We start from the raw sequence: 72,089 nt of genomic DNA on the forward strand, positions 1-72,089 counted from the left end.
TGCTAGATACGGTGTCAGGAATGGAAAGGTCTGGAAACAAAGATCATGTACGTAAAAAAGCTACCAATAATTTTTTTTTAATTTCAAAAGACTTGACAGGAAGTTGAGAAATCTAAACTCTAATCAAGGCTTTAAAAATTTTATAGCTACCTTTGTGATCTTTGACAAGTCACTTAATCTCAGTCTCTATAACTTCCTTCATAAAAAAGGAAAAATTACACCTTCCCTCTTGTCCACTCCTAGATGAAAGACTAGTCTTCTCAAGCTATACTAGAATTTTGCCAGCTTTGTAAGACCTGACAGAATTCATTACCATGGCACATCTTGCAAGGTCATATGTATCTTCAGATGAGGTACCATGTGAAAAAGTAGTAGGGGAGAAGGGAACGGCTAAATGATTGTCAAGAAATTAACATAGCAGTTAATTTTGCATGCCTCCCTGCCTTCCCCAAGGAAAATCAAATGGTATCTAGAGAACAATAGTGTTTATTCGTTTTTTCATTCACTCAACAACATTTATAAAGTACTTCTCAAAGTATTTAGTACACTGTGCTAGACAAATATAGACATAATTATTGCCCTTGTTGACCTGAAAACTTTGTTAAGAAAAGGCAACATGGCTAAATGCATACATTTTATGATTTAATTAATTAATTGATCAATTCCCTATAAAGAAAACAGTTACATAGCGCTATGGAGTCAGAGGTGACTCTGACTATCTAGTACAGAAATCATCTGTCTTAAGTACATTTTGCCATGAGAAAGAAACTCTCCTAATTAAGCAAATCATAAATTCAGTAAGACAGGACAATTAACAAAGCAATGTTAGTCAGGCCTTGAGATTCCAAGCTGGGTAAGCATATGTCTCAGTGACAAGGAAAGAAACCCCACCACTAGTAAGTGGCAGGCTTCCTCCCTTAAACAGATAATTGACATAGGAAAGGGTAAACCATGTTCAATAGAAATTATGATCTAAGATGTCTATATTTTCTTTATCATTAATACGCCATAACATAGTATATGTCTATAGATCAAAGGAAAGTCCCATTATTCATAACATAGTATATGTCTATAGATAATAAGATTCATCAAAGGAAAGTCTCATTATTCATCAAAGGAAAGTCTTATTATTCAAGATATAGTGTCTTAGGTTAAAGGTCTCCTTAAGGAGTGTAGAGTCGGCCTTGGCTGGCTTTTGCTGACATAGGAAGAGGCACTCTCTGAGTTTACTTCAGAGAGAACAAAGAGATTATTCCAAAATTTTATATTAAACATTATCACCCTCAAGGAGCTTACAATCCATAAGAGAAGAAGTTCTTAACCTAAGTCCCCTCCCTAAACACACACACACACACACACACACACACACACACACACACACACACACCACAGTCCATGGATAGATTTCAAGGGGTCTGCAAACCTGGATGGGAAAATTATATCTTTATTTTAACTAATCTTCACTTCCTTTTGTAATCCTGTGTATTTTACGCATCTAAAAACATTATTCTGAGGATTCCATAGGTTTCACCAAATGAGCCCATGGTAGAAAAAACAAAAGACTAAGACTCCAGCATTAGCATAAGTAAGAAGTATACATAAACATATAAGGTTTGAGTGCATGTATATCCCACATGGGTTATGTATGCCCAGTTGGATTGTCTAAGTGTGGCTCAAAGGAAGTATGAATCTGACTCTTCCTCTCTCTCTCTCTCTCTCTCTCTCTCTCTCTCTCTCTCTCTCTCTCTCTCTCTCTCTCTCTCTCTCCTCTCTCTCTCTCACTCATTTTATGCAACCCTCTCCACCATAGACTGATTCATGCTACAGGGGCTACCTGCTGAGCTGTCCTCAGAGAGGGGTTACGGAACTAGAATTATATCTGCTCCTCTAAATATTACTAGTCTGGAGGAAATTATTTTTAGTTTCAAGCAGATTTCCTGGTTGCTCTCCATCAAGTGGGAAGGAGTTGTTACTGTTCAGCTGTTTCAATCATGTCCAACTCTTTGTGACCACATTTGGGGTTTTCTTGGCAAAGTTACTGTGGTGGTTTGCCATTTAGGGAAGGAGTATCCTAACCTTATTTCCTGAGACTTGACCACTTCCCATCAAATGCATAGAAGATGATCATAAATAGTGAATGGTTAATTAACTCATATTTAGTAGGCAGCAAACAGAAATCAGACACATTATATGTATTGGAATACATCAGAGAAGATACAGAATGAAATGAGCTCTCCCCCTAGAAGTGAGATAAAAGGTTAAATAAGAGTCCCTAATCTCTTCTAAGGGGAAATTCCCTAAAGTCTTTAGGAAGAAAAGCTGTAAATCAGAGAAATGGGGCAGGGTGGGGGCAAGGGAAAAAAGGGTAGAGTAGGGGTGGCTGGATTTCTTTATATGTCTGCCTTCCAAACTCTACCCTTTTTCTCTGGATTTCTTTCCAAACAAGGTTCACATGTATCCTTTTTCAAACAGAGAATCAAGAAAAAAAATCTTCTGGGAAATTCATCCCTCACACAGGCATACTGGTCATCATTATCTTCTATTATCTATTAAGAGAGACTTATGCAAATGAGCCAGGCTTGAACTTTGGCTTACACATATAAATATAATACAGATGAGAATAAGTATGTAAGAAGAGGATAAAATACAATAAAATCAGAGGAAGACAAAATCACTTACATTTGAGAAAAGCCAGGAAAGATTTTATGAGGGAAGGTAGCATTTGAACTAGTCTTTGAAGGATGGGTAGATTATCCTCAGAAAGATTGTAGTACAGAACACTGCAGAGAATAGTTTGAACAAAGACAAAGAGGCAAGGCAACATGGTAAGAGCTTAGGAAATGAAGGGTTTGGCTTGAGTGTATTGCACACGAGGGAGCATAGCATTGGATGATGTCATAAAGAACATCTTGGACAAGATTTGTGAGGGCCTTGAATGTCAGGCTAGATGATTTTTCTTCAATAGGCTATGAGGAGCCTTGTATGTTTTTTGAGCAGTAACGTGACATGATCATACTTGTATAGTAGGAAGATTGATCAGCCAGTTGTGGAATATGGCAGATTAGAAGGAAACCAGACTAAATGTGGGTAAACCCACTAAGAGATTACTGACATAGACCACGCATGTAATGAAGGCCATTCTTATGGAAATTATATAAAGGGGATTAGACATAAGAGAGAGTTAGTTCAGCTTTAAAATTGGCAAGATTTGACTATTGATTGAGCATGAAGGGAAAAAGAGGGAGGGAGAAGTCAAGGAGAACTCCAAGATTATAAACAGTGGGGAGAATGATGGCACCACTGACAAAAGACAGAAGAAAGAATTGTCTACATTAGAAAAAGGATTATGTTTGAGGGGGAAAGACAATGAGTTTCATTTGAAACATGTTGATCTTAAAAGCATCAGTAGGATACCCAAGTAAAGCAAAGAAGTCAGAACAGAATGGCACAATGGAAAACTTGCTCATTTGCATTTGGAGGCAAAAGGTCAAACTCCTGCTGTGATCCTTTACTTCCCGTTTGACCTTGGGCTAGTCACTTCACTCATTTAAAACTTTATTTTCTCAATTGTACAATGAAGGAGTTGAACTAAATGGCCTTTAAGAGTCTTTTCAGCTCTAAAATCCCATGCTCCTATGTCATGAGCTTGGCAGAAGACCCAGGCTATGGGCTGGAGGAAGGGAAGGAAAGGGGGAGAAAAAGAAGGGAAAAAAGGGGTTTTGAGTTTGTTTTTTTTTTAATTTAGCTGATTGAGGAAAAAGGTATCTGGGCCATCTGGGGAAGGATGAGTTCAGCTTAGGTGGAGAAAGAATAGACTGTTTATAAAACAAACTAAAAGTGATACAGAATAAAGAAGCAGGTAGCTTAAACAGAGAAATCTAAAGCAAGGCAAGTTAGAATAAGCTGAGTCCTAAGCAGGATAATTATAGGTTGTGTATCTCTCTAGGTACCTGTAAAAAGTCTACACACACACACACATACACACACACACACACACACACACACACACACACACACATACACACACACATGCACACACTATGTAAAGTAGCTTAACTTGCCCTAAGGAAGGCGGACTTTAGGGTAATGTTGTCATAAGAGGGTACAGTGAGTGGAAGGACACTACATTCCTGAGGCTATAGCCACAAGAAAGAGCCCCAAGGCCTTGGCTCATAGATCTATTATCCAGCCAGCTCCCATACCACTCTCAGTATTAGAAATGTGACTGTTTTCAGTACTATTAATGTGGAAGTCACCATGGCCCTTTAAGGCATAAAAACCAAACGTGTTCTAATGAGGGAGTGGTGTCTAGTCATTAGTAAAGAGGACTGAAAGCCAGAACTTCTACTTTTCCTTTCCTGGCTGTGCCATTGAATCCTACTGTCGCCTTGGCAGATCTCTCCCCTCAACTTCTTGGTACCTCTTTATACAGCTGTAAAATATATTGGAGTATACATGATAGGCTGACATGACCTCTAGTGAAGGAGCTGTTGGAATGCAAATAATAACCCTATTTAATGGAAGTTCCTAGTCAATGGCTCCATCCTGAGGCAAGAACCCTAGAATCCTAAGCTGGGAAAGTCCTAGGAAAGGTTATGTAGCTCATTGCCACAACCCAGATAGGGCCGTATCTAAACCACCTGTATAAATGGGTATCTGGAGACACATTGGCCCTGCTTAATTCAAGGCAAAGGAATCAGCCTTGATGTGAGAGAATAGACTGTTTTGTAATCCAAGAGCCTCGCGTAGCACCTGACTAGAAGTTTAATATATATTTATCAATAGATAAATATTTTGAAAATGTCCAAGCCAGTAAATCTTGAAATGCCTTAATAATAGTAGTAATTAAAATAGAATGGCAGCTAGTATTTAATAATAACATTAATAATAGCAGTTCGGTGCTACACTGGATAACACATAGGATTTAGAGTCAGGAAGGCCAAAATTCAAATCCTGTCTTAGACACTAGCTGTGTGACCCTGAGCAAATCATTTAACATCTCTGTGTCTCAGTTTCTTCATCTGGAAAATGGGGATCATAATAGCACCTACTTCCCACAGTTGTTGTGAGGATAAAATGAGCTAATATGTGTAAAGTGCTTTACAAACTTTAAAGCATTGTATGAATGTTAGCTGTTGTTAATTCACTAGCCTTTCAAGGCTTACAAAATACTTTATGCAAATTATTACTAACCTTTTAGAATCATCATTTCCATCATTGCTTCCTTCTACTATTACAATAAATTAAGAAAGCTGTATGGGGTTTCCTGAATAAACTAAATACCCACCTCCAATTGAGTTGTTAGCATTCTATCTAAAGTTTTCTAATAAATGGTCAATGGAGGAATTGGTTTTGCTTAATCATACATTTTTGTAATAAATTTTTTTTTTCATTCCTTCTCAGTAGAGATGATGGAAAGGAGTTGGGAGGGAGAGAAGGCAACATTTTGCTGATTGAAAAACTGAAGTTTTCTTTTTTAAAATCCTCCTAATCCCCACATTGAGACTTGATCTTTCTCACCACTGTTTGAACTTCTGTGCACTTATCATAAAATATACTTGTTTTATCTCTGATACTAGATTGGGAGCTCTCTGAAGGCAGGGGCTATACAACAAAAGAAATATTAACAGAGTCCATCTCCATATGCACTAGGTCAGTTCTTTTCCTTAAAAGGTAAAGGCTATTACAGAAGACTAACCTTTGGGAAATCGACATAGCTTCTTGGACTCCTGAGTATAAAAAAGTCACAAAGATCTCTAACTCCTCCAGGAAGTCTGACCAGAAGACCTCCATTGGCAAATCAGAGGCAGAGGAACTGCGCTTAACTAAATCAACATGGATGATCAGTGAATATTTTTATCTGATGTCCTTCTCTGGTTAAGGCTAAGTAAATCTCCTTTTACTAACTTTTAGATGAATGATGAATGTCTCATTTCATTCCAATCTTGAACCTAAACTAACAAGTGGCCATCCTGAAATTAGCCTTAGCCTGCAATGTGCTGCCTCATGATTTTCATCTTTTCATCTCTAATAACAGGGACTATGCCTGACACATAGTAAATTCATTGTTGTTAATTGAATCCCTGGTTTAATGCACAGGTCCTAGCAGAGTTTTCCCTTCAGATGATCGTTATTTTGTTTAGGATGGCCTTGCCTGAGTGATTTGGGTTTAAGGCATGGTTTATGGGCTAGATTTCTTTCTTAAGGACCATACTTTAAACCCAAATCACTCTGGCTTTCATTGATTGGCCAACAAATAGGTCCCAGACAAAGCCCCCCAGTCCTTGTCTAAGAACTGATACCTCAGAGTTTCCCTGTTTTTGGCCAGAAACTCTGAGGTTCTTCCCCTCCCAGATTGATTTTTTTTGACTAGGAAGAAGAGGCCATTCTTTACCTCATTTCTTACCTAGCCATAATCACTGAATGACTGTTGCATCAGTCAAACTGAGACCTGAGAAAGACCTTAGTTTAAAAAGGCAAAGGTCTCCCACTGCATCCCTTGCCATCTCCAGTCTTCCTGATCTCTATCTTGCCACTGGATTCAGATGGCTCTGCAGGAGAAAGTGAGGCTGGTAACTTTGCACAGCCCTCCCTCACTTAAATCCAACCCACTTGCAAGTCATGATGTGACATCACCTTGTTGACGCTGAGGTCCTCTTTAAGAAGGAAGGACAAACAACAACAACCAACCAGGATCTCTAAGTAGTCAAGATGATAATTTACTAATGTGATATCTTGCTCTATAATAAGGTCACTGTTTAGTTAAGCTGCTTCCAGGTAAGCAACATTTAGCATGCTTATTTCTGCACAGTTGGAGGGGGAGAAAGAAACTCCCAAGTCTCTCCATGAAGATTGCTTTGACATACAATCACCTGGCAAGCATAGTAGTACAAGCCTATATAGTTCCTCATGCTGGAGGCTGATGCTGGTAGATTGCTTGAGTTCGGAAATTCTGAGTTGTAGTAAGGATAAAGCTGATCAAAAGTCTATACTGTCTAACTCCCAGATGGTAAACCCCTAGTGAAGGTAGGGGGAAGGGAAGTTACCATTCTGACTAAGGATCAATGAGCTAGTCCAGGTTGAAAAAATGGAGTAGGATAAGGCTTCCATGCTAATTAACATTGGGATCAGGCTGCTGAATGACTGCTTCATTTCTAGCCTGGGCAAAATAGAGAAGATAGAAAGATCCAAGTAAAAGGGAGAGAAGGAGACTCTGTTGGGATCTTGTTGGGAGGGGAAGAGAGAAATCTAACCAAGATGAAGAAAGAGAGAAAGAAAGCAAAAGAAAATAAATACAGTCCCCTAACTAAGGGTATTTTTTCTTCAGAGAATTTTATAAATCAGCTTAGCAGCAAAATTTCTGCAAAACACCAAAGACCTGTAGTGGCACGCAAAATAGGATCTTTTGCTGTTTTTGTTTTCATATAATCAAGAAGTATAATGCCTCTATTTGAATATGACTGAGGAGGATTTTTCCACCCATTGTCAGTCCTGGGAAGATTTATAAGAATGTCCATGCCTTTTGTTAATGAGGCACTGGTTCTCAAGGGATGTGATATCCTCTGGCTCTAAAAAGTGTATAAAAACTCTGAGGTTCAGGTTTTACTTTGGGGCTTACTGACAGGAAGTGTTTGTTTGGCCAGATAAGGACTCTGGGAAACCACTAAGGAGCCCCTCCTCCCCCTGCCTTGAGAACCCAGATATCTTGCTTCCCTCTCTGGTAATTATGGTCAGATAGTTGGAGTCCAACTGTCTGTGGAATTCAGGCAGAGGGAGCCATGTCTGTTGATCTTTAATTTCTCTGTATTTTCTTTGAAGTTCAGTGTGCTGCCTCCCCTGAAAAAGGTGAATGATATATGTGCTTGGTTAAAGAATTGATACATGTGCTTGATTAAAGTGATTGGTAACCCTTCAAAAGTTGTCTTTCCTTTTATGAATGCAGATCTAAGAACCTGTGATAGCAGACCCCTCTCTATATGTTGGGGTACTTACTGATACAAGACCACAGGAACTAAGTCTGAAGTCTATGTGAAAGAAAGAGTAACAAATGACAGAGCTGAGTAGGAATTAGTCAATCAATGAGTACTTAATAAGCTCCTTTGGTATGCCAGACTCTGTCTTTAGTGCTAGGGGTACAAAGATTGAAAAAGTGAAACAATTTATACCTTCAAAGAGCTTACATTCTGTGGAGGGAAATATATACACATATAAGTAAATCTAAAATGCAAAAGCTTTTAGGGCTGGAGGAGGTATTAACTGTTGGGAAAATCATGATAGGTCTCATTTAGAAGGAACTGAACTTTGAGAGAAGTTAGGGAAAACAGATGAGAAGTATTTGGTATATCCCCAAGATGATAGTCTTAAAGCAGATGATGCCAGATAAATTCAACAAGTATTCAATAAGCACCTACTACAGTATATACAAGGTAAGAGTGAGCATGGCACAGTCAATTGACATTTGGCCTGGAAATGAGGAAGATCTGTGTTCAGATCTCACACACAATGGCTATGACCCTAGGCAAATCATTTAACTTCTCAGTGTCCCCAGTCAAATCTATGAGACTATAGATTATAAGACAGTTGCTAAACTGCATCAGTAAAGGTTCCCTATACCAATAAATCACAGCCTGGATTTTTAAAAATAACATTGCCTTACAGGGCACTGTGTTAGGATCTGGGGATGTGAAGCCAAAAAGTAAAACCAGTCCTAGCCTTCAGAGAGTCTATAGTCTAGTGGTGTTACGTAAGTGAATACAAGAACATTTGAGGAGTAGAGCACTAAAAAAAAAAATGCAAGGAATCACTAAGGCTTCCCATTGGAGATGACACCTAAAGGAAGGCAGACATTCTAAGAGGCAGAGGTGAGGAAAGAGTTGCAAGACAGGCATAGAAGAGAGGGTATGCTTGGAAGCAGCACTGGAATGTGTAATGTCAAAGAGGAATACAGAAGGCCCTTGCTCACCAAGGGAGTAATTGTCCAAAAAGTCTTTCATGTTATTATCATTAAAGGAGGTTTATGGTACCTCCCCCTTGGCTAAAATCCTGATTCCATGTTTTACTGTAAACATGGAAGAGATCCTGGCTCCTTGCAAGGTATGCAAAGGAAGGTAAACTGATCCTATCAAGTTGGAAAGGCTTTTACTATGGGCATGAAGATGGGTTTCCATCACTATTCTCTAAGCAACCACTAAGTTTGAGAGGCTTAGTATCCAAGTTGGCCATGAACTGCTCATTTATTTTGGCCACAGAAAACCAGGAAGACATCTGCTAAGGAATGGAGTTTGCATGTGTTTAAGGGATATCTACACAGAGGAAAGTTAGGGATTCTTCTCTTTTCGAGACAGTCCTAAGTACAGTGTAGCTGTTTAATACTAATAATTGACTTTCATTTGGTGCCTTAAGGTTTGTAAAACATGTTCTTCTTTTATCCTTACAAGAATCCTAGGATATAAGTGCTATTATTATCCCCATTTTACAAATGAGGAAACTGAGGCACAGAGACATGAAATGATTTGCCCAGGTTCACCCAGCTAACGTGTCTAACTAAAGCAGAATTTGAACTCAGACCTTCTGACTCCAAGCCCAGTGCTCTATACATTGAGCCATCTAGCTATCCTATTAATAATATCAATAAACAAAGTCCTGTGGGAATAAAAATCCCCCTTCTCTATATTATCTTATTATTTCATTATATCACTCTCTCCTTAAAGACAAGAACAATATCTTTTTCATTCTTGTATCCCCAGCACCTAGCACACTATTTAAATATATTAGGCAGGTACAGAGTGAGTCTAAGAGAGAGAGGAAGAAACCTTGACATCTGTGCAATAGATATGGTGAGAATCTTCTGAAAAGGAATACAGACAATGACATAAATTATTCATTCATTCACTCATTTATCCATTCAACAATTTTTCTTTTGAGTTCCTATTACAAAATAGGCACTGTTCTAAATTCTGAGAAAGGAGGAAAGATAATAGTATTCTAGAATGAGAACCTCTCACACTACCATCACGAAAAAAAATTTTTTAATTAATTTATTTCTTTTCAGATTCCAACAATCACTTCCATAAGTCTTAACTTGCAGCATATCATCAAGGAAGAATTACACTGATGTATTTCCAGGTTACATGGATACATATATCCATTCATGTAGCAAGAGCAAGAAAGCATCAATGGATTCTTTCTGACTGCTTGCTCCACTGGTATCCACTGTCAAGTGATAAAGGGACAAGCCTCCTTGTACTGGAGTTGATCCCGACAGAGGATTTCCAAGAAGACATTGACAAAAGCAAAACCACATGAGGACAGGTAATGGATTGCAACCTACACCAGCAGGAGCAGTTTTCACATTAGTGTGATCACAGGTCTATTCTAGTATTCCATAATAATTTCCATCCTCACTCAGCAACAAGACAAATCTTCATTGCCACTGTCTTGCTTGGAAAGACCATGATATAAGAGGCCTAGAAGAAAGGATGAAGATATGTGAGGATAGAGCAAAAAACAAATCTGGTTCCCATAGGAAGATGCCCTGTTGCCTTGCTCCTACTCTTCTAAATCACCTATTTGTAGAAACATGTTCCATGAGAACTCAGCTTCCCACCAGTGTAAGAAGTACACTTCTTTCTGTGGCATTTCCCCCATTTTATCTGTCAATACCAATCCTCTACCCAGCAGGGACTGACTTGTATGGACTCCATTTGGAATAATAATGAAGTTCAAAAGGTTAATCAAGTTATTACCATTTTAAAAGAAGGGAAATTTTCTTTCCCAGATGGCTTAACAGGTGACTCCTATAAATTACACAGTACATTACAGCGGGTATCCGCTAGCCCTGTTAGAGTAGGGAGTCTGTCAACGTTTCCATTATAAAGCCCTATTTTCAGAGTTTATAACTCAGCCATAAAAACCTGCTCCAAGCGGGATCTTGGATTTCTAGTCAAGTTCTCAGCTCAGCAGAAAACCTTTTTTTTTTGGGTGCAAATTTGAAAAATAATTTCTGTAGCCATTTCTGAGTTAAAGTCAGACTTTTACTTGGGGGAAACTTTCAATCATAACAAATTAAGACATGAATTATAAACCAAACACTCTAAATAGCCTAATGGTTACTGACATTTTCAGTAACAAAATAAATCAAGAAATGCTCTAAAGTGTAGCCCTTTGCTTCCTGGGGAGGATCTGAAATTAAATGTCAGATCAGGTCTTGTGTGGGGAACACCTTACTTTGCTTCTATGGTCATGCTAGTACATTCCCAGCCTCTAAAGTTGAAAGCGTTGGCTCCTATCTCATTTTACCTACTTAGCCTGTGAGATTTTAGAACATACATCAATGAAGCACCTCCCAGATGGCTAATAGGAGTGGGCGTATGAGCACCTACACGTGTGTTTACAGGCCACCAGAGTGGAGGAGAGACAAAATGCAAAAAATTAAGTGACAGGGAAGGTGTGCAAGAGTGACGGGCGGAGGTCATCTGTTCCAAGTTTGGTCAGTCACAGCCTGGGGAGTTTTTATGACCCTGTTCAGGGCTGTGGCACAGACTAAACAAAGTTTCCTTTACTTTCACCATGACATCCTCAAAGACTAGGCCAGAGGGTGGGGAAGCCTAGAGAAATCAGCCAACTCTGCTCCAACCTAGAGTCAGTTGCAATTCATAATGAAAGTTGTGTTGGAGCAATTGGGGTTTGGGGGTGTTCATTCCTTTTCCCAGCCCCTTCATCATCTGCCCCCAAGATCTGGGGATCTAACTCTATTTGAGCATCTCAACAAATAGGAGTATGGAGAAGGGTGGATCGTAGTGCAGCTGAAACAGTTTTCTTCCATGGGGCAGTCCAAGAAGGGCTTATCTCCTCTCAGGACATTGTAGACTTTTCCCAGTCACAGAAGTACCTGGAGTCCATCACAGATATTCTGGCCTGATATCATCCTTTGATATATAATCCAGGAAGCAGCATGGTGTAGTAGATAAGGTATTGGACTGAAAATCAAGACCAGAGCTAAAATCTCAACTCAGCCACTTACTATAGCTGTGATTCTAGGTAGGTCATTTTAACATCTCTCTGGCTCACATGCCTATAAAATGAAGGGGTTGGATTCCACAGCCTCTAAGGTCCCTCCAAGTCTAAATCTATGATCTTCACTTGAAGAAGACCAAGGAAAATGGGGAGAAAAGGGATAATTTATCTCCTCCTTTCAGCTATGAATGCACCTCCTGCACAAAAACAAAACTGGGGCTGTTAGATTTTTCAGGGGAAAAGATTTTGGCTTGAGAAATATTCCAATGGAAGGTGCTAAGATTTATCTACTGAGCTCACCATGAGCACATCTGCTGAAGAGCCTCACTCACACATCTCATGCTCTCGGTCAATTGACTTCTCATATGTTTTTCATATTTTTTTTTGTTAACATACATGCTCATTAGCAAAGGTATTTGGATCAGAGTGAGACTTTGCCCCTTTACAACTCATCTTTTCCTCCTCCTGAATCCTGTAGAAAAGTCATAACATTTGAATTTGTGATATACATCATCGTCATTTCCATAGCAATAGAAACAGTGGCTATAATGAAAACAGACTCAGACATCTAAAGGAATAGACACTGGAAAGAATGACAAGAGGTTGGCCCCCTATAATAAGGAGAAGAGATCACATCTACATGAGACTTTTAGATTTACGAAGCATTTTATATATAGTATCTCATGTGACCCTACCACAGATGAGTACACACCTGAAAAACCTAAAACTAGCAATATTGGCACCCGGGGAAAGCAAAATATATAGGCATTTAATTCGATTTTTAAAATTCAGTTGGGGGAGATCATGATAGGGATATACAGAGAAGTCCCACCAGGGGAGGGAGAAGAACAGGATCAGAACAGGGAGGAGTTCCCCAGGGGTGCAGTTCCCCAAGAGTGGGGCTGTCCCACCATATGGTAGCTTCCTATTTGAACTAATTATTCTTAGTAACAAGGTGCTAAGTTTAATTGCTACTGAAGGAGTATAAGGGCTGTTACAAGATCCTCTAAATATTGATGCCCTGGAATAAAGTTCCATTCAGCCCACCCTAGTTATGACTCTGAATAAGAGTTATTTTAAATCTTATTAAAGATATGTGCAAACAAGTGTTCTATAACTCTCTCTGATAGCTCAAGTCTTCTGGAGTTCTTCATGATAAACTAAACCTATTCTTGCTACATACCTAGCCTTTTGGACTATTTTGGAAGAGGAAAAATTAGTCAGTATCTTCCTTGAAATACTTCTATTCTGGACAACTCTTTTCACCACTGTCTTTTCTTACTTAAATAATGCCAATAGAATTTTTCATCTTTCTAATAATTGTTGAAGGTCTTCTCTAGACTTTCTTCACATTCTTTAAATCTCTTCAGAAATTCAGATTCAAATATAGATCATCTTTTTATAGATTTATTTTGTTATCTGGAAGTGGAAAGGTCCTTTAACTCCAAAACTATTATTTTTCATTGCACTATATTACTATGGGGGTTCAAATTCATGTTGACTGAATGTAAAATATACTTTATAAACTTGAAGAAACAGGCAAATCATAATTATTGTTCCTGGCCTCAGATTCAGTAATCATATTGCAAAGCATGTACTTCAGCAGGATTTATTCTCCAGGGTCCCTTCGAGCTTTAAATCCCATGGATTCATAGTCTTGGGTTCTTTAACAACAACTATACCAAAATGACGACTTCTTTTATTATATATTTGTTATATCATGTACCAAAGCTATTTTTTTGTATTAATCCCATTGTCATCATTGTCATTAAACTATTTGTTCCTTGAAGGTAATGGCCATCTCTTACTTCTCTTTATGTGCTCCTTATCACACTGCCTTAAATATGGTAGACATTCAATAAATGTTGAATGAATGAATGAATGAATGAATGAATGAATGAATGAATGAATGAAAGAATGAATGAATGAACTTCTGGCCTATGATTATCCTCAAGTTATTTTTTTGGCCACATTCTTACTTGCCTCTCATTTTATGTGCCTGTAGTAGTATACCTTGACTTATATAATAGATATGTTTTAAGGAATATATATGTGTATACACACACATATACATATACAAAATCTATCTGTAACAGATCTTATACAATAGATATGTTCCTTAAAAGTTGGTGCAAATAGAAATTCTGCAAAATAAAATAAAAAAACTCTGCAAATAAAAGCAAATAAAATAATTACACTAACTGGTAGACATAGGAGGGGAAGAGCTCACTGTTTAAAGAAATCCAAAAATTAATATTTTGTTAAGACTTTGTAATATAAATAATCTTTCTTTAATTTATCTGTTTTAAGTAATAGGATTTTCCATATCTGGGATTTTCTTAAAGCAGGACACACTTGTAATTCATTCTGGTATTTGTCTTTATTGAATTTCATATCCTGTTTTTGATTAATCATGTCACACTCATTTCCTTCAAGCTTATGAATAGTTTGCACCAGTGGTGTCAGACTCAAATAGAAATGGGAACCACAAAACCATATATAAGGATCCCTGCAGGCAACAAATTGACTCACTTTTAAAATGTACTATTATCTTTGTTTTATTTTATTTTTATTTTGCTAAATATTTCCTAATTAAATTTTAATTTGGTTCAGGTTGTACTTAGGAGTATTGTGGGCTACCTGTTTGACACCTCTGATCTACACAGTGCCAATTGCCTAAATAAATTTGACTGAAATTTCCAATTTGAGTCTAAACCAGAAGTTCCCAATTTTTTTTGATTCAGGACCAATTCACAACTCTTAAAAATTAAGGAACACCCCCCCCAAACTGCCCAGGAATGTTTATTTATATGGATAATATCAATTGATATTTACTTTACTTGAAATTAAAACATTTTAATATTGTTTTTTTGTTTTTGTTTCATTTTTTCCCTTTTTTATTAATTTATTTGTTTTCAGTTTTCTACAATCACTTTCATAAGTCTTAGATTTTCTCCCTCTCGCTCCCTTTCTCTCCACTCCCTCCCCAAGACAGTGTGTAATCTTATATGGGTTCAACACATACATTCTTGTTAAATACATTTTCATCTTAGTCACGTTGCATAGAAGAATTAAAATGAATGGGAGAAACCATGAGAAAAAAAAAAAAACCTTAACACAAGAGAAAATATTCCACTTCATTTTGCAATCCAATTCCATAGTTCTTTCTTGGGATGTGGAAGGCCTTTTGCCTCAAGAGTCTATTGGGAATGCTTTGGTCCTTGCATTGCTGTGAAGGGCTAAGTCTCCCAGAAAAATTCCTTGCACTCTATGGTTGTTGCTGTGTACAAAGTTCTCCTGGTTCTGCTCCTTTTGCTCAGCATCAGTTCATATAGGTCCTTCCAGGCTTCTCTGAAGTCTTCCTGTTCATCATTTCTTATAGCACAATAGTATTCTATTACATTTGTATAGCACAACTTGTTCAGTCATTCCCCAATTGATGGGCATCCTCCAGTTCTTGGCCACCACAAAGAGAACTGCTATAAATATTTTTGTTCATTTGGGACCCTTTCCCATTTTTATGATCTCTTTGAGATATAGTCCTAGAAGCAGTATTACTGGGTCAAAGGGTATGCACATTTTTGTAGCCCATTTTATTATTATTGTGAAAGTAGTTTTGACCTTGTTGACCCCCCTGAAAGGGTCTCAGAGACCCCAAGCATCCCTAGATAAACTTTGAGAATCTCCGGTCAAAAGGGCTTGTGTGCCTACTGTGTAATGAAAGGCAAATTACTTAATTTTTGTAGGTTTTTGGATTCCTTATTTGTAAAATTAGGGAGTTAGAATAGATACCTTCTAAAGTTTCTTCTCACTGAGGCATTTCCTGACACCCCTGCCAGCTGCCAATGCCCTCCTCAAACTGCCTTGGGTTTAAGTACTTGTTACTTACTGACACTTATTCTCAATATATTTATGCTGCATATATATATACATATACATATTTATATATGTATGCATGTGTTGTCTCCTCTATTAGACTATAATCCCCTTGAGAGTAGGAATTGTTTCATCCTTTGTATTTCAATCCCCAGCACAGTGTCTGGTACATAGTAGACACTTTAAAAATGCTTGGTAATTAAGTGACATAACTTTAATTTTATGGAAAAAAATTCATTTTCAGCAACCAGTAAAAATAATTCTTATAAAAATATTAAACAATATTCATACCAAAATTGCTCCCTGGGGAAGGCTATTAAAATGGTTGCTATACTGTTAAAAAATCAGGATTTCAGAAAATAAGCAATCAACTCAAAAAAGACAGAAGGACAAAGCACTTTTTTAAAAAATTGCAAGAGGAACCCAACCATCTATGCCCATACTTGTAGGTACTACTTCAATTCATACTTCACACAGCTAATATTTTTAAAGCACAGGTCTGACTTGGTTACTTTTCCTAGTCAAAAAACACGAGTCATTCCTTATTGCCTCCAGAATCAAATATTGAAACTCCTTTGCTTGGTATTTAAAGCCCTTCATTCACTCTCTGGTTCCAGTTTACCCTTCTAGACTTCTTATGCAATTATTTTTCTTCACATGTTTTCTGTTTCAGGCAAACTGACCTGTGGACTGTACTTCACATATGATATTTTATCTTGGACTTCTTGGCACAGGATGTCTGCCATGTGTGTATAACATGACTATCCCCCACATATAGCATGGGGGTGTCGTGTGGTTCAAAGGGAGGCATATGAATGCTACATCTCTAGCATCTCTTCCCCTCCATCCTTCTCCATGAGAGATTTTAATTCCTACATTCTTCCTTTCTCAGAGAGAGAGGGCACCAGGCTAGAATTATAGTTAGCTGCTCCCTCAAATATTATTAGTGTATTGGTTACAATTTTTAGATATAAGTAGCTAAACTCCTGATTACTATTTCTTAATGGAAAAGAGAGGACCCTAGCTCTATATCCAAGGACTGACTTTCTTCTCATCAAATGACAGTTCCACAATGAATAGAAAATTAAATAACAAATAGCAAAGAAGCCCATTTATTCAAATTGATGGCAATGCAAAAATCAAAGAAAGTAAAAATAGGAGAATATATACATATGTATACACATATATGTATGTATACATATATGTATGCATATTGTATATGTGTATGTATGTGTGTACACACGCATACACACGCATGCGCACGCACGCACACACACACAATAGACAATACAGAATGAAGGAGCTCTCCCCCTGACAATAGGGTGACTCAGCTCAGTCAAACAACAGACACCCAGATCTCAAAGGGAAATTTCTCAGTCTCTAGTGTAGAAAGCTGGGAATGAGGGCAACATTCAAGTTTCATATATTAGCTTCTTCTCAGAGTGTTCATTGATGTGAAGGGAGGAGGTTGGCATCATGGATCTTCTCTCTCAAAGCTGGAAGTCACAGATTGAAGAGGCTCCCTCTTTGAGGGGGGAGAGATAGATCGAAGAGACTTGCCCTTTGAGGAGGAGAGATTAAGAGACTTAAATCTTCCTCTTGCCAGCTCCACTCTACCCCTCGCACTTGATTCCATACTCTTAATTGCAGTGCCTTCCCTCTGCTACTATTTCCCATTTATCACATATGTGTGTAATGTGTATATGTGTGTACATACATATACATGCGTGCATACATATATACATATACATGCATGCATACAGAGAAAGACAAAGAGAGAAAGAGAGAGCTTACTTTGTACATGTTTGTTTGTTGTCTCCCCCATTAGATTGTGAATTCCCTGAGGGCAGGGACTATCTTTTGACTCTTTTTTTATTTCCAGCACTTAGTGCAATGCCAGGCACGTAGTCTTGATAAATGTTTACTGACTGATCATACAGGCAGGGGGCATTGAATTCTACCAATGAGGAGAAAAGCCCATACCAATGGGTTTGGGGGCTTGGATTACACCTAGAATTCACTTCCTCTTTACCACCACCACTTAAAAACTTCAGTTTCCTTTAAAGTTCAAATAAATTAGATCTTCCTAAATGAAGGCTTTACTTTGGATATACTTTGGCCTTCTTTTATGAACACATGTTTTCACCAACAAAATGTAAGCTTCCTAAGGTTATGTCTTTGAATCCCCAGCTCCTGGCACAGTGTTTGGCACACAGAAGGTACTTAATTTGTGTTTATTGATTGGTTGACTTGTGTGTGTGTTCATCCTTCGTTGCCAAAGACCATGCCATCAGAGAAATGATGACATGACTTGCACTTGACTTTGTTTTGAGTGAGAGAGGGCTGTGCAGGTCACCAGCCTCACTTCTCCTCCAGAGCCATCTGAATCCAGTGACCAGATATTCATCAGGATGACTGGAGATGACCCAGGATGAGGCAATTGGGGTTGTGACTTGCGCAAGGTCACACAGCTAATGAGTGTCAAGTGTCTGAGGTGAGATTTGAACTCAGGTGCTCCTGACTCCTGCACTGGTGCTCTATCCACTATACCACTTAGCTGCCCCCATTGGTTGGCTTAAATAAGGAGAAAAGAAACAGCAGAAGAACAATACCTGCTTGCGCCATATATTGCCCTAGAACAGAGATGAAGAAGAGAGAAAAGGCCACCTCCTTGACCAGCATTCTCCCAGGGCTGGGGAAGAGGTCATTGGAGAATGACTTTCTCTTCACATGCTGACCCTGATTGGTGGAGGAAGAACAGGAAGTGCTGTAGCTTGTTTCTCTAAGAAGGAAAATCAAAACGAAGGCATCTGAGAACACATCTTTTGTTTCCAAGCATGCTTTCAATCAATCAGCAAGCACGTATTACATGTCTTCAATGGGTCAGGCACTGTGTCAGGCTATGGAGATACAGAAGGAGAGCAAAAGCAGTCCCAGATCAAGGTATACTAATATTTAAGGACTTTAATGCTCCCTTATAGGATGATGACATATCCAGGATAAAAACTGTTCATTCAATTTTTTTTTTTGCATGGACAGATCTGATTTCATTGTTCTGAAAACTCTCTCTACCAATTTAGATAATCAACTTGTCTGTAATTTAATGTTTTAAAGAGTTACCTGGAACACTGAAAGGTGACAAATCTAATGTGAGTCAGAGCTAGAGCTTGAATGTGTTCTTCCTTCCTAATTCCAAGACCTGATGAGCAAAGAAATGAGCTGGAAGTAATAAAGACATGGAAAGGACTAATTAAGTAGAATAAATAAAAGAATATACAGTTTTTTCAAGTGCTCAGAAAATTCATAAAAATTGTTCATATCCTTGGATGTGGGAACATCCTGAATAAATGCAAAAATATAGAAATACATATTGTGTTTTCAGAAGGCAATATTGTAAAATGAGAAATAATGAGACCATGAATAAAAGCTACAAGACCACAGAGACACAAAAATATTAGTCTTAGTTAAAAAAGAAAAAATAAACATTACAAAGGAATATTTTTAAATATAATGAGAACATTAATTCCACATATCAATATATATAACCAAAACGGTTATAAGGGAGAAACTTATAATATTTAGTCCTCACATCAGCAAGAGAGGAAAAGGGGGGAGAAGAATTTTCTGCACCTAACAAAAACAGAAAATAAGACAAATTAAGAATCAAAAGCGGAAAGTAAAGATTAAAATAACAGGAAAAAAAGAGAATTTTTAAATGAAGCAATTTTATTAAGAACAAGAACTGAATTTTCTAAAATAATAAAATCAACAAACCACTGACAAATATTTTTAAAAGGAGAAAATACATAATTTGCCAAATGTTTTAAAAACACTTATTAATTACTTTACAAATGCCATCTCATTTGATTCTCAAAACATCATTGGAAGGCTGTTACTGTTATTATCTCCATTTTACAGTTGAGAAAACTGAGGCAGACAGAGGCTAATGACTTGCCCAGGGTCACACAACTAATAATGTCTGAGGTATGATTTTAATTCAAGTTTTTCAGACTCCAGGGCCAACACTCTATCCATTGCACTACCTAGCTATTTCTATTTAAGAGAAAAATGGTGAAATCATGACTGTTGTAAAAGAAATTAAGAATATCTTTAGGAAATATTACAAATAGTTAAATGTCCCTTACAAACTAAAGACATTTAATAAATCTTTATTGAATTGAAATGAATATTTACAAGACTAGAAATAAAGCATTTAAATTGATAGAATGTAGAAGGAAAAAAAATGACATAGCAATGAATTTAACACCAGTCCCACCAATGTGTGAATATAGATACATGAATTTGGGAGTTACAAACAAATACAATAGATATGTGTGTGTGCATATATATATATATATATATATATATATATAATGTGTGTATGCACATGTACACATAAAAATATATGTATATATTTATATACCTTAGTCAATATAGATGTGAATGCACAAATATAGTTCTAGCAAATTGTAAGATTTTAAAAATCCAAATAGGATTGCAATCAGGAATATAAGAAGCATTCAATAACAGGAAAAAATAAAATTCATTAATAAGAAAATGTTTATTTATGTGCATGTGATCACATCAGTTAATAAAAATCTCACTACTTTCATCAATGTAAGTATTTATCTGAAACCCCACTCCAATAGTACTTGCAACGGAGAAGCATTAGATGCATTTCCACTAAAACAGATTCAAAACAAGGCTGCCCTCTCTTAACATTGATGAGTACTATTCATTATATTATGACAGGAAAGATAAATTAGAGGATTAATCTAAGAAATAAGAGTTCAAATATCACCATTTGCAGATAATTATTGCCCAAAAATCTACAGAATAAACAAAAATGTTAAGGCAATCAAGATTTCAGAATACAAAATAAACACAAAAATCATTTGGATTCTTATAGTCTACCAAGAAAAATCAAGAAAATATTTTAAAATCCATTTATTACTATGAAATCATTGATATCTGTTAACCTGGGTGACATAGGTCACCTTCATAAAGAACTATAAATGTGCATTGATAAACTCATTTAAATGATTAGTAATTCAATATTCATGCATGACATAGATGAATATAATAAAAATGTCACTAAATGTCACTAAATGTCTCTAAATTAAAGAATTGATGCAATACCAATCAAAATACTAATGAGTAAACCTTAATAAAGTCATAATAAAATTTGCATGGAAAAACAAATTAGCAAAAATACCAAGGATTCATTTGAAGGGGAAAAAATGTGAATGAAGATAGACTTGTCCTAACAGACTATGAAGCATATTTTAAAGTAGTATTTATCAAAATTACTGGTAATTGACCCTCTCTTCTTCCCCCTCTCCAAAAAAAAAGAAAAGGAAAAGAAAAGAAGTAGAAAAAGCCAGTAGAAAAATGCAGCTAGAACTAAATATGTACAAAAAGTTCATGTTTTAAAAGGATAATAAAAAGTATGTAAAAAGATTAATTTTTCCTAAATATCACTGGGAAAACTGGCTAGAAATATGATTTAAAATAAACATATCTTCACATTGTTCCATGATTAAATCCCACTAGATCTCTTAAATTTGTAAGAAAATTAACTATTTTTAAAATTGTTAATTATCTCAGTTATCAGAGCAGATACATTATTATCTATTCCACAAATAGAATGAATCATTGACTATGACAGATTATATAGGATCATATGATCATAGTATAACTGAAAGGGATATTAGAGGTCATCTAATTCAGGAGTGGGGAGCCTGTGACCTTGAAGCCACATGTGGTCCTCTAGGTCTTGAAGTACAGCCCTTTGAATGAATCTAAACTTCATAGAACAAATACTTTTAGGATTTATAGATATATTCTAAGATGGAAATAATTCTTGCTCTCAAGGAGCATAAATGTTCCATTTTATACCTCTTCAGTAGTAAATATGGATTGTCAGCTTTGCTGATCTCCATTTTCATCTACTCTTCTCTCCTACTCATTGCCCCTTCTCTCCCACCCCACCCTCCACCCCTAGTGAACTACTAAACCAAGTGAATTTCACTCTTTGGTATGGCAGCCAAATGCTAAAAGATTGATTCAAGTGATTAAAATAAGTTTAAATTTCTCAATATATTTAGAATCCTGATTGACTGAAATTAGTTGATTACAAGACGTCATACTTGAAGGGTACTTAGTGATCATCTCAGCCACTTCTCTCTCCCCCCATTTTACAGATCGGAAACATGAAGCCCATAGTAATGAAATTATTTGCCTGAGATCACACTAGTTGTAAGCAATGGAGCTGTGATTTGAACCCAGGTCATTTGACACCCAATCTAGAGAGCTTACTACTACAGCAGATAACTGAAACATAAAGGCATTCTCTTTTTTTTTTTTTACCAGCCCTTAAAAGAGAGAGTTAGGATGACTTTTGTACAATTTTGTCATATTTTCTCCAATGTTTTTGTTATGAAAGTTTTGCCACTATCATCCCAAGCATTTGTAAGGAAGGCATCTTTACCCAAACATAGATAGCATTCAATTACTCCTATGAGGTAGAGAGGTAGCATCCCCTGGGAACCACCAGGTGGTGCTCTTTGAGACTATTTTTTTTTCCAGAAGTCTGAATGCTTAACTCTGATAAATATCATTAATCCTGCAAAGGAAAACTTTCAAGTAAATTGTTGGAAATCTCCATGAAATCTTAAATGCTTAGATTTCTCTAATGGACTCTATTGCTGGCGATATGAAAATGTGGATTATCTCCACCCATCCCCCACAATAAAAAAATCTGCTCAGGAAATACCAATACATCTACTGATGGAGAATTCTTTGCTTCTGGAATCAGAAGAAAAAAAATCCATATTAATAAAAATCCTTATTCAGATAAGGAAAATGTGTCTCCAATACTTACAGTCTCAGATTTTACCTGTATCAAGAGAATTTTATATAGAAACAAAAAATAACAATGCAAAGACCATTAAGATTTTAGCCTGAAATCATCTAGCCCAATATCTTAATTTTCAGATGAGGAAACTTAGGTTCAGAGACTGAGACTCGCTTCTCAAAGCCAGACAGCTAGTTGATGGCAGAATATATATACTCTCAACTAGGTTTTCTGACTATAAACCTATTGCTCTTCGCACTAAACCTCACTGCCTCTCCTCATTTTAATAAATTAACTATAAAATTAAATAGAGGATCGGAAAAATTAAACACAAGAATATGATAAGGTAAGCATTATAAGGTAATATTCTTATATCTTGTTGGGGAAAGGTATTTCAGGACCAAAATAAAAAAGACCTTGAGTTCAATGATATTTCCAAAAAGAAGAAACAGTTTTTATAAAGGATTTGTAAATCAAGATGCAAATTACTAAAACAGGTGTCCAAAAACAGATTTTTTACTGAAGAGGGCCTGTGTTTGGTTCTTAGATTCTACCTACCAATACTGCGTAACCTCACATAAGTCAGCATGACTCAGTAGAAAAGTTTGGATTAAATAAAAATATAACCTAGGAAAATGAGAAAAGAAGCAGTCTAAGGGAAGAATGAAGTTTTATGCCCTAGAGGAAAAAAGTCCCTCATTTTCCATTACTTTTATTTGTCTTCTCACTAGATCCTATTCCCAGTTCACTGTACTTGGGGAGGAAAGCTTTTTGCTTAGTTATTTTATGCCATCTGAAATGATCGCATGAATAACACTGCAGATAGTATTCACCTGTCAAATTCAGTGCTGTTTTATTTTCTAAGATTATTAAGGTAGAGAAATTTTACTTGGCCCTCCAAACTTGTTGCATCTATATTTACCAATGCAACTTATGTCCTTTCTGGTCACATCCATCACCATGCTCTTCTCAGTAGGCTAAGCAAATATAAACATCTGTCTCAGAGTTATACCTACACAAAGAGAGGAATGTGTATGCGTTTTGATCATCAGAATATATTCCCATGAAAGGATCTAGAAAAACGCAGGAGGTCATGGCAGGGGGAGTGAAAGAGTCACTATAAATAAGCAGGTCTTACTCAGCATTTCTCGGTAGCTGAATCTCTAGCACAGTGAACAGCTAGTTTCACCATGAGAACTATAGAAATAATGGAAGACTGAGAATCATGCTCCCAAAAAGTATAGAGGAGAAGAATTTTGTGATGACTTGAAGAGAGGGTACTGTCTTTGTGTTTTGCATAGGGCTAGTAGCAGCTATAAATGCATGAAAGTATAAAAGTTAATCTCCTTACTAAGGAAAGAGGTAAAAATGTTCCAAGAACTTCTCTATACTCTCAACAGGGAGAGTAAAGTGGTCCTGGAAATAATGAAAGGAGATGTTCAAAGAGGAAAACATAAATCATAGGAAACTCAGGGTTGAAACAAACTTCAGAGGCCATCTACTCAGTCAATCAGTAATTTTCATTAAGTACCTTAGTATATGCCAGGCACTGTGCTAAGTGCTATGGTTACAAAGAAAGGAAAAGAATAGTCCCTGATCTCAAGTAGTTTACAGTCTAATGGGAGAGAAAATATGAAAATGGCTAGGTACAAAAAGATATGGGGGTAGTCCCAGAGGGGAGACACTAAAATTAAGGAAGGCTAGAAAAGACTTCTTGCAGAAGGCACAACTTTAGCTAAAAGTCAAGGGAAGCAAAGAAGGCTAGAAGGCAGAAATGAGGAAGAACAGCATTTCAGGGATGGAGGAAAGCTCACCCCAACACATTGTGAGAATCCCTTTTACCATATAATCATAGTATGCAAAGAAAGGAGATAGGGAATCCTAACCTGGGTCAGGAATTTAGAGGAAGTGAATGTGACACAAAAAAGAATCAGTGAATATTTGGAGCAAGATAATGGGTATAGAGGCAGCCAGATGGCTTAGTGGATAGAGAGCTATAACACTCAGACACTTAAAAGCTGTGTGACTCTGGGCAAGTCACTTAACCTCTGTTTGTCTTAATCCACTGGAGAAGGAAATGGCGAATCACTCCAGCATCTTTGCCCCATGGCAAACCCCATAGACAGTATGATCCATGGGGACATAAAGAGTCCAACATGACAACAACGCAACAGCAACAAAAGGTATTAGGCTTTTTCTGTTGTTCAGTGTGTTAGTTACCCCTTCTTGTCTTGTATCACCTGTATATTTGATGAGTATGCCATTTATGCTTTTATCTAAGCAACTGATAAAATAGCTAATAACAAATATGTAACAAGGCCATTAAGAATGACTTTTTGAATCTAGTCACTGAACTAGTTCTGAAGTTATTGGACTATATTTTCATATAGTCCACCTTTGGCAGAGTAAAAGCAGGGAATTCCCTGAGCTCTCTCCCAAAGCCCACCAAATACCTTCAAAAATTACTCTAAAAATGCTAGAGCTACAGAACCTATAAAATGACAGAGTGGAACAAATCCCCAGACCAAGACAACCTGAAAAGTTGACGGGAATGGTGTTTTGCACCAGGCAGGAAGTGGAGTACAGTCTAGTTTGAACCACAGAGGCATAGGCTGCCCAGAGCAAACCTCAAGGGACTGAATCATTGGCAGCTGTGGCAGTTTCCAGACTTTTCAACCCACAAATACCAAAAAGGTCGGTGAGAAAACTCTGTGGGACCTGAGTGAAAGAGGACTGTGTGGTCTGGCAGGCCCAGTTTCAGCCTGAAGGTGGTAGTGGTGGTGGCAGCAGCAGCAGCAGTGGCAGTGGCTGCTTCTGGAGCTCTTGCCTCACAGACAATGGAGGATCCAGTGGCTGATACAAAATAACTGAAGCCTGGGAGACCCATTCCCACTGGAAACAGAGTTCTACCTTGACAAAGAGTTAGAAAGTCAAGTGTTTGGCTGGGAAGATGAGTAACATCATAAAACAACTCAGATTATAGAATTTTACTTTAGTGACAAGGAAGATCAGGGTATACACCCGGAGGAGGATGGCAAAGTCAAAACTCCTACATCAAAAGCCTCCAAAAAGAATATGAATTGGTTGCAGGCCATGGAGGAGCTCAAAAAGGATTTTGAAAATCAAGTAAAAGAAGTAGAAGAAAAATTGGGAAGAGAAATGAGAGTGATGCAAGAAAATGATGAAAATTGAGTCAACAGCTTGCTAAAGGAGACCTGAAAAAATACTAAAAAAAAAATACCACCTGAAAAAATAGACTAACCCAAATGGCAAAAGAAGTCCAAAAAGCCAATGAGGAAAAGAATGCCTTGAAAAGCAGAATGGGCCAAATGGAAAAGGAGGTCCAAAAGATTATTGAAGAAAATAATTCCTTCAAAATTAGAATGGAGCAAATAGAAGCTAATGATTTTATGAGTAATCAAGAAATTATAAAATAGAACCAAAAGAATGAACAAATAGAAAACAATGTGAAATTGAAAAAATCTGCTAACCTGGAAAATAGATTCAGGAGAGATAATTTTAAAATTATTGGACTACCTGAAAGCCATGATCAAAAAAAGAAAGAGCCTAGATATCATCTTTCAAGAGATTATCAAGGAAAATTGCCCTGATATTCTAGAACCAGAGAGTAAAATAGAATTTGATTGCCTCTGGAAAGGAATCCTAAAAGGAAAACTCCTAAAAATATTGTAGCCAAATCCATCCCATGCAAAAGTTCCGTCTCTTCTTTTATCATCCTTTTTCCCCCAAAATGTCAAAAAAAAAAAAAAACCTTCTTTCTGTTGTCTTTAGCTTCCTTGGACAGTCTTAGTTTGTTTTGAACGTTAACATTCCAACCACTATTTTTCCAAGACTATAACATACATATTCACTTTTATTGCCTTTCCTTATTTCAATCTTTTGCACATTTCTTTTTAAAATCTTTGTTGGTTGGAGGAAATGTGGGAGAGTTGGAACACTAACTCATTGTTGGTGGATCTGTGAGCTGATCTAACCATTCTGGAGAGCAATTTGGAACCATGTCCAAAGGGCTACAAAAATGTGCATACCCTTTGACCCAGTAATACTGCTTCTAGGACTGTAGCCCTAAGAGATCATAAAAATGGGAAAGGGTCCCACATGTACAAAAATATTTATAGCAGCCCTCTTTGTGGTGGCCAAAAACTGGAAATCAAGGGGATGCCCATCAATTGGGGAATGGCTGAACAAGTTGTAGTATATGAATGTAATGGAATACAATTGTGCTATAAGAAATGATGAACAGGAAGGCTTCAGAGAGGCCTGGAAAGACTTATATGAACTGATGCTGAGTGAAAAGAGCAGAACCAGGAGAACTTTGTATACAGCAACAACCACAGTGTGTGAGGAATTTTTCTGGTAGACTTAGTCCTTCATAGCAATACAAGGACCTAAAAAATTCCCAATGGACTTTTGAGGCAAAACACCTTCCACATACAGAGAAAGAATTATGGAATTGGATCACAGAATGAAGCAGACTATTTTCTTTTGTATTATGTTTTGTTTTGTTTTATGGTTTTTCCCATTCATTTTAACTCTTCTATTAAACATGACTAAGGTGAAAATGTATTTAATAGGAATGTATATGCAGAACCTATATAAGATTGTATGCCATGGGGAGGGAGGGGGAAGAGAGAAGGGAGGGGAAAACATCTAAGGTAATTGGAAGTGAATGTAGAACACCAAAAACAAGTAAAATAATTTTTTAAAAAAAATCTATGTTGGCAGGCAAGTTATATAGATATACATACATATAGATAGATACACACACACACATACACACACACACACATTGGTCTTTTCAAACCTCATTTTTCTTTTATAATGGGAACTTTTTTATTATGTGCCATCATGATTTCATTTTTGAGCATCTTTTATCCTTTCTTGACACTCCTAAGCTATAGGAACATACCCATCTTTCCTCTGAACCCTTTTATAATCTGTTTTCCCCAAATCAAAGATGTAAGGTAAAAACACTCAGGTTACTTTTCTATTAGCCACCACAAAGAAATCAAAGGACTCTCTAAACTGCCTTAACCAGGAAATAGATATCTTCTTGACAAGGGGGAGAAATGGCAGCCTCAGGCAATAAGAATTTAAAATACAAAATTCACTTTCAAGACACCATGGAGAAGCATATCTGATTATGAAGAGAATTACATCACAAAGTAGTGAAAAGCTGCAGATAAGAAAGCCTACTACACCATCCCATGCATACTCATACAGTAACTGGAGCTGGTAAGAAGAGAAGAAATTGATGGAAAATCAAGTAACATTTACAATAATGTATTTTTATTAGCAGAAACACCTTGGACCCCAAAGAACTATAAAACTTAAAAAGACAAAAATCAGGTAAAATAGTTGAACATCCTAGCTCCTGCATTTTACTAAGACCATATGTATACAAACAATACAGTGGTTTAAAAGTGGAACCAGGGATTCAGTGATCATTAACATGCCCAAAGTATTGCATTTCTGCCATGATTAAATCCACTGACTCCACTTTCTTTTTTCAGCCAAAATCGATGATTCTGGCATGTTAAGGCTGCCAAACCTTTATCATTTTTTTTCTTACACTGCCCCAGAATCTGGTTCCTACCTAATTAACTATGATATTTTGAGTAAGTCATGATCCAACTGCAAGTGACTAACAGAACCCATTAGGACCCCATAGGAGACTGACAGCTGAGTAAATGAAGCATCTATAAGTTCAAGGACTCCCAGACTCCAGAACTATCTGAGCGTTAAGGAAAGTGGAATGACTTAATTGAAGGGTCAGCCTATTTTATGTACCCTAAAAACATTTGGGGTTCTGTGAATGCCTGACCATCATTAAAGATGGGGATCAAATAAGGGTTTTGACAAAAGCATTTTATACGTAGACCCCTGCCTGCCACACCCAGAAAGCAGCATTCTCTCATTCAAAGCTGCTTGCTTGTCTTTTCTTCTCCCAAAGAATAAAGCACTCCAAAGGAGATGATGAAATCTGTTAAGTAAACTTGGCCTGAATCTATAGGAGGAAAAAAGAAAACTACTCTGCATATGCTGAGATCATATGTACTTGGGTAATTGAGACAGTGAGTGCCCATATCCAATGCACATGTGTGGCAGCAAGACCAGCTGGCAATCACACTTAACCACCTTTGCCATTATGACATTGGGAAATGTGGAGAATGGCTAGAAGGTTTGAAAAAAGAAGCTAAAACCATCTGGAAGCACCTTTAAAATATCACACCTAATACCATAAAATCAAAAGAAGGAGGGGAAAAGAAGTGCTTTGAGATTAATAAACTTTAATGAGCTATAGTTGGATGAGGTCAACCTCAGAGGAGAAAAAAAGTAAAAACTCATAGCTTACAGTAGTTTTCTCCATCCAGCGAGAGCTGCTTAATTATGAGGAGAATGGCTCACTAGATTGTCACTTCGTGGCAAATATTGCATATTATAAATGTTGCATCTCAGATATCTGAAATTTACCCAAGACCCTAAATGGCACAGATATTTGTAGCTTTCAGCTTACAAACAAAGCTAAAATTCCAGAAGGTTATAGAAGGATGTAGGAATTTTATTTAGAGGGTATAATACTGTCAGCTTCACTAGTCACAGGTTTATTAGGTTGGTAAACTGTGGGTCTGCCCTTTGCTCGATGCCTATCACATTCTGTTTGCTTCAGTGCCTATAATATTCAAGCATTCAATTTTAGCCATCTCAGGAAATCATATTCAGAAAACCTAAATAAGAATTAATGAGCTAAAATAGGATATCTACTACAGAATACTTTGAAATGTAAGTCTCTGCTTCTGGGTGATCCTAATTCCAGTCCTTCCCCCCGAATCCCATATTTATCCATATATCTTACCCCTACTTGTACTCTGAATTCCATCATCTCCCAGGCCTTTGTTGCTTGCTTATTCTGTATCTCTGTACTCTAAAACGTGAGAAGCCTCAAACCCTTTGGCCATTCCATCTGGCTATGGGGAAGATTTATAAGGCAAAACCAGAGTACTGTGAGTTTGTCGGAAGACAGGTGCTCTTTCAATACCAAAAGTGGCACACAGACTTAGAGTTTTCATTCAGATAGGTGCTGAATTATGTATTTGGTCAAAGTGTCTACAATTTTTATCTTGAATTCTTTGGCCTATGGAACTTGAAGCTTGGCAAAAGCAGGTCTGTAAAATATGTAAGAGCTCATGGCAGGGCAGATGCTTTATAAGAATTCATTCACTGGACACTTCAGTGTTTCCACTTCCAATCTTGACAAAACAAGGAAATAAGGCTGGACTGATTTTTCCATCTAAAAGCTGATCATTTATCATTTAATTCAATTTAACACAAATTGATTAAATGTCTACCACATGCTGGGAACTGCAGATACGAAAACAAAAATACCATAGCCTCTGCTCTCAAGGACCTGACATTCCTCTAGGGGGGAAATATTTGCACAGATAAATAAATTTCAAAATATTTTGATCTAGACCTATGATCTCATTAGTGTAGGGAACTCCCATTGATGAAATGGCCATCTAATGATTTAGATCAGCAGCTATCCTGTAGATGATAATCTTAGAGAAATACATGGAGGCAAAAAGAAGTAAAGTGACCTACCCAGGGTCATTCAGTACCTCAGGGTTGGAACTTGAACCCAGGTCTTCCTAACTCTGAAGACAACAATTTGGAGGTGATCCTCCAAATTGATCATATTGTTTACCATGTAATAATCCTCATACACAGCTCTGATCATATCATTTACTTCTCAAATTCTTCAATGACTTCCCAAATATTATTCAAATTGCTTGAGCTTACTTTCAAGCATCTCCACAATCTGGCACCTCCCTACTTTTCCATATTTATACCACACTAATCATTTTTATTCACTCTCATCTCTAGCCAAACTGGGCTGGCCCCAACTAACTGAATTCATCCCACATTTTCCTGCCTCTGTATCTTGGCTCACAATTATTTGTACATAGATCTCTTCTCTCCTTCCTTGAAATCCTATACTTCCTTCAGTTCAAATACCATCTCTTCCAAAAACTATTCCTGATATTCCCCAGTCAGAAGTACATTCATGTTCTCATTCTCCAGATTACTTTTAATATCTACTACGTGTCATAATCATTTATGAAGAGGCAATGTTGAATAGGTCACGCTTGGAGACAGGAAGAACTACGCTGGAGTTCTGTCTCCATTATCATCAATTCACCTTAGGGGAGTAACTGCACAAGTCATTTAGCCTCTCAATGCCCCCAAAGCAGGTGCCAATCTGCATTTGTAAAGTAAGGTTCATAAAAAAAAATTAACTGCTATATTTTGCCTATTCTATTTAATATTGATTTGTGTAGAGTTCTTATCTCTGCTACCAAACTATAAACATCTGTAGGCCAAGGGCATTATTGTTTTTGGAGCTCTTTAGCACAGGTTTTTTTGGTTTTGTTTTTATTTGACACAATAGTAGGTATTTAATTGTTTATTGATTGGTTGCTACTATCCAAAATCATTCATATGCAAGATTTCGAGTAGAACTTTCTTTTAACTAGTTAGAGGTTTTCACATTTATATACTTTTAAAATAAATTTTAATCAATATATTTTGGGTTTTTACATCAATCTAGTTTCCTCTAGTATTTCTCTTTCTTTCCTTCCCAGAGAACTATCCCATGTAACAAGTAGTACTTTTAAGCAATAAAGGGGGAGGAGGGTTAATATAATCCTTGAAAAAGTCTGAAAATACATTCAATGTCCAATACCTGTGTGCCTCCCCCCTCTGCAAAGAGATGAGGTGGGGGTATTTTCTCATATCTCTTCTTTCAAGCTATGCTTGCTCTTTGTAATTTTGCAAGATCTTTTTATTTGTGTGTGTGGTTATTCTTTCCATTTACATTTTTGTAATCACTGTGAATGTGTTCTTACTTCTGCATTGTTTTCTTAGCTTTGCTTATTTCTTTCTGCATTAGTTCATATAGAGCCTCAATGCTTCTCAATATTCATCCCATTCTTCATTTTTCACAATAAAGTAATATTCCATTACCATGTATCATGATTAATTTACCATTCCCCAACCAACAGGCATCTACTTTGTTCCCAGTTCTTTGTTAAAACAAAAATTGCAGCTATAACTATTTTGATGTATTTGGAGAGTTTACTCTTATCATGTCCTCCTTGGGGTATAAGCCCAGTAATTGAATGTCTGGGTCAAAAGGTATGAATATTTTAGGTAAGTTTTTTTGCACATCTTCAAAGGGATTTTGAAAGTGATTGTACTGATCCACAACTCCACCAACAATACACTAGGTTGTCTATCTTCCCTGGACCCCTCCAATATTGACTATTACCATTCTTGTCATCTTTGCCAACATGGAGGATATGAGATAAAACTTTAGGATTCTTTTGCATTTTCACATCTCTTATTATTAGTGATATGGAACATTCTTTAACATGGGTGTTAATAGCTTGCACTTATTATTTTAAGAATTGTTTGTCCATACGCTTTGATAATTTATCTAATGTGGAATGGCTTTTGGTGTTTGTGTGTATATATCTATATCTCTATTATCTACATATATAATTTGTCATTCAGTCATTTCAGTCATGTCCAAGTCTTCATGATCCCATTTGGGATTTTCTTGGCAAAGGTACTGAAATGGTTTGCAATTTCTTCTCTAGGTCACTTTACAGATGAGGAACTGAGGCAAACAAGGTTAAGTGACTTGCCCAGGGTCACAAAGAGTGTTTGAGGCTGAATTTGAACTCAGTAAAATGAGTCTTCTTACCTTCATGCCCAGCACTCCATCCACTGGGCCTCCTAGCTGTCCCTGTTATATATAGTAATGTATAATATATACACTTATAACGATAATACATAATATCCACATGTTTATATATGTATTATGCAAATGTTTATATATCTTGGATGCCAAACCCTTATCAAAGATACCATGATTTTTTCCTTCATTCAACTACTTCCCTTTTTAACTCTGGTGCATTAATTTTGTTTGTACAGAAACTTATCAGTTTGTTGTAATCAAAATTATCTATTTTATCTTTTGTAATTGCCTCTATCCCTTGTTTGATTAAAAATACATCTCCTAGTTTCTGTGTCACATGAGCAACAAGAAGGCAGGCTAGAAATTTTCTCCAATCCCCATAACCTTTTGAATCTCCCCAAAACAGAAAGAATGTGTCAAAGATAAGACAACTTCAACTTTTTTGTGATTTGGGAAACAAGAATCCAAAAGAAGTTTAAAAAAAACAAACCCAGAAACTGATGCTCACTGACCCTGAATTTACTCAGTATCCCTCCTCCACCTACCATGCTACCAGCAGTAATGTTGTACTAGCAGACCCAAGGACATGACACAGGCTTACATCAAAACCCACCCCTATACCATGGTTCCCCCCGCCTCCAACTTTCTAGTACCATAGAGACTCCAGCTATAGGCTATGGAAGTTTCCTTAGGCTTTGACAGCCAGCTTGGCCACAGTCCTTCAGGAGCAAAAGACTACTGGGAGCTGCAATCCAGAAATACCAATTCTGCAAAGCTCTGAAGTGTCAGTACCAGACAAAAGAACTAAAGAACAGAGGGAATTAGACAGGTCATCAGAACAGGATACTGTGCATATGGGAACTGTGCAGCACCCCATCAAAACTGAGGGAAGAGCACAGCTTCTAGATGGGACCAGTTCTGATCATCCAAAAGTAGGTTAGAGCAAAGAATTAGGCTGGTGATATGTGAACTTCCCAGTGTGGGAGAAGGTTGAAATATCTTGAAATATAACTCTAAGGAAATCACTATTATGTTGGGTAAAGTCAGAAGTAAACAATAAGGAAAATAACTGGGGGGAAGACTGGGGGAAATGAAGTGGAGAGGAAGGTATGACTAAAAACACCAAAGATTCCAGGAAGAAGACATTTCGAAGATTTAAACATAAACAAATAAATCACCAGGAAAAACAGTAAGAAGAGAAAGAAATATGGCATCTTGATCTAGTAAATAAGTTCATACATCTATGAATAAATATTGCAAAACAAAGAAAAATTATCCAACATTTGCTCTAATAGAGAATTTTGTGGAAGTTGAGGAGAACATGGAACCACAACATGGTGTTCCTGAGTGATTTAAAAGAGAAAAAAAAAATTATGAAAGCAGAATTTATGTCTTGCACAGCAAAAAATAATGAGCAAAATAGAAAAGTTTGAAACTGTAATGGCAAGTCTCGCCAAAGAAACAAAATAGAGAACAATAGACTGAGAATGCAAATACACAAAAGTGAAAAAAAAACTAAAAGAGAAGTAAACAACAAGGAAATTAAAAGAAAATATATTCACTATGCAAATAAAACTTATGGTTATTGAAAACAGGATATGTAGAGACAACTTAAAGATTGTTTGTCTTACAAAAAAATATGTGATGACAAAAAGCTTTAATGCTATACTAAAGAAAATAATAGAAGAGAATTACCCAGAACTTCCGAACATGGAAAATTAAATTCCAGTTGAAAGAATTCACAGATTGTCTCCAGAAAAATAAAATCCAAGGTTTCAAACTCCAAGACACATGGTAGTTAAATTTAACAATCTAATTCAGATACAAGTTTTATAAGCCATTAGGAGAAGTATTCAAATACAGAAGAAAAGACATTTGAATAATGCAGGACAATTCCACACCCCCTAGAAAAGGGAGGAGGGAATGGAATAATGTGTTCCTAAGGGCACTGGAGCTCAGGATACAGCCCAGGGTGATCTATCCTACGAATCCAAGCTTAATCATACAAACAAAACATGAACATTTGATGATAAAAAAAATTTGAAACCTTTTTAGAGAAAAAAAACAGAAATGAAGAGATTATTTGTACCTTAAATATCCCAAAAAACAGAAATGTAGAAATGAATAAATACAGACAGCAATAGCAACAGTGACAAGAGAAAACCCAGGAAAAGACTTTTTTCTAAATATACACAAGGAGAGAGGGGTAAAGGTAAAAATCTAAAAGAGGCAACAGTGGGGAGATGGATTGGAGGTATTATGAACAGAACGTGGTGACATCCTGCCTACAATGAATATTTCTTTTCTGAGACTACATTGCAATATGAAAGGACATGTAAAGAGGGGCAAGAAGCAGGGGGACAGAAAGGAGTGAGTGATGAGCCATACTGGAAGAAGACTGGAGGTCTTGGTGCCTGACAAGTCTACCTCTCTAGGGATGCCCTAGGGGCAATTGGTATCTAGAGGAGTAAGAGAGCATGGACCCAGGGAAGAGATGTCCAGGCAAATTTAGATAGAGAAAAAGAAAGATCAACAAGAAAGTGTAGATCAGTGGGGTAAGGTAGGAGATGCTCTACCTTGGGGCACTGTGCTGTCTAACATGGAATTGTCCTAAAAGTGAAGCACAATGGGAAAGGCACAATGGAAATGAGGCAAAATAGAAAAGGGGAAAGTATAAGTAAGCTTTGCAAGACAGTAACTGAAAGCATAGAGAGGTCAGATCCTAGAATGGATAATTTGGAGGCTTTGATTGTATGACAAAAAAAAACAGAAAAAAGTGAAAGAACAGATAATTATAAAGGTTATGAACCAGAAAATGAAGGTCTAGAGGAAACAGAAAGAGAAATTAGATAATGAAGGTAGTGAAAGAAATGCTTTTTCAAAAGGGGTTTATAAAAAAAATTAAAATAAAAAAACTAATGAAAAGGACTAGCTAAAGGGGAGTAGAGGAAAGAAGAATTTACCTGAGAAAAGGGGGAAAGAAAAAGAGAGACAATATATAACCATATGAAAGAAGGAAAGAGGGACTAATAAAGAAAATCCTAAAAAGAAACAGGTAACAAAGGAGAAAAAAAAATCAAAGATGAGGAAAAGAAAGCCAATAGGGAAAGGGCCATCTTCAAAAAAAAAAAGATTAAAACAACTGAAGCAATTTAATACTATGTTTACAGCAGAAGGAGGAGAAAATAACTTGGAGAAAAAATAATTTTAGAGATAGATGGAGGAAAATATAAACTTAACTCTCATAACTTTAAATGTAAATGGATTAAACAATCCCATAAAATGAAAAAGAGTGATAGAGTTGATAGGAAAACAAAATATTAAAATCTGTTGCGTACAGAAAAACACATTTACAAAATAAAAACATACATAAAGTAAAACTGAGGGATAGAAGAAAATTCATTATTCATTAAACTAATACAAAGAAGCAGGAATTGCCATAATATTATGCAAATTTGACCTTGGAGTATAATATGAAGCAGGACAGACACTAAGGTTTTGTCAACATAACTCACTGGTCGTAACAAACACTCTTTTTCAACAACCCAAAGGGTGACTGTACACATGGGCATCATCAGATAGTCAATATGAAATCATCTTGATTGCATACTTTTCATCCAAAGGTGGAGAAGCTCTATACAGTCAGTTAAAACAAGACCTGAAGTTGACTGTGGCTCAGATCATGAGCTTCTTATCGCAAAATTCAGACAAATTAAAGAAAGTAGGGAAAATCAAAAGACCATATAGGTAGGACTTAAATAGCATCCATTGTGTATATGAAGTAGAAATAACCTTATGGAACCTTTTTTAAAAAAAAATGTACTAGGGAACAGAGATATTTTTTTTTAAAGTATAAAAAGGCAAAAGTAATCAATAAGTCATTTATAGACCATAATACAATGAAAATAGAAATTGATCCAGGGGTCACAAACTAAAGATACAAACTCAAATAAGTACCTGAAATTAAAATCTTAAATAATGAGTAGGACAAAGACCATATCATAGAAACAATAAATATGTGAAAGAAAATTACAATAATGAAACAACATGCAAAAATTTCTGGGATACAGTTAAATCAGTCTTGGGGTGGGGGGAAATTCTACCCTTACAATTGTATATTAACAAAATAGAAAAAAGGGGGGGTGGAGTCAAGATGGCAGAGTAACAGCACAGACTTTCTAAAGTGTTCCCACAAAGCCCAGTCAAATACCTGTAAAAAATGGCTCTAAACAAATTCTGGAACTGCAGAACCTACAGAATGAAACAAAGTGAATGAAATAGAGTGAAACAAATCTCCAGCCCAAGACACCCTGGAAGGTCACCAAGAAGTGTCCGTCATGCTACACAGAAGTCAGGGCACAGTTCAGCATAGGCCACGCAGGCACAGACAGGACCTGAGCAGGCCTTTGGAAGACTGAATCTCTCCCACCTGTGGCAGTTTCCAGATTTCATGACCCCAAAATACTGAGGATAAATTGGAAGGTCAATGGAAAAAAATCTGAATTAATGGGACCAGTGCAGGAGAGTGAAGTGGTCCATCCCCAGCCCCAGAGTGGCAGAGTGGGGAGGGGGTGGAGGAACCCATGGTAGCCACAGAAGCAGCAGGGGCAGCTGCAGCCACTGTTTCTAGAGCACTAGGCCCACAGATTGTGGAGGGATAAAGCAGCTGACAGTACACCCTCTGACCCTACTGGAAGCAGAGAACTACCTCGACAAAGAGCTCAAAAGTGAAATAAATGGCTGGGGAAATGAACAAAAAATGGAAAAAGAATCAGACTACAGAATCTTACTTTGGTGACAAGGAAGACCAAAGAATGCAAACAGAAGAAAACAAAATCAAAGCTCCTCCATTCAAAGCCTCCAAGAAAAATATGAATTGGCCTCAGGCCATGGAAGAGATCAAAAAGGATTTTGAAAATCATGTAAGAGAAGTAGAGCAAAAACTGGGAAGAGAAATAAGAGGGATGCAAGAAAATCATGAAAAACGAGTCAACTGCTTGCTAAAGGAGACCCCCAAAAATGCTGAAGAAAATATAAAAAATGAAAATTAATGAACTGGATATGCATTTTTAAAATAGAGAATGAATCAATAAACAAACTTAAAATAAGCACAAAAGTAAAACTATTAAAGACTAGAGGGGAAATAGATAAAGCAGAAACAAAAAAGGCAATGGAATTAACTAAAACTACAAACTGACTTTTTAGACTAATAAAATTGATAAGCTCTTAGTTAATCTGATTAAAAAGAGAACAGAAATCAAATCAATAAAATATCAAATAAGCAAGGTGAAATCACAGCAAAACCATGAGAATGAAAATGTATTCTACATAAAACACAAAATAGTATGAAATCACAAAATAAGTAGAAGAATACTTTCAAAAATATAAAAATTCAAGCAGTACTTGAAAGAAAAGTCATGAAAAGACACTCCCAACCTACCCTTTGTGGAGGTGGGAAGTCCACAGGTTTTGCACATTTTGGACTTTCTCAATGTCCTCTGTTGTGTTGACTTTTTTCCTCTCAAAAAAAAAAAAATAAGCAGTATATGCCATATAAGATGGCTCCTAGAAAGGGGAAAGAATATGTGGAATTGCTACGGAGATTTAAGAAACAGAAACATCAATTTTTAAAAATTATCTTAAAGAATACATCTCTGACTTACACTTGTAAGAGATAACTAGTCTGCTTCTCTTCTAAGTTTTTAATAGCAAAATCATTAATATTAAGGTGATGTATATCTAGAATGTATTATGGAATGTGGTTTAAAGTGATTCTCTAAGCCCAACTTTTGCCAGACTACTTTCCAGTTTTCCCAGGAATTTTCTCAAATAGAGTTCTTTCCTAATTTATGTTTCCTGGTTTATTGATCACCGAGTTATTGAGTTTCACTATTTCTGATTCTCCCTTATCTTGTCTGTTCCTTGATTTATCTATTTTTTAACCAGTATGATATGGTTTTGATGATTGCTACTTTACAATATAGACCGAGACCTGGAAGTGCTGTTCTTCCTTCATTCCCTACCTCTTTTCATTATTTTCCTTGAGATTGTAGATCTTTTATTTTTTCAAATGACTTTTGTTATTATTTTATCAAGTTCTGTAAAGTATCCCTTTGATAATTTGATTAACATCGCATTAAATGTGTAAATTAACTTTGGTAGTATTGTCCTTTTTATTATACTGGCATGGCCCAGTCATGAGCAATGAATACTCTGACAGTTTAAGTTGTTCTTTATTTCTTTAAGGAGTATTTTGTAACTGAATTTATACAAGTCTTTCGTGTGCTTTGGTAAGTCAATACACAGATATTTTATGCATTTTGAAGCTATTTGGAATGAGATTTCCCTTACTATTGTTGCACATATTTACAAATTAAAAGTATTTCTTGGAACAAGTATGACTCAAAAGAAGAAGACACCCCCATTCAAGTCCCTTTTCAAAGGTGGGAGGTCCACAAGTGTTTTGTATTGCACATATTTTCAGACTTTTTCAACGTATTAATAAATTATGCTAATTTTTTCTCTTCTGTTTCTTTTTGTTGTCTTTTAAAAATATTATTCATTATATAGGATGGGTTTCCAGGTACATGAGGGAGAAGGATACTAGTGGAAATTTCCTTTCTTCTATGCTTTGAATGTCCTTCCTACTCATCTTTACCATTCAGATACAGTACAATAACCATTCATTAAGTGTCTACAATGTGCTAGACACTGTGCTAAACACTGGGGAAACAAATAAAAAAAGAAAAGATGGTCCCTGCCCTGAAAGAACTTTTACAATCTAATGGAGGAAGACAACACACAAAAGGAAGCTAAAAAGGTATGAGGGGGAAAAGGAACTTGTCATGGGAGCATGATGATGGTGGGAGAGTTCGCTGGGCTTCTGGGTCTTCTTTCTATGGAGGCTTTGGGAGGTGGTTTTTGCTCTGCCCTCCAGCCCTCCAATCAGAGGAGTAGAGACAACTGAGGGTACTGATGAGACATGAATACCAAAACTGAAGCAACCTCTGTGTTGATGAGATTCCTGGTGATGAGCTTTTCCTGAGGGGGAGGAAGGATTGATGACAGTAGAGTAGAATATAGTTGATAGGAAAATTCTTCTCTTTCTTTCTCTAAGGTGCCAATTTTCCATAAAACCCTCTCTGATAGCCTTAGATGAGGGCCTGATACATAGTAGTCATGTAATAAACATGCATTGATTAATTTATTGATCTTTTCTCTTAATAAAATTTTCTCTTAATACATTGGAGCCAATATACTTATAGGAGAGGAGAGTTGATTTCAGTCTTCTAGGGGATCTAGTACAGAGATTTTCCCAAGTTTCAGGGCAGGGGGAAGGTTGTCTAAGCCAAAAAAAACATGAAACAACTTTACTCGTAATGCCATTGGCATTTCTGACATGAGCATTGCACATACTAGGTTTTGGATCACAATATCACATTGCACATATGAAGATCCAAGGATCACAATATGGTGGCTGAGAGTCATGTCTGATCAGGAGGCATCTTAACCCAGCTCCTTTCCTAGGATGGTCCACCTTCTTCTGTCCTCACCTCAATGTAAGTTTTTAAAACTGACAACTCAACAGAGAAGACCAGCAAGACCCCAATATGGAAGTCTACATCATAGCTCAGGTTACATTTGTTCTAGCTTCTTTTTAGAATGGTGCTTCTTGACCTCTAGCTAACCTTTATATTCATAGGCCAAAGGGAGCAGTTATGTAACTGAGAACAGCTAGACTTAACCCAAAAATGCAACAGCAATTTAAAACAGCCCACAAAAAAGAGAAAAGAAAATCACAAAGCTCTATGTATAAACCTAGTACCGACAGGGACCACCTGCTTTCTATTTCCCCTGCCTCCTCCAGCACACACACTACACAATACCTTCGTTAATGCTTTATTATTTCATTACCCAACATGTTTTCAACAAAGGCAAAAATTTCCCTTCCAACTGTTAGATGAAAAAGGAATTTTCCTGTTTTTTCCTTTCTTGTTTCATTTTTGTCTTCACTTTAACACCTTGTTGGTTCATTAAATGGAATTTTTTTTAATTTTTAAGACAAGAAAAAGAGGCTTTTCTCCCTTGAAATGCCAGACAGCAAAACTGGTACAAAGTCCCAAAAGCAAGGTCTTAAAGGGGGCAAATGTGAATTTGCATATATTCCTTTATGTTCCACTCAACTCAATAGTCTGTACAAAATAAACACATAAAATCAAAATACCGTGATGGCTTAAAAGCAACATGAAACCACAATCCACATTGCTCCACTTGCCATCTTCCTCCGGGACACACTGGAGTTGCCTTTCAACCCATAGCGTTTGTTTTCTATTATATCTCAGTTCAAACCAAAAAAAGAAAGAAAATGAAAGGGAACTTTCTTCCTTCCCTTTCATTTTTTAAAATAAAGAAAGTAAATGTGTACCTGCTAACAGACTACGAGTGAGAACAGGGCTGAGCCTTTGGATGCTGAAAGTTCAAACAGCTGACACAGAAGAAGGAAAAAAACTCAGCAGTACTGACTAGTTGAAATTGACCTATAAATATGGCACAGAGCCTAAGGAGGAAAGTTGAGTAAAACTCTGCAGTTTGTTTTACTTTTCTGGTGAAATGACCATTTGTTTCCAAATAGTCCCAAAGCTCATGTCTTTAACGGCCATTACTCCACTGTATTGGCATGCTGTTAAGGGCTTTGCCTATTCCCTAATTATCAGAAAGGGCTGCTGGAATTCATTAAGAAATTATAACGATAACGTTACCAAGTGCCTTCAAAACCAAGTTTGGGGAATTACCTTAGAACTTTAAATTTTGAGTAACCCACCTTCACTGCAGGAAAACAGAGCAGAAACCTACAAAAAAACAAGTCACGCACTGGTAAGCACCTGAAAGACCCATAATGCATTTCTCCTGTGCGAAAAAGAATAAAGAAAGTTCATGTTCTGGAAATTGTCTTGGCTACAGATGGAAAAAATATTCCTCAAGTAGAGACAAAGATAGTTTTTATTAAAGAATGCTCTCTTCAATAATCTATTTTCATTGGTTTTGGAGCTCCTTCCACCAATACAGATCACAGCTTCTCTGTGATTTTGGTAAATGGATTTTTAAGAATTGTTCTAACCAAAAGATTCAGTGGCAGCTAGATGACATAAGGGAATAGGGCACTAGGCTTGGAGTTGGGAAGATTTCGGTGCAAATCTTGCCTTCAGATACTTATTAGTATCTGAAGGGGAATCGTAACAGCACTCACCTCAAAAGGTTGTTGTATAAAGAGCTCTGCCAACCTTAAAGCACTATACAAATGGTATAGTATTATTATTAATCATTATTAGTATTCAGACCCCTTGACTAACCTGAAGATGAGCTTCTCTGAAATTCGTTAGCTGATCTATGGAATATTGCTGGCCCCATTTCTGAAGCCTTTCTAACTTGTTAAGACCTTGTTGTTCTCCAGTTATTCAATCATGTCTGATTCTATGTGACCCTGTCAACCATAGCACACCAATACTGTCCAAGGGGTTTTCTTGGCAAAGATATTGGAGTGGTTTGCCACTTCCTTCTCCAGTAGACTAAGGCAAACAAAGGTTGAATGAGTTGACCAGGGTCATACAGCTAGTGTCTGAGGTCAAATTTGAACTCAGATCTTCCTGACTCCAAGCCCAGCACTCTATCCACTAAGCAACCCAGATGCCTCCTGGCCTACCAAGGCTCAGATACCATTGGCACAGACTGGGTGGTCCTAGTGTTATCTTCTGGCCACAATGAGGCTTTAGGACTTTGTTGAAGATTAGACTTGTTGTGCTTAGCCCAGAAAGCAGAACTAGGTTGCAAAGAGGAGAGTTCAGAAACTTCATAATAAATAGATCTAACCAAAAGTGGAACTGGCTGCCACAGGAGGTAATGGGTCCCTCCACTTTGGAGGTTTTCAGATAGAGGCTAGATGGCCACTTGTCCACTGTGCTGGAGATTGAATTCTTTTATAGGTATAAGTTGAATGAGATATCCCTTCCAACTTAAATGTTAAGGTTCTGTTAGCTTAGTAAATCTCTACTTCATTGATAGACCTTGAATCACGGACAGTGGTGGGAATTGAGGGGGTAAAGTTAAGAAAGGGGGAGGATAGAGGGAGAAATTGCTTAAAAATTCAAGGAAAAAATGTGATCATTATTTCACATTATTTTCACTCTATTTAGTGAAAGACAGACACTGTTGTCATTTGTCCTTCATTTTCAAAGAGGCCCAGTGACAACATAGGTGATGTCAACTCCTGTGTGAATTGGATTTAAATGAGTCAGAGTTGCACAAAGTCATCAGTTTCACTCTCTCTTCCTGAGTCATCAAAGTCCAAGAGCAGGACAAAAGTCAAGATGACTGGTGATAGTCCAGAATACAGTGGATGACCTTGGCATATCCAGTGTTCAACATCTGATCATGCTCTAAAAAGTACATAGCACCTGCTTCATCTGCCTTCAAAAAACTGTTCTCATATTTCCATTCTGCCAGAAGCCTTCACATGCTTGAGGTAGACATCCCCCTACCTCACCAAAAGGGTTGAGACCTGTTGATTACTTCAAGCTGATTTAGTCCATCTGCCAAGACAGTTTTACCAGCGTGGCTGCTGATCGTGCTACATCTTCTTGGAGCCAAAGGTGAGAGTTGAGTGCAAGGTAGACACCCAAGGTGAATAAGTCACCCTGAAATGTGCTCAACAAGGTCTCACACCAGAGGTGCTAGTCCTCCCTGAATATCCCATACAAAGATATAGACATAGCCTTGATCTTATCAGCAGTATTCCAACTCCACAGTCCAGAATTTTTTAAAACCTCTGACCATCACATTACACCTCTGTGCATCACCACTTCTAAATCTATTCTTTGCTTGCACTGAAACCTCTAGAATCTCCATTCCTCCCTGTTTTTCCAGCCACTTCCCATCTCTATGTCTCAAGTCCCTTTAACATCATCTTTCATTCTCCCTTCCTTTCCTCCAGACTTAGGAGAAAAGATGATCCTTCTCCTTGCCAATGTCAACTCCTCTACTTGCAACTTTGATCCCATGTTCATTTTTTGGAAGATTATCCATGCCCCACCTCCTAGGTGTGGGTATGCAACAAAGACTTCTCCTAGGTCCTTTCCTCTTCTCTCACTATGTTCTTAACCTAATCAACTCCCACAGGGCTGTTATCTCTTTGCTGATGAGTCCATAAACTACAAATCCAATTATTTCTCTCCCTAGTTACAATCCTACATGGCCAGATTCCTGTTAGATGCCCCTTAGACATCTCAAACTCAGAATGTTTAATAGGTAACTCATTTTCCTTCCCTCCAAGCCATTCTCTCAGTTAGTTGGCATAGTAGACACCCTACAAAACTTGGAGAGAAGATCTGAGTTAGAATCCTACCTCAGACCTGTGTGACCTTGATCTTAAGCTCTCTCAACCTTGGTTTCTTCATCTGCAAAATGGGTACAAAAATAATACCTACCTTAAAGGATGCTTGTGAGGATCAAAAGAGATAGCACTTGTAACATCATTTAACTGAAACTTTACTAACAATTAGCATTCCCCCGAAGTTCTGTACTGGGTCTTCTCTGCTTTTACCTCTATACTACCTTCATTTAATGATTTTATCAGCCCCCAGAGGTGCCGTTACTATCTCTAGGCAGATGATTTTTTTATAGACATATATACACACACATACACATATGTATACATGTGTATACATGTGTGTGCATATGCATGTGCACATGCAATATACACATATAATACACATGTTTGTGTATGTGTATCATGTATGTTTGTATGGCCTAACCTGTCTTATGAGCTTCAGTCTCATTTCAGGCATCTTGAACTGAATGTCCCATAGACATCTCAAATCCAACACATCCTAAAACAAACTCATTATCCTTCCCCCCAAATCCTCCCTCTTTCTGAACATTTCTGTCTCTGTTGAGGGCACCACCATTCTTTCAGTTACCCAGGCTCACAACTTCAGTTTCATCCTTGATTTCTCTTTCACATTCACTCCACATATCCAAATCAATTGCCAAGTCTTGTTTTTCCAACCTTCAGATAGCTCCTAGACATGGCCCCTTCTCTCTACCTTCAAGGCCATCACCCTGGTGCAAGCCCTCATCATCTCCCATACAGACCACTGCAGGAGTCTGCTGTCTGGTCTTCCTGTCCCTCCTCATTCCAATCCATCCTATGCCAGCTGCCAAAGCGATTTTTCTAAAGTTCAGGTCTTGACCATGTCAACTCCACTCCCTATTCCATAAAATCCAATGGCTCCCTATTACCTTCAGGATCAAATATAAGATGTTCTTTTGCCCTTAACACCCTTCACAAATTGACTCCTTTCTAGCTTTCAAGATATCTTAAACTTTACAACTAGTAAGTGTCTGAGCCTGGATTTGAACTCAGAAAGATGGTTCTTCCTGACTCCAGGCACAGCGCTCTATCTACTGCAATACCTAGATGCCTTATAACATTTCTCAAATTCACATTCTTTCTCTTCCCATAGTCAGTCACCCTAATTTAGGCCCTCATCACTCCTCTGTGGACTATTAAAATACTCTTGTCTTTGGTCTCTCTTCCTTCAATCTTTTCCCCTCTCCAATTTATTCCCCACATAGCTACAAAATTGATTTTACTAAAACATAGCATTGACCATGTTAATCCTCAGCTTTAGAAACTTCATTGACTCCCTCTTGTCTCCAGGACAAAATTCAAATTCCTGATTGCCATATCAAACATTTCACAATCTGACTACAACCAAACCTTCCTCTCCATTAAGCATTCTGTGTTCTAGATACTGTGTTCAGTTATTTCAGTCACGTGCAACTCTTTGTGAGCCCATTTGGGATTTTCTTGGCAAAAATAGTGGAGTGGTTTGCCATTTCCTTCTCCAGCTCATTTTACAGATGAGAAAACTGAGGCAAGCATGGTTAAGTAACTTGTTCAGTATCACACAACCAGTAAGTGTCTCATACCAGATTTGAACTCAGGTCTTTCTGACTCAAAGCTCAGTACTCTATCCACTGACCCCACTATTTCCAAAACCTGAAATTTCTTCTCTCAGCTTTTTTCCTTTGAACAGACTGTTTCCCACTGCTAACAGGCAGTCCTTCCTCACCTTCACATCTTAAAATCTCTGGTACTCTTCCAAACTCATGTCAAGTGTCACCTCTTACATGAGGTCTTTCCTCATCTTTCTCCCACTCTTCTGTTTTGTTAGTGGTTTCTCTGCTGCCTGTGGCCAAAATTACTGTGTATGTGTGTTTTATATATAATTATCTATGTGCATGTCATAACTCCACCACCACCACCAAAAGTGGAATATAAGTTGCATAAAGTCAGAGACTGCTTCAGGTCTCTATCCCCAGCACCGAGTATAGTGCTTAGCACATAGGAAGTGTTCAATAAATGTGGGTCGAATTGAAATGTATATGACATATGGGATGAGAAAATATTGATTGCCCTGATTCATTGGGATGTGTCCCCTGGGGCACTGCCTGGTTTCAAAAGGTCAGTTTTTTCATTGTGCTTTTGAAACTAGGTAGATCTGTCGTTTCCTTGAAAGGGGACGCAGGACTCTCCCCATAAAAATCATACGAGAGTATTGAAGATACTTGAGTAATATGGTGTGAATTTTCAGATAACACTAACCTAGTGTCAGGTCAATACCTGAGAAATTACAAAGGAGAATACCCAGAATGATAACACAGCACAAAGGCAAGATATGAGATAATTGGCTAGTACTAACATATCAAAATTCACAGGGATCATAGAGGGCCCCAAATCCATCTTGCTGCATCTGTGTAACTGTTGCAGTTGTTAAAAAGCAAAATGTTTGCATTATTTCTTCAATTAAAAATAAGATAATTGACTGAATCAAAAAGCAAAAACGATATCATGGAAAAGAGATTATAAAATTACATTAAATATTATTATTAAATTATTTTACATATTAAGTCTTAATATTATATAATTAATTTGAAATTGTTAAAATAATATTAGAAAAAATAATACTGAACCAGTGACTATAGCCATTCCTCTAGCTCCTGCAATTGTGTCTGTCAAAATTCTGTCCATCTCTCAACACCTACCTTCCCCCCCCAGCCTTCATTCACTATTCTAACTCCAATTCAATTTGATAAGCATTTATTAAGCACTATGTGTCAACAGATAAGTTTGGTGCTGGGGATACAAAATAGAAAATATAAGAACTCCTGCCCTCAGGACCTCTGTCTACTAGAGGTAGATAGGAATCATACATAAACTACGGCATAATAGATAGAGGCTAAAAATGGCGAAGAAGAAATTCCAAGTTTTCTAGGAATATTGAAAGAGGAAAAGAACACTTTCAGTTAAGGGGATGAAGTAAAGTTTCATTGCAAAAGTGGTATCAAAACTGGAATCTGAAGGAGACAGACTTCAACAGCTGGACATGAACTCCCTTCTCTGAGTGCCTCTTGCACTTCCAGTCTGTGTGTAGCAACATCACTTGGCACTTGATTGAATATAGTATTGTAATGCTTTCTAATTATTTCATGTAAGAGTTTAGACTCCGGGAGGCAAGCCCACTTCTTCATTCTTCTTTATAGCCCCTGCAATGCCTCATACAAGGATGGGTTCATAGTATATTCATAATAGATACTTGTTGAGTAGAATTACAGAATAAATGAAAGAGTAAAAATAAAATAATCCTCCCATCACACTTAATATTGATGAGGTCCATACATGGGGCCCATGACTGAAATGATTGAACACAACAACAGAAACTGGAGTCTGTCAGTGAGCTACCCAACTTACGAGGATTATGTACCACTTGAATTGGTCCCAGGGAAGATTTTGGACGTTTAAAAATTTAGACTTATAGCAAAATGCTAAAGTGAATGGGGTTAAATTAGTAATATTTAGCATTTTTCAGAGTTTAGAGTGACATTTTTTATATCCCAATAAGAGATGAGAGGAAAAGATGTTAACTAAATCTCATCAGTGGAAACAATGTGATATGATTCAGCATCAAACTCAAGAACTGAATCCAAGCTCTAACATCTGCTAGCTGGCACCCTTTGAACAAGTGATTTTTGCAAATGTCAGCGACCTTCTCTGTTGTTATTCAGTGGTTTCTAACTCTTCATGACCCTATTTGGTATTTTCTTGGCAAAGATACAGGAGTGGTGTGCCATTTCCTTCTCCAGCTCATTTAATAGATGAGGGAATTGAGGTAAACAAAGTTAAGGGTCACACAGCTAGTATCTGAGGTGGGATTTGAACTCAGGGCTTCCTGATTCCAACTCTGGTACTCTGTCCCTTGACCACTCATTTCAGCCCATTTCATCTGTATAGTGGAAATACTACTACTCTACCAAAAGGCCTACAGGGGTGGGGAAGCTTCACCCTTAAGGCCACATGTGACCTTTTAGGTCCTTAAATGCAACATTTTAACTGAATTCAGTAGCATGTGGCCTTAAGGCCATAGGTTCCCCACCTCTGGATAGGGAGTAGAGTGGCAGCCTTGGAACCAGGGGAATCTAGGTTCAAATATCACCTTTAATACGTACTGATTATGTGACTTCTCAATATCCCCAGGTAACAGTTTAAGGCTAGAAGTTGCAAAACAGGTATAAACCTGCACTGGTCAAAAGATTTTCTTCATAGACTAATGAAATTGCAAGTATGATCCTAAAAATAGCAGTAATACTAATCCAGGGTAATATTTGGGAAAGAACTTTGTGAGTGGTGGATATTATCATTACCTAAGAAGACATGGACTATCACCACCAGAGGCCTCCTTCAGCAGGCATTAGCATTGTCCTTTTCATCAGTCACCCTCTTCAGTGCTGACTCCCTTGGGTGCAGTAATTCCCAAAGAATCATAGACATGGAGCAGTCCTTAGAGATTATCTTGTCCAGTCTCCTCACTTTACAGATAAGAAAACTGAGGCCCAGAGAGGCAAATTCACTATGTGCCTGGCATACAGTAGGTATTTAATAAATACTTGTTGACTTGACCCACCCAGAGAGAGGTAAAGCTAGAATTAAAGCCCTGCTTCCCTGAACTGTAGCCTACTCACAACAGCTTGTGTTAGAAACACAATTTTTCCAGAAACTTTTGTCTCATTTTCATTTGTCTCATTTCATTTCATTTTTGTCTCATTTTCATTTCTCTCTTTTGCTCTTAAGCTTCAGCAAAGTCACAAAGCCAAGAGAGATGAGAAAGTTTTCTTAACCAAACTTAGGATGTGTTAAAAGTTACAAGGAGAGACAGAGTTCTGGGCCAAGCTGAACATGTACTCTTAGGCCTGTGTCTGGGAAGATGGAAAGCATCCAAATGTCCAAGAATGTGAACACCCTAAGTACAAAACTGTCAGAGAGACAATTATTTTCAGAAGGAGTGGAATTGTGTAGGCAAAGAGAGAATCTTGGTAGGGATGCTGGTGCTACTAGCATGTGCTATAGAAAACCTGCATCTGTCATCCATATTTTTCAATTTATCTATATTTTTGAGCCTGTGATATCCATCAAGGTCAGATCTGTCTCAAATTAGTCAAGCATTGTAAGCAGTTGGAGGAAATTTACAAAAGCTGTCCCAGAACAAAGACTGCCTCTTTAAGTACTTTATCTTTACCCAAAAACCACATATTTAAAGCTTTTACAACAAAGCTAAACCATAGGGAAATCTCCTGTGACCCTCCTGCCCAATTAAATATATTGGCTTTAAAGTATTTTCAGTCTGCTTGTACCTTATGCCAACCTCCTACCCCATCCCACTCACACACATATTTTGCAATCCAATGACACTGTTCCCCTTTGCCTGGAACTCTCACCCTCCTCATCTCTGCCTCGTAAGTCAAAATGTTCAACATGTAGTTCTAACCTCTATCATTCAATCTGAATTTGAATCCTATCTTTTCCACTTTCTGTGTACCCTTAAACAAGTCACTTAAAGACCTAAGCCTCTCACTTTCCTATTTATAAAATGAGGGGCAAACTAGGCTGTCTATAAGGTGGCATCTAATCTTTCTTGCACAACCTTTAGGGAGGCAGTTGGTGTAGTAGATAGATTTTGGGACTTAAGAATCAGACCTGGATTCAAATACTAATCAAACATTTACTAGTTGTGTGACTCTAGGCAAGTCTCTGAGCCAATCTGTTCCTCAGTTTATTCACTTGTAAAATGAAAATGTCAGAGTTCATGGCTTCAAAGTTAATTTCAGCTCTCAACCAATGATCCTTTACATAACTGTATACATCTTTGTTGAAAATCTAATATGCTATTAGCAACTAATGGAGACTAAATTAAAAACATTTTTACTTAGTAAAAAAGTAAAAGGTCGTTATCACCAGGATGATTATTGCATAAACCACTTTGCTAACTAACCTTCAAATAATGACCTGCTCATACGAATGTTTTCCTGGCTCCTTCTCCCCACCATGGTCAAATGAAGTTATAAAGTTCATCAGTACTTTCAACTTGTCCGACACCAAATGTCATCACAGATGAATAAGAAAGAGAGTAGTCATTTCTTGATCTAACTTAAGTTATAATGACTAAGGTAGTAGTCACCCAATAATTCAATTCAACAAACTTTTATGAAAGTTTGTGTGAAGATTTTCTGTTGGATGCCAGGGAGAAAGAGCTGAAAGGTGGAATGGGATGGAGGGAGAAATTCAAAGATGAATAGGCCTGGTTCCTCTGCTACAAAAGTTTATAACCTACTAAGGAGATAAGGTGTTTGGGATATTCAGGCAGGACTAGCACCTCTGGTGTGAAGGCTTGCCAAGTCCTTTTCAGAGCTGCTCATGCACCTTTGTTGTTTACCTGGCTCTCAAGTTTCATCTGTGAACCCAAGAAGCTGTAACATGCATAGTGGCCACACCTGGTAAAACTCTCAGCAGACATATTAAATCAGGTTAGGGTAACCAATGGGCCTCAAGCCCCTCAGTGAGTTGGAGGGTGTCTACTCCAAGCATGGAAAGACTTCTCCCAGCAGAATGGGCAGATGAGAACAATTTGTTCAAACAGACATGCTAAAGCAGGTGTTGTGGAACTCTTAGAGCTTGGTGAGATATTGAAGACACCAAGGTCATCCACTGGATTTTTATCCTGCCACTGAACTTTGATGATTCTGGAAGAGAGAGTGTGACTAATAAGTTTGTGGAATTCTACTTCACTTAAATCCAATTCATACACATCACCTATGTCAAGACATCACCTATGATGTCACTGGTCCTCTTCAAAAATGAAGGACAAATAACACATAGGACACAATAAACATATAAGAAAGTCACAAAGTGGTAGGCGAAATGTAAGAAAAGGAAAGATATTTCTTAGTGATATGTTTGGGAGATTCAAGAATTAATGTGTTGTTGACATGAAAAATCACCCTCTTCCCCAAAAAACTGGAAATCTCTTGCTCCAATCACTTCAGTAATGCTAAAGAGACAAGAAATGAGTCATTAGCCATTGACTCCCAAGGGAGTTCCTGTGAAAGCAATGCGATTTCTTGAATGGGCCTCATTCATCACATTCTGAATGCTATAGAATAGAATGAGAAGTTGCATGGATACTGCTTAGAAGACCAGCTTTGGATTCAGGAAGACCTGGTTCAAGACTAGCCTTTAACACATTCTAGATGTGTAGTTATGGGCAAGTCACACAACCTTTAAGACTATTAAGCTGTAGATAAATGGCTAATCTGCAATGGTGGATGGAGCTTCCATATTACAAGTTCCTCATATAGATGAAATCCCAGGTCTGAATTCCAGTCCCCTGCATATCTCACCACCCCTCCCCAGCCCAAAAAATGGAATAAAACTGATCAGGAATTTTTAATCATTTAAATATGTTGAATTAGACCATTTTAGTGACTTAATGAAGTCAATAAGAACATTGTTAGCCATGAAAACATCAGCTTATGTATTTTAAACCAAAAAGAAACTGAGTATAGGCTGTTTCTCTTTTCTATCCCCTTTCTGTAACACTTTCTTAGGAAGGTGAGTTTGGGGGGAAATGCTGAGTAGGTTGGCTAGAGGCAGATATATCTGCATTCTCTTAGCCTGGGGGAGCAAAAGGGGAGGCTGGCCTCCCAGCCAGCCTTAGAGAAGTTAAAAGTGGTAAATGTGTGGGATGCCAATTCAGATCTGTAGCCAAAAGAACTTTTGCCTTAATAATTTCAAAATCAATTTGCAAGGTTGGATTAGTATATTTTAGCAATTAGCTATGCATAGTATAAACGTCTAAATATTTCAAATAAAATATGAAAATAATGTGGTACAGTGGAAAGAACACTAATTTTGGAGATAGAGGACTTGGATTCATATCCTGTTCCCTTACTCACTACCTGCATGACCTTGGGTAAGTCATTTAATCCCTGTTGGCCTTAGATTGATCACTAAAGATTGATTCAGCTGACTATAGCATGAAATTTAAAATTCAAATATAAATTAAAAGATAAGAATATTAAGGGAAAGTACCAAATGAAATGGCCTTCAAAGGAAAACATTAAATAAAATCATACAGCCATTTCAGATCTTAATCATTTGGGAGTGTTATGTAGCATGACTGTATATATCACCCATCAACCTCCTATGTTTGAAGGTTATGTAGTTTTCTGTCATAAAATTTGATGCATGGTCTCAGTAAACATGCTATAGTGTATTAAAAACAACTGCTAGCATTTATATAGTGCCTACTACATGCCAGGGGCTATGCTAAGCTCTTTACAATTATTACCTCATTTGAACTTCACAATAACTCTGGAAAATGGTGCTATGATTATCCCCATTTTAGAGTTGAGAAAATTGAGGCAAACAGAAGTTAAGTGATTTATCCAAGGTCACAGAGCTAGTAAGTATCTGAAGCTGGATTTGAACTTGGGTCTTCTTAACTCCAGGCCCAGCACTCTATCCATCATGCATCTAGCTGACTCAATAGTTAATTGGATTATATGTAATGCTTTGTATACAAGGTCTTTCTGTGCATACCCCTTGCTACATAGCAAGACTCAGTAAAAAATGGCAGGATTCTCTGAGACAAGACATCTTAATTTTGCCATTGTTCTGTTAAGATCATGGAATGATTGCAATCTCCATATTAGTCAATCTACCTTTGAAATGGAAGCCATTTAAGCCAAGATGAACTCTCTGGTCTAAAAGACTCTCCCACAGGGGTACGATTAATTGCAAAAGGAGTTGAACTGGTCTGTTAGAAAGAGGAAGAGCTGGACACCCTCAGTATTGCACTGATACCTATAAAAAGTTCTGGGTAGATTCTCTTGAAAGATTTATGGGAAAGAAATGCAATAGGATGCAAAAGCAAGCTATTGTGGAATGGATTTGCTTCCATTAGAGTGACAGCAGACACCAGTCTGGGCCCTGAAGCACTGAAGCATCATCTTCTTACTAATGGTAGATATAAATTGTGAGAGAATAAAATATATAAAATCTCAGGATGTTGCAAACATTTCAATCATAATATGACAAATATAATCATGATTTATTTTGACAGCTTTTCCATCATGACTCTCTTTGGGATAAATACCAATACTAATGAAAAGTCACAATAATATGATGTGAACAATTCAACTCATTTCAAATGTTTGTTGCATTAGAGTGGAGGTAGGCATTTAATTGGACTGAATAAGCAATAATAATATCTAATCTGTAAAGAAATGAGCTACAGTGGCAATGAGAGGAGTATTTTAGTACTGCCCTAAAGCAGGGGTCTTTTTCATATCTTAATAACTATTTCATTGTAACTGATTTCCTTTCTAATTCTACATATTTTGTTTTTATGCATTTAAAAGCATCATTCTGAGAAAAGGTCCATAGGCTTCACCAGATTGTCAAACTGGCCCAGGTCACAAAAAAGGTAAGAATGTCTTACCCTTATTAAATTGAATTCCTATTGAATCTGTTTATTCCTTCATTCATTTCCTACAAAAAATGCCCTTCCCAGGATAGACACAAGAAAACACAGAGAACTGTCAGATATTTGAGACACAAAGATGAACTTCATATTAAATACATCTGATTCCCAAGCTATCGTTACACATGTAAACGGAAACAATTAGCCTTTGGATGAAAAATCTTGACACTACAAAGACAGACCATGACCTAATATCAGAGCAAAGTTAAGAAATGTCATTAAATGAGATGATTAGCTGATGATGGAAGGTCACACCCAGTTTACTTTTCACAGTTGATAGATCAAAGTTTTTCATTCATTTCAAGGGGGAAAAAAAACAATTATAGTTAGTTGCCTTTGGAAAATTCTTGCACAAAACAGTGTCTCTCTCTTCAGCCTGCTATTTCTAAGACTTATGGGAATTGTCTTACAGGAATTGTCAGGACAGATGTCAGTAAGCCAAAGCAGAGTATAAAAAAAAAAGTTAGTATTCATCATGATTTAAATGGCCTTCTTTGGTAGGAGATTAAATAATGTGGAAATTGCAATCATATCACAATCTCAAATTTTAAAAATTTTGTCTTATAAAGCCCTGGTAAATCTTTCTTGTCCTTGCCACACAGAACAGCATGAGGACAGAGGCAAATCCACTTTTTAGCCCCAAACAAGAGCTCACCAAATATACCCAAATTATAGAAACTCTTCTGTTTAGTTTTGAAAGAATGCACTCAAAATGAAATGTATTTCATTCATGTAGTATAGGTGAAAATAAATTCTGATCACCTTCTCCATTGGTACATCTTTGGATAGGTATCTTCACAGGTCTGCAACCAGAGGAATTAAAAGCCCCAGAAGGGGGAAAAAGTAGCAAGCCCACTGTGGCACAAACTACAAATAACCGAACTCTTCTTGTTCATTTTACTTAATCTAACAAATGTTTCATTCTTACTATTTCTTTTCATTCCCATATTGTGTTTACTAAGATGGAAAAAAAAAATTGCCAAACATTAATTCCAATGAAATTTAGTCATGTTTGTCCCTGTAAGGATCATACTATCCAAAATTTAGAGCTGTGAGGGACCTTAGAGGCTGTCAAGTTCAACCCCTCCATTTAATATATGGAGAAACTGATGCACAAAAAGTTGAAGTGACTTGCTCATACAACTAGTGAATGTCTAAGTCAGGTCTTCCTGATTCCAAATTCACAATCTCTCCTCAAAAACTTTCCCTTAAGTTTAGATCAGACTTTTAAATCCATGGCTACCATAAGTGGAAGAATAGATTTTTACATGTAGAGTAACAGCATAATTTTCCATCAAACAAGCACATGTAAGATTTTGATGAGTTTTCACCTCAAGAATTTAGTCAGTATTAAAGATTTTTAAGGATCGGGAACTAAGCTATCAACTAGAAGACAAGGAGGACAAGCTTTGTCCTAGAGCTGGTCAAATAATATCAGATGGTCAAATGACCAAAACTCTTTTAGTCATGAGATGATCAGATGAAAATAGGTTAAAAAGGAGGTGAATATGGGCAGTTGGCTTCTACTTTGCATTACCCAAAATATAAATATGAGGCTTTGAAGTAACCCCTATCTTTCTGGATTCTGGGAAATTAATTAATAGCTTTGTTACTTAGTCATGCAATTACATCTGACTCTTAGTGACTCCGCTTCTTGGAAAAGGTACTGGAATGGTTGGCCAGTTGCTCCTCCAGTCTGTCCCCATTTTACAGTTGAAGGGTTAAGTGACTTGCCCAGGGTCACACAGCTAATAAGAGTCTGAGGCCAGGTTTGAACTCTGGTCTTATTTATTCCAAGGCCAGCGCTCTAGTAGCAATAGCTTAGTAACAATAGCTTTAGCAATCCCAAATTACCAGTTACAAATCATAACTGTTAAACTAAAAACCATTTGCTAAAGATGAATATTAGCTATTTACATTTGGTAATTACCCTTAAAGTGTCTATGTAGTGACATGTACAGACAAAGAAGAAATCATCCAAACCAAAGCCTACAATGAACAATTATGTATTTCTTTGTCACAAAAAAATGAAGAGAAGGTAAAGTGGTGTAATGGAAAGAATGTTTTATTTGTAATCAAGGGGCCACCAGGATTTAAATAGGAATATGCGGGAGCCAGCTCCAACCAGATTGTGAGACATGACTTAAAATTTACCAGGGGGAGCACTAACACATAGGAAATAGGTAAATGCTATAAATCGGGACTTGATTTATTGCTTTGTTGATTGTCTGAACTTAAGAAACGGATGGAGAAAATGTTAATAATGCAGATTAAACGTAAAAGTGTGCCCTGCTTCAGAGAGCCTACAGCTAAACATTTACCAGCATATCTCTAGTTTGAGTATTATCCCAACAGGCACCAGAGTTCCCACCTGGTATTGGACACCCTTTCCTGGCTGGAAGCTTCCCCTACCGCTCTGAATCTGAAGCCCACTTACCTATCTCCCAATAGTGGTAGGCCAGGCTCTCCCAGGCTCAACCTGCCATTTTTCCACTCTGACCCCAGAACGTGGTCATTCACACTGCTTGATTGAGAAGTGAGTTCCCAGTTACAGTACGTTCAGAAAAATGATACCTGGCTGGGCTTTATCACTTGGCCTGTTCCATAAGGTCTATCAGACCTTACCATCCACCCCTGTCTCTCTGCCCTTAGTCAGACATAGTTGTCTGACCTGTCAGATGTCCCTAACGACTCCTGAACCTCACCCTCCACCTGGTTTTTGACAGGTTCGTAATAGGTTCATAACAGGTTATTGACTTGTCAAAGTTCATGGACTCCTTTGGCAGTCTGGACCTATGGACCCCTTCTCAGAATAATGTTTTTAAATGAATATAATACATAAGATTTCAAAGGAAAACATTTAATATATTATTTATAATATATATGAAAATATTAACTAAATGAATAAAATAAATTTTAAAAATAAAATATTTTTTAACACACTTATGAACCCCAACTTAAGAATCCTGTGTTATACCCTAAGGATGACTAAACTTTGTCATTGAACCTTCCTGTATCTCCCATTCCCCTAATCAGAATGTTAGCCCCTTGAGAGCAGGGACTATATCACCTTTGTAGAAATGTCCCCAGCACTTGGTACAGAGTAAACAATGCATTTTCATTCATCCATTTATGCATTCATCCACCTCTAGCTATACCAGTTATATGTCCATAGGCAAGTAATTTAACCTCTCTGGTTCTCAGCTTCCTCCCCCAAAAGAATATAAGCTCATTGAGGACAAGGGCTGTTTTTATTTTAATCTTTGCATCCCTACTGCAAAGGTAGAATATTAACCAATTTTTGATTGATTTCCAAAAATAGGCATAACCATTCCTGTAGCACTTACCTTAGAGAGCTATTATGAGCATCAATATATAAGCTAATATGAGCATCATATATTATAGATTATTGTATAAATATTATATATTATGTGTATTTATATCATAACACATAACACATGTATTATATATACTGTTATACAAGTATTTGGATATTTCCATATACACATATTTTCCACATTGATATATACATATATACATACATGGATGCAGCTTTATTAAGAAGCCTTTACTATATGTGTCAGGCACCATACTAGGTGGTAGGGATCTGAAACAGCCCCTGCTCTCAGGGAGATTCTGCTCTCCTGGAAGGTGGGGTGGGAGAAGCCCACAGATAGTTAAAGGGCATCCAGCAGGACAAGTGACTTTAACTCTGTTCCCTACCAGTTTGAAAACAGCACAAAAGGCAGTTCAAACATGCTCCTCCCCCACCACACATATGACAACTAAATACAAAGTAATCTGGAGACAGAAGTGCCAATTGTTATGAAGGATATTAATAAAAGTGACAAGAATAGCTCACATTTACATAGTGTTTTGAGGTTTGCAAAATGCTTTCTATAGATTTCCTTATTTGATTTTCAAAATAACCCTGTAAGATAGGTACTATTATTAATCCCTATTTTATAGATGAGGAAACTGAGGCTGAAAAAAGTTAAGTGACTTACCTCAGTTCACACAGAGGGAAGTGCATGAGGCACAATTTGCACTCAGGTCTTCCTGACTCCAAGTCTAGAGCTTTATCCACTAACCAATAGTGTCAAACGCAAATGGAGAGAGATCTCTGCAGGCTGTGCAATGACATAGAAAACCACCAATTAGCATTATCTCTATTGCATCATACTTTTACTCACTTTGTTAAATACTTCCAATTACATTTTAATCTGATTCAGCTACATTGGGGAGTTTTGCTACCACACTCCAGAGTCCACACTTTTGGAGTTATATCACCTTAACTTACCTCATACAATCATCCACTCACACCACACCATACTGCTGCCAAATTGGGGGAGGAGTGTGAAAAGCAGTTTCTAGATACACTTGAGAGCTTCAGTCAGTCAGTACTTCTCACCAAGGACTTGACATCATTCCTAGAACTAGTTGGTATTGTGTTTTGGTTAGGCAAGTAAAAATTCTATGTACTTACCTGGTACACACCCATCAGCCTCCAAGTAGTGAGCGAAGCATTTCAGGACCTGGGCTAGGGTGCCCATTTTATGCTTTTTAACTAACAGGAAGCAAAGGCTTTTGTCATATCTTATTCTCATATCCTGTCCCACCTCCAAGCATGACCTGTGCCAATATAGCCTGAAAAGACTGTATGACTGAATATCTTAAACACAGCATCATCTGGCAAAAATAGGGGGGTTTTGTTTTCCTTCGTTTCTAAGAATCTTGAGTCCCTGAACCTTTAGAAGCTCATTATTTCAACAGAAACCTGGTAATGAGATAGCCTGGAACTAATGAACTTGGAGGGCAAAAATGGGTTTTCCCCACTGAACAAGTGTATGTTTACATGACTTAGGGACTTTTCATTTTTCCTAAGTGAAGACAGGAAAGAAACAACCTGCAGCCTACCTCTCCTAGAAACTTTGCCTAGACACATTGAATCATGGGAGTTTGCCCTGCCCATTGGGGGAAGACAATCTCTGGGCATATGTATAAAGTGTAACCTCAGTCTCCAATTAACATTTTGCAAGCTGTATATACTGAGGGAGATTCTATATTGGGAGCATGAGGGGGGTGAATACACTGATAGATCTCTGGAATCTTGCCCACTGCTCTCCGAAGGTTAATGAAATTATTGTCAACCACTCTGTTCTCCATTCACTAAGAGGCATATTGGACTGGAATTGTATCTATCTGAACTTTTAAATAATGACAGTCTAGGTAGGAGCAATGATTTGGGTCCAAAACGAAAGCTCACTTCCATGGTCACTCCTAAGGAAGGAAATTATACCAAGGTTATAACTGAAGGCTTATCTCCTTCTCACCATACTATATAATCACAAATAGTGGATAATGAGTACACTCATTTATCTAAACAAATGGTAAACAGAAATCAGATATTCTACAGATTAGAATATACCAGAAAATACATAGAATGAATGAGCTTTCCTACTGGGAACATGATATCTCAAATCATCTCACTCTAAGGAAAATTTCCCAAAGTCTCTAGGGATACATCGAGGAATCAATTTCCCCTACATGTCTGCATCTTCCAAAGTCTACCTCTGTCTATGTGTCTTTACACACCCACTCACACGCACACACACACACTGAGTCTAGAACCACTTTTGTTTCCTATCCTTGCCAAACCTTGACATTCAACTTTACCCCTCAAATAGACATATAGCATTATATCAGCATTCTCTCCCCCAGTTCAGATTTTCCTTCCAAATATACAGCAAACCAAATGCCCCAAGGTTAGCTATGTCTGGGCATGAGCAGTCTTTGTTTTTTTATAAAGAGTAAAAAGAGAGGTTGATCACGAGGAAGGGCATAGTAGGATGGGGAGGACTTATTGCCTAATAGAACCAGAACAACAGATCAAAAAAACACATAAGACAAGTAAATACAGCCAGCATAAATTAGGGAGAAAAATGAGGAATATTAATAATAATGATAATAATAGCTCACATTTGCATAGTGCTTTGACGTTTGCAAGGTGCTTTATGTCCGTTTCCTTATTTGATCTTCATAATAACTTTGTGAGACAGGGGCTATTATTATTCTCATTTTACAGAAGAGGAAACTGAGAAAGAGAGAAATTAAATGACTTTCCCAGACTCACACAGATGGTAAATACTTGAGGCAGAATTTTCACTGATAAAGAAAATAAAATGCCTCTGGGAACCAAAAGCTAAACTACCTAACTTAGAACAGCATGACTTTTTTATAACTAACACAGCAGCACTCCATTACTTTATAAATGAATAACGAGCGGACCTGCGATTTCATCAGAATAGGCAACTCCCTTCCAGACGAGGAAAAGTCCTCTTCAAATGCAGCTCGGCACCTTCCTTAGAGCTTATAATCTCAGAGAGCTGTCTGGGACACTGAGTGGCTTGGGGTCACATAGCCAGTATATGTCAGAGACAACTTAAACTAGAAATAGATCTGCTATGCGCAACTTCATACTGTCTCTCTATTTCGTATCATTCCTCCCAAAACTTTGAGGGTAGATAGAGTATTATTTCCCATTTTACAGATAAAGAAACTGAGATCCAGAAAAAGGTTAAGAGAAAGAGACATAAAGAGTGTAATTAGACAATTTCTGACTATTTGATTACCACCATTATTTAGGATTTTAGATCACATAACTAAGAATCTGCAAAATCAATCTCAGACATCGAACGATGCATGATGTTAATGGTTAGTTTGAAAATTTCAACTATAACCCTGTTGTTTGCTGACTAGTGTCCTATTTTATCTGATCTAGATCTCCCCTTTCTGCTCTCTGTTCTTTGATGTGTAAATCATTACCTACTTTTGCTATCTGTAAAATTTTACTGTGCTCATCCTGCCTATAGAACTAAAACCTAAGAGTGTTGAAACTTATTCAGGGCTCAGTGGGTTTTGTCTACAGTGAGTCTATATTATACATACACACAAATGCATATATGTGTGTGTGTGCATGTAATCTAACAAATCCATTTTTCTATATCTCTGCAGGTTGATAATTATGACCTAACAATAATTACGTGGACAATTTCTGTCACACCAGAAACACAGAGATATATATAGAAAGATACACACACAGAAAAGTATATAGAAACACACAGAGGTATACACAGCAGACAGACATGTACATACAGAGATAGAATGAGAGAAACAAAGAACATGCATTTATTGTTTCCTACATTCCAGTCACTATGCTAAATTCCGGGAATACCAATACAAGAAAGGTAATCACTGCCCCTGGAGTTTACATTCTAATAGGAGATGGTGAAAGGGAATGAGAAAGGTGTGCCAGAGGCAGTATGGTGCAGAGATGGCTGGAAAGGGTCAGGAAGAGGCTGATTAGGGCTGGGGAAGGGAGATAAGGATGATGGCCAGAGAGAAGATGGCATGGTTGACATGGTGGTAGTGAGGAAGAGCTATGAGGTGCCAGGCCTGAGCTAGTAAGACATAGAGTTGGGGCCTGAGCCCCAAATCTGATGACAAGTCCTAATGGAGAACCCTTTCTATTACACTGACCCTTCCCTCTCCCCCAGTTTTATCAATGTGTTTCATCTTTACATCCCATTTATAGATTACTCCCAGTTTATGGAGAGTCTTAAAACAAAACAACTAAGTAAAATTAATAACACAGTGACCTGATCTTAAAGTTTGTGTAACATTTCACATGTTTAGTGCCCCCCTACCTCTCTATTCTTTTTTAAATTCTTTTCACTCTTTCACAGCACAACTCCAATGGATTGGCCATGTTCAAATGCAAAATGTACACTTGCAAAAAAGACTATTTCATGGAGAACTCACACAGGGCAAGGGTTCACGTGGTGGTCAGAAGAAGAGATACAAGGACCCTCTCAAGGTCTCTCAAGAATTTCGGGATTGATTGTGTGACATGGGAGACACTGGCAAAGGACCACTCAACACTACATGCCCACATGAGAGGAAGAACTGTGCTCTATGAGCAAAGCAGAATTGAAGTAGCTCAAAAAGATATAAGATGGGCAAATTTAGAGAATCTGACCCAAAGGTTCACATGAAATATTTGTGCCTGATCTGTGGTAGAACATTCCAAGTTCATATTGGTCTGATCAGCCACAGTTGGACGCACTATAACTTGACTGTAGCATAGTGATGTCATTTTGGTCCTCTTTGAGAATGAAGGACAACAATCACCCACCCCCACTTCTCTATTTTTTTTAAATGAACAGAAACCTATTTATTTTCATTCCTTTCCACATCCCCAACCCTAATGAGGAAAAAATTTAATTTGTTGTTGTTCAATCATTTTAGTTGTGTCCAATTCTTTGTGAATCTTTTGGGGTTTTCTTGGCAAAGGTACTGGAGTGGTTCGCCATTTCTTTCTCCAGCTCATTTTACAGATGAGGAAACTGAGGCAAACAAACAAGGTTAAGTGACTTGCCCAGCTACTGAGTATCTGAGGTCATAATTGAACTCAGAAAGAGGAGTCTTCTTGACTTCAGACCTAGCACTTTAACCACTGAGCCACCTAGCTGCCCTAAATAAATATGCATAATCAAGCAAAGCAAATTTATAAGTAATATGGATGTGTACATGTGTGTACAGATATATAGATATATGTCTCATTCTGTACCCTAAGTCCATCACCTCTTTGTAATGGATTGCATAATTCATCACTGGTCCTCTAGAATCATGAATGGCTGTTTTGTGGATCATAGCTTAAAGCTTTCAAAATTGCTTCTTATTACGGTGTTGCTGTTGTATCAATTGTTCTCCTGGTTCTGTCATTTCTTCATTCTTCTTCTAGTTTTAAAAGCTCTCCAAAATGGTCATTTTTAAAATATTGATGTTCTAATATAAATTGTTCTTCTGATTCTACTCACTTTATTTTGAATCATTTAAGTCTTTCCATGTCTTTTTAAAATCAACTATTTCCTTATTTCTTCAGCACAACGATATTCCAATACAGTATTACGCCACAACTTATTCAACAGTTCCTAAATTGTTGGATATCCTCTTAGTTTACTTCCTGCTATTTTTTTTTAAATATATCATTTTTTGTTAGATTAATAGTTGAGCCAGCATAAACATTCTGTCTGTAAATGTAGCAAAGGATCATTGTATGAAGAAGCATAGCTGTCTTCAATTAAATTAACTTCAAAGAATTATTCCCCAAATCTCCTTGAGAGACAGTAATATGTCTCTCTCTCTCTCACTCTCTCTGATATGTTATCTGTTATATATGTCATATATTATTTATATACACATACAGATATATATAAAAGAAAATACAAGAAAAAGCATCAATAATCATTTTAAAAATAAACAAGAGAATAGGAGGAAGGTTAGAAGGGAAACAGGCATGCAGGGCATTGTTGGAATTATCCTGTTAAAGTAGAAATATACTCCCAAAAATCTACATGGTGGAGATTTATAGCTTCATATGCAGTCTTTTTTGTTGTTTTTGTCCTTTGTATTTGGAACTATTGATATTTGCTATTTATCAAGTTTATAGTAATAACAATCATTTTAAAAGCACCCATTATAGATGTATCATTCAAAACATTTTATGAAATTTCTGAACATTTTCTGAAATTGTTTTTATCTTGATGGTTGAGGATAACTTGACTTTGGTGGGGGGCTCATAAATGAATACCCACTGTACAATGAAGAGTGAGTTGGTTCCTTAAATTTTTCTTCTTTGGTTCTTCAAGGAGTCCCCCAGAGTTAGTATTCTGAGAAACCTATGTGAACAAGGAGATCATATTAATACAGAGCTAAAACCAAACAGTCCTTATCTTGAGAAGAACCTGATTCAACTGGAAGGAGCACAAAAAAAGCCCCAGACAGAGCAAAGCCAGGGGCAGCAGGGTCATGATTTGGAAAAATGAATGAAAGAGATGACTGAAATCTTAAATAACACTTACCTACAGGGCCTACTGCTAAGCCCACGTGACTTCCAGAAGCTAGGATAATCTCCATGCCGAGATGAGATAATCTTTGATTCAACATATATGGAAACATATATTACAAATAGAGCCTTACCTGGGAAATGGCCACCCCAAACCAGAGGGATCTTACTTTTCGTGTGACAAGGTAGGGGGAGGAGGGAAGTAAAAAGAGTCTTCTTGCTAGTACTAAGCTTTCATATGTAATCTGCTTGCAAAAGGAAGAGAAAGTGTTTTCATAAACTTTAGCAGGTGTGGTCATTTGCCTCATTTCTGATGAACGACCAGTGGTTTGGTTGGTTTCCCAGCCCTATCTGACCTGCCTAAGCCACTGAAATTCGCCCTATCAGGTTTCCTCAGAAGGCCCTGAGCTCTTCCTCTTCAGCATAGTGATCCAAGGACAGGCATTGTGGGGGCCTTTTATCATTCATGCCCCAGAAATAAGTATGTGGTGGAGAAGAAAAGGGAAGATGAAAGAATAACTATTTTGAAAATTTGCCAAATGTTTTTTTTCAAGCCCCCTGGGTCATTCCATACAGAGTTGGTTTGAATCTCCACTCCTCAAAGCTCTTTCCAGATCCATTTTTACCATGTCTGTACAACCACCCCCTGTCCATAGAGAAATGGAGAAAAGTTTCTTTCTTTTTTTTTTTTTATTTTTGTCGTGGAGACTTGGAATTAATTTAAAGCAAATACTTCCCCAAAATGTTTCAATCCACAAAATGAGATTGTTTTTCAAGCTTTTATTTTACTTATTCTGTTTCCAACATGTTCTAGTTACAGCCCCATGTGTAAACTATTGTGAGCATATTAAATTAGAAACACATTTCTTTTTATTGTTATCTTTACCTCTCCAACTTTTAGTCTTCCTTGAAATATCTTGTGACCCCCCTAGCCCCACATCTTCTGTCAAATGAGTAAGAAGTCCCATCTTTTTCAATTAGCCATTGCTTTCTAGATCAGCAAAATCTATGGAATGAGCAAATAAATAAATAACTCTACACTTCTTCTCTGAATGGGTTCATTTAGAAAGATTTGGCTCAGATATTGTCCCCAACACCCAGGAAAAAAACAATCTCATTTAGAAAGCTTGCCTATTCCACTTTAGAGCTAATTGCATTTAAGAATAAAGCCAATCAGTCTTCCAAATTCACGGTTCGGATAATGTCACATAAACCTACAGAGGCTCTATATCACCTACAAAAAAAATCCGAGGCCCAAATCTTCTAGGCTGTCCATAATCTCACTTCAATCTACCTTTCCAGTCTCATCTTACCCTACTGTTCTTCAGTACTCAACTCCATGGCTAAATTGCACTACTCCCAATTCACAAAATTCATGCAACCTGACTTTGCCCCTACTTCTGCAAAGCCTTCCCTTTCCAACTCCACCTCTTCCAAAAGTCAGTTCTGATGATTCTGAATGAGATTGTTCCCTCCTTGACTCTCTTAGAGCATTTTGCTTGCATTTTTTTTGTGTGTGCATTTGTCACCTTCTAATTTGTCCTAGTGATCTATGTACCAAAGGGGTGGGAACTTGCAGCCTTGAGGCCACATGTAGCCTTCTAGATCCTTAAGTGTGGCCTTTTGACAGAATCTAAATATTAATGCTAAATTTTACAGATTTGGATTCAGTCAATAGGCTGCACTAGAAGGCTGCATGTGGCCCCAAGGTCACAAGTTCCAACCCCTGTACCTGTTACCTTCCCAACTAGATTTCAAGTTTTTGGAGTCCGGGTTCAAATCGTGTTCACCTTTGTATTTCACAATACTATAAACCAGTGAAAACCAGCCGGTCTGGTTCTCCCCCAGCCCCAGGTCAATTCATAACACATGTATGCTGAGGTTTAACCAACCTAGAGATGAGGTGTTATTCCCTACCTACCTGCTTGCTCTGATATATATTCAATTTATTTCTTCATTCCATGTCTTATAGCACAGTTAGAACTAAGCTTCCTGGCTCCCCAGTTCTCATGTCTTACTAGAAAATCTAGAAAACATCTTCATTTTATTGGTCCAAGTCGCCACCCCCACTATCCCTAGTAAAATGGCCATCTGCTGTGGGTACTAAGTCAGTTCTTTGTCTAAAGCAGGAGTGGGAAACCTACAGTTTCGAGGCCACTAAAAGGCCTCTAGTTCTTCAAGCATTTGGATTCAGTCAAAGGTCTGTACTTGAGCATCTAGAAGGCCACGTGTGGCCTTGGGGCCACAGGTTCCCCAATCCTGATCTAAAAGCTCTATGTTAGCTCTAGCCCAAAGTGGCTCTGGGCCTTTGATTGTGAATGTGAATACCACTGCATGACTGAGTCACCACCTATGTGCTTCCCAATGAGGCTATAGGCCAATGGAGGCTACACACCCATAATACTCAGTGTACATCTATCCTTATTTATCTGTGATAGTAACAAAGCCTTGTGACTTACTGTTTTTCTGTGTCATCATTCTTCACTTAACCTCTTTCCCTGTTGTCTTACCTTGCTCATGGTAAGCACTCAGTAGATATTTGTTAAATTGAATGAGGTTGTTGTGAGAGTAAAACAAGGTTAAAAAAAAGTTTTAAAAGGGTAAAATTCCTTTAAACTTCTTGCTATCACTGCTACAGGTGCACAATGCATTTTTGCTTTTCACAACTAGATTTGGGTGGTTTTGGATGTTTAAGTCAACAGTCTCCATTTCACACATGTTACACTTCAATTACTCATGAAAATTTATGCTTTCATCCACGATAGACATTCCACTGACATGTCACAAGCTTCCTGAGCCTTGAGAAACAGGCTTCAGAGAGATTGCTGGGGTCAAAATATTTGTCACCACATGACTAACCTTCTCCACACTCGCTAAGCTGGTCCTTCCAGCTGTCAGAGCTTTGAGTGACAACCTTTGAGAAATCAGTATTACCTGCTCACCTCAATGAGGCATCAGAGTAGGACCACAAGGAATGAAGTGATACATTTCTCTTATGACACTAATAACACTGATAATGTTACTATGTCCTTAGTACAAAGAATTTAGAGTAATCAAACACGCAAACAAGAAAAGGTAGCAGTGTATTACTATTCTTAACCTTTCTCTCTTCTTGTTCTAATCTATGTTCTAACCTGCTTCTCCTACCCTCCTAGCCCCTCTTCTTCAATATAGGATAGAAAGAATTCTTCTGAATGAGTTCTCAAATACGAATGCTTAAGATAAAGATGGATTTTACCTATGCCAGTCACAGCACCTGGAAAAAAAGTAATTATGCATCTCTAAAATATTTCTTATAATTCAAGAGAGTGCTTTCAAATACAATTGTGGTCTCTTTCACCGTCACTGTATCAGTTTTGCTTTATAGGAATGCAGTATAATGCATTAATATTAGAAAGAGTCTCTAGAAGAGTGTCTCAGGGATCTAAGATAGATTAACACTTTTATCTATGATTTAGATTTAAGCATAAGTGGTGTTCTTGACTTCACAGACACAAAATGGGTGAAACATGGTGAAACATAGCAGTTTGTCTTTTTTTTTTTAATTAAATTTATTTATTTAACTTTTAACATTCATTTTCACAAAATTTTGGGTTACAGATTTTCTCCCCTTTTGTCCCCTCCCCCCCCCCGAACACCAAGCATTCTAATTGGCCCTATGACCAATCTGCTCTCTCTTCTATCATCCCTCTCTGCCCTTGTCTCCGTCTTCTCTTTTGTCCTGTAGGGCCAGATAGCTTTCTATACCCCTTTACCTGTATTTCTTATTTCCTAGTGGCAAGAACATTACTCGATAGTTGATCCTAACACTTTGAGTTCCAACTTCTTTACCTCCCTCCCTCTCCACCCCTTCCCTTTGGAAGGCAAGCAATTCAATATAGGCCAAATCTGTGTAGTTTTGCAAATGACTTCCATAATAGTTGTGTTGTATAGGACTAACTATATTTCCCTCCATCCTATCCTGTCCCCCATTACTTCTATTCTCTTTTGATCCTATCCCTCCCCATGAGTGTCGACCTCAAATTGCACTCTCCTCCCCATACCCTCCCTTCTATCATCCCCCCCACCCTGCTTATCCCCTTATCCCCCACTTTCCTGTATTGTAAGATAGGTTTTCATACCAAAATGAATGTGCATTTTATTCTTTCCTTTAGTGGAATGTGATGAGAGTAGACTTCATGTTTTTCTCTCACCTCCCCTCTTTATCCCTCCACTAATAAGTCTTTTGCTTGCCTCTTTTATGAGAGATAATTTGCCCCATTCAGTTTCTCCCTTTCTCCTCCCAATATCTTTCTCTCTCACTGCTTCATTTCATTTTTTTTTTAAGATATGATCCCATCCTATTCAATTCACTCTGTGCACTCTGTCTCTATGTATGTGTGCGTGTGTGCATGTGTGTGTGTGTAATCCCACCCAGTACCCAGATACTGAAAAAAGTTTCAAGAGTTACAAATATTGTCTTTACATGTAGGAATGTAAACAGTTCAACTTTAGTAAGTCCCTTATGACTTCTCTTTGCTGTTCACCTTTTCATGCTTCTCTTCATTCTTGTGTTTGAAAGTCAAATTTTCTTTTCAGCTCTGGTCTTTTCATCAAGAATGCTTGAAAGTCCTCTATTTCATTGAAAGACCAATTTTTCCCCTGAAGTATTATACTCAGTTTTGCTGGGTAGGTGATTCTTGGTTTTAGTCCTAGTTTCTTTGACTTCTGGAATATCCTATTCCATGCCCTTCAATCCTTTAATGTAGAAGCTGCTAGATCTTGTGTTATCCTGATTGTATTTCCACAGTACTTGAATTGTTTCTTTCTAACTGCTTGCAATATTTTCTCCTTGATCTGGGAACTCTGGAATTTGGCCACAATGTTCCTAGGAGTTTCTCTTTTTGGATCTCTTTCAGGCAGTGTTCTGTGGATTCCTTGAATATTTATTTTGCCCTCTGGTTCTAGAATCTCAGGGCAGTTTTCCTTGATAATTTCATGAAAGATGATGTCTAGGCTCTTCTTTTGATCATGGCTTTCAGGTAGTCCCATAATTTTTAAATTGTCTCTCCTGGATCTATTTTCTAGGTCAGTTGTTTTTCCAATGAGATATGTCACATTATCTTCCATTTTTCCATTCCTCTGGCTTTGTTCTGTGATTTCTTGCTTTCTCATAAAGTCCTTAGCCTCCATCTGTGCCATTCTAATTTTGAAAGAACTATTTTCTTCAGTGAGCTTTTGAATCTCCTTTTCCATTTGACTAATTCTGCTTTTGAAAGCATTCTTCTCCTCATTGGCTTTTTGAACCTCTTTTGCCAATTGAGTTAGGCTAGTTTTCAAGGTGTTACTTTCTTCAACATTTTTTTGGGTCTCCTTTAGCAGGGAGCTGATCTGCTGTTCATGCTTTGACTTCATGTCTCTCATTTCTCTTCCCAGCTTTTCCTCCACCTCTCTAACTTGATTTTCAAAATTCTTTTTGAGCTCTTCCATGGCCTGAGCCCATTGGGTGGGCTGGGACACAGAAGCCTTGATTTCTGTGTCTTTGCCTGATGGTAAGCATTGTTCTTCCTCATCAGAAAGGAAGGGAGGAAATGCCTGTTCACCAAGAAAGTAACCCTCTATAGTCTTATTTCTTTTCCCTTTTCTGGGCATTTTCCCAGCCAGTGACTTGACCTCTGAATATTTTCCTCACACCTACCTCGCCTCCTGATCCTCCCAGCCAGCGTTTGGGGTCTGAGATTCAAATGCTGCTTCCAGCCTCAGGGCTTTGGGTGGGGGCAGGGCTGCTATTCAGTGTGAGATGAAGTTCAGATGCTCAGGTTGGGGCAGGGCCGCCTCTCAGGCTCAGTTCCCTCAGGGAGTTTATGCACAGACCTTCAACAATGGATCCAGGCTTCTGCCTGCTTGGGGAGCCCTGTTCTGCCACCATCCCTCAGCTTCTGCCTCCCGAGGGGGCCCGAGCCATGGGGGCACCCCACTCCCCCCTCGACCTGACAAAGAGACTCTCTCACTGACCCCCATTGCCTGTGGGTGGAGGGACTTGTGCGGCCACTGGAGATCCTGTCCCTGAAGCCTGCTTGGTTCTTTTCCTCTCGGTGCCGCGGCCGCGGCAGGACTGTACTCAGCTCCCAGTACCGGCGCCCGGTCCGCAGCGTGACGGACCTCTTGCGAGAGGTTTGCAGGTCCCTCTGTGGGTGGAGGGACCCGCGTGGCCGCTGGAGATCCCGTCCCTGAAGCCTGCTTGGATCTTTTCCTCTCGGTGCCATGGCCGCAGCAGGGCTGTACTCAGCTCCCAGTCCCGGCGCCCAGTCCGCAGTGCGAAGGACCTTTTGCAAGAGCTTTGCAGGTCTCTCTGGAACAGAAATCTCCCTCGCTCCAATGTTCTGTGGCCTCTGGGTGCAGAATTTGCCGTGAGTTACTTCTTTGTAGTTGTTCTATGGGTTGTGGGTTCGGAGCTATGTGTATGTGCGTCTTTCTACTCCGCCATCTTGGCTCCGCCCCCCCCAGTTTGTCTTAAAAAGACCTGGGGGTCTTAGTGGACTGAAAGCTAAATGTATCAACAATGTGATTATTGTTGGTCTGAACCTGTGGTTTCATTATTGTTGTTACTGTTCAGTTGTTTCAGTCATGTCCAACTCTCCATGACCCCGTTTGGGGGTTTTCTTATTGTAGGGGATAATCTGAAAAGGAAGGGAAGCTATATTAGTGAATAGGACACTAGGTCTAGAGTCAGGAAGATCTAAATGCAAATCCTTCTCTGATACTTACCAGCTCTGTGACCCTGGACTTAACTTAGATCTGCCTCAATTTTTTCAGCTGTAGAATGGGGATAATAATAGATCCTACCTCCCAGGGATTTGTGAGGATCAAATAAGATATTTGCAAAATACTTAGTGTAGTGCCAGGTACTTAATAAATACTTGTTTCCTTCCTTCCAAGGAAATTCCTTCTACTAATATGGATCTGCAACTATTCCTCAACATTTTCACTTAGAGAGTTTGACTTAGTCATGGCCCCATAATTAGTATATGTCATTGGTGGGACTTTCTGATTCCAATGCTGACTTTCTATCCATAATAACACACTGCCTTCCCGATAGTGTGATAAGACAACCAAAGAAGCTAATAAATGCTGCCACTAAGAGAAGTGTGGGGCCAGGGGTTAGCAGGGAGCTAGTCCCACTATCATCAGCTCACATGTTTAGTCTTGTGTTCAGTTCTGGAATGTGAGCTCCTTGAAAGCAGGAGCTTCTTACTTTCCTATTGATATCTCCAGTGCTTCTCTAGTAGTAAGCACTTAATAAATCCATCATTTATTCATTCATCCTGGGTTGATAAGTTAGAGACTCTCCAGAGGAAAAGGGAAGGGAAAGGAAGAAGTATTTACTGTGTGCCAGGCACTGTGTGGAGTGCTTTTGACAAATATTATCTTATTTCATTGGAGATGATGAGCATAATAAATAGCTTTAAGGTGATGCCCTGTGAGAATCCATTGAATAAAATGGATAGTTTTTGGCTCGGGAGGCAGGGAGGTCAGGATCAATGTCAGGAAGGAAGGAAGGAAGGAAGGAAGGAAGGAAGGAAGGAAGGAAGGAAGGAAGGAAGGAAGGAAGGAAGGAAGGAAGGAAGGAAAGAAGGAAGGAAGGAAGGAGGAAAGGAGGGAAGGAGGGAGGGAAGGAGGAAGGTGGGAAGGAGGGAAGGAAGGAGGGAGGAAGGGAGGAAGGGAGAGAAGGAGGGAGGAAGGAGGAAAGGAGGGAAGGAGGGAGGGAAGGAGGAAGGTGGGAAGGAGGGAAGGAAGGAGGGAGGAAGGGAGAGAAGGAGGGAGGAAGGAGGAAAGGAGGGAAGGAGGGAGGGAAGGAGGAAGGTGGGAAGGAGGGAAGGAAGGAGGGAGGAAGGGAGGAAGGGAGAGAAGGAGGGAGGAAGGAGGAAAGGAGGGAATGAGGGAGGGAAGGAAGGAAGGAAGAAAGAAAGAAAAAAAGGAAGGGAAGGGAAGAAAAGAAAAGGGAAGGAAAGGGAGGGGAAGGAAAGGAAAAGGAAAGGGAGGAAGAGAGGCTGGGAGGGAGAGAAGGAAGAAGGAAGGAAGGAAGAAACAGAGGAAGGGAAGGAGGGAGGAAAGAAATAAGCATTTAAGCACCTACTATTTACCAGGTATTGTGCTAAACACATTACAACTATTATCTCATTTGATCCTCACAAAAACCCTAAGAGGTAGAAGTTATTACTATCCCCATTTTTGCAAGTGAAGAAATAAAACAGAGAGATGTTGAGTGACTTGTCCAGGGTTACACAGCTAGTAAATATCCAAGGTTAGATTTGAACTCAGGTCTTCCTGACTCTGGACCTAGTACTCCTATCACTGTACCACCTCTAAAGACAAAAAGAAAAGAATATCTGCATACACTCCATCAGAATGTGACAGCCTGGCTGGTTGTGCTTCAAAGAACCTTAAAGTGAGGCCCAGTGACCTGAAGAGGAAGCATGTCCATCAAATGTTTGCTCCCCTGGACAAAGTCCATTCTTCCTATGGTTAGTGATAGCTCTCCTAGCTACACTCTTTATGCTCCTGCCCTTCAGTTTAATGTAAAAAAGTTATTTTTCCAAATCTTGGGACTGCAAGCACAGCTCACAACTAGCAGCAAAGAGTCAGCTTGAGCACTCCCTTCCTGGTCTTCCTCTGCAGTCTCACTTGGATGGTTTCTAGGCACTCACACTCAAGTTACTTCTTTGCCCCTTGCTATACATA

The 72,089-nt window shown here is 37.9% G+C and overlaps 1 long non-coding RNA gene across 2 annotated transcripts; it reads right to left on the reverse strand.

Annotated features, from left to right (window-relative positions):
• Positions 1–629: 629 nt before the first annotated feature.
• LOC140500699 (uncharacterized) lies at positions 630–58,853 on the reverse strand. 2 transcript variants are annotated; one of them, XR_011965849.1, is made up of 2 exons: positions 57,469–58,853; positions 630–19,110 (listed from the first exon to the last, which is right to left on the reverse strand). It is a non-coding gene; the product is annotated as an uncharacterized lncRNA (long non-coding RNA). The 2 variants fall into 2 exon arrangements; XR_011965848.1 differs by lacking the exon at positions 57,469–58,853 and adding an exon at positions 55,899–56,326.
• Positions 58,854–72,089: the final 13,236 nt, after the last annotated feature.

The sequence above is a fragment of the Notamacropus eugenii genome, chromosome 4 (genome assembly GCF_028372415.1).
Source record: "Notamacropus eugenii isolate mMacEug1 chromosome 4, mMacEug1.pri_v2, whole genome shotgun sequence".
In the NCBI taxonomy this organism is placed as follows: Eukaryota; Metazoa; Chordata; class Mammalia; order Diprotodontia; family Macropodidae; genus Notamacropus; species Notamacropus eugenii.